Below are 60948 nucleotides of genomic sequence, written 5' to 3'. Positions count from 1 at the left end.
AACAATACTACTATTATTGGGCCTATTGATGCTTTTGAAGGGAGTCCTACAAGATTGCGAAGGTAGCTGGCTGCCCAAATTTTGTAAAAGTGTAAGAGTAGTACTAGTATTCTACAAGCTTAATTTCGAGGGCTATAAGGTGTTTAAAAAGGATATGGGCATATGGTCCTGATTGTATGCATGTTCAAACTGGTAATGTGTAAGTTGTATAATTGATGGAAGATCGAGACATCAACAGTAACTTTCTTCTTACTTATTAAAATAAGATTTCGGTCTAAAAATACGATGGATTCATCGCGAGGGTAATACAATAACTGATGGAATGAACGAATTGGCAGATTCGCAACACTTTCACATAAGAATTGCCGTGTTCATTCAAAACATGTTCAATACTTAATTGTCAGAGATACTTCTAAACATTCTTATTATAAAACCGATATTCATAAGTTGTATGGTGTAGGTTGTAGACACTAAATTTTTGTCCCTTATTATTATTATTATTATTATTATTATTATTATTATTATTATAGGCCCGAAAAATAATTACAACCGAAGCCCAACAATCAGGCCCAGTCCAGACACGACCCATATAACCCAGCAATACCTGACCCAAATTCAAACCCGGAGGCCTAGATCCGTGAGGCCCAACCCGATCCAGACCCGAATGCATCTAGGGTTTCTGTTGAAGCTTCCAGCTGCCTTTCTTCTCAGCCGTTGGATCTAGCCTTGATCCAACGATCCAGACGCATCCAAAGAAAACCCTAGGGTATCATAATCCTAGGGCTATGTCGGCCGCCGCTGCCACGTCCACACTCCAGCCACTACCGACGCTCCACTGCTATGCCACCGCCTCGCTGAAGACTCCAGAAGCACCATGCCGCCGTAGACGTCGCAGCCCTATTGTGAGTCACCACCGTAGCTTCGGTGACTCACCTACGCTTCTCCTCTTTACCCGATCCGAGGAGAACATCATCGAGGCCTATAAAGGCCATCGATCGAACATGGAAAGAGACACACACAGCAACAAAAAACAGACAACCATTTTCAGAAAAAAAAGACAACAATATTCGAACAACCAGCAACTAACCGGGAAACAAAAAGAATGAGAGAAGAATTTACCAGAGCTTAAACGTCGCCAGAAACTGTTGTTTAAATCGAGGTAAAACCTTCGGTTTTTACTTAGATCTACTGATTTTGAGGGGTTTTTAGGAGAAATAAAAGCCATATTCGGCTTTAGGACGTTTTGATCTACATTTTGGGGTGGGTTAGAAAATTTCGGTCACCGTGAGTGGTGGCTGTTGATGGTGATCGTCGCCGGAGCAAGGCGGCCGACCGATGATTGGTTTCCCTTCGACGAGGGAAACCTAGAGAGAATGAAGAGAAAATTTCATCTCTCTTTTTTTAGAGAGAGGGAAAATTGAAAATGAGGGTTGAAGCCCTTTTTGGGGGTCATATTTGGGTTTAAATATCCTCTCTCATACGTCGTCGTTTGGGGGAAGGATGATTGTGTAATTTCCCTCATGGGAAAATTATGTCCGAAGTTTTTCGGGATTTTGTAAACTTCCATTTTGGTCACTGAAATAAATTTTTGTACTTTTTAATTTGGTCTTTTAATTTAATTTAATTTATATTTATATTTTAGTCACTGCCTTATGTTTACATATTTAGGGTAAATATCAGAATTAGTCTTTTTATATTTTAATCACCTATTAATAATTAAGGATAAATTAAACTGTTAGTACCTAGATTTCATAATATTTCAAATTAAGGTCGTGAGTTTTGATATTTTATATTTTAATCCTATTATTTTAATTTTATTTATTTTAGTCACTATTTAATTGCAATTTAATTTAATTTTTATTATTATCCTTTTAATTTCAATATGTTTAAGTTAATACTTTAATTATTATTCTTTATTTTATTTTTATTTTAATTTTATTCATATGAATATATATATAAGGATAATATTTATTTTTTAATATTAAGAAAGGGATTGTCTTAAAGTAACGAGATGTCATTTTCTGATTGTCGTAACCGGTTTTCGTCCGGGCACGAATTTTTACTTGGCGGGAAAAGTGATGAGAATAAATGGTTTTTTAAAATGTTTTAGGGAGTCGCCATCGGCCTTTTGGATCAGGTAGGTCGAATACCTAAAAATTATCTTTTAAAAGAGTTTTTAAGAAAACATCAGTTAAAAGATAAACTGATATGCGTTTTAACCAAAAATTCGTTCTTTTTAATAATAAAAAGGGATTCGTGGTCATTTACGTTTGGGGAAGGATTAGCACCCCCACAACGCCCAAAATTGGTATTTATTAATTATAAATTGTCTCTATTATTAGAAATTTAAAAATTCCAAAATATATTTAATTTATAATCCTGTTGTTTCAAATTTATTACTATAATTTTAAGAAAATCTATTAATATATATATATATAAGATATTTATCTATTTAGAAATATCAGAAAATGGACATCTAGTTGCTTTAAGACTGCCCTTTTCTTAATATTGAAAAATAAAATTAATAAAATATTTATCTAGTAATTAAAAAATATATAATTTATAAAAATAAGATATTATATATTTAAAAATATCAGAAAATAGACATCTAGTTGCTTTAAGACTGCCATTTCTTAATATTAAAAAATAAATATTAAACATGATTAAAATAATTTAAAAGTAATTTATATAAAATTTAATTTATAAATAGGATTTTAAATAAAACATAATATATTTATATAATAAATAAATAATAATAGTAATAATAATCAATATATAAAACATAAAATTAAAACATATTTAAACAGTAACTAATTTAAAACTAAAAATACAAAGTAATAAAACTTGTAATTAAATAAAAGTATTAAATTTAATGATTGAATTATAACTTATTAAAATTAAATACTTAATTTATAAATAATTATTTAATATTTCAGTGACTAAACATGCAATTTTTCCTTTTTTTATTTAGGGACTAAAATAAAATTATAGAGAATTCTTACATCAAATTAAAAGAAATTAAAATATGTTATTCGAGGTTAAAATATTAATTATTAAAATTAGAGGACTAAATCTGATATTTTACCTTAAATATATAATTACTGTCAAGGACTAAAACATAAATTAAATGAAATTATAAGAACGAATTGGAATAATCAGAAATTGAATTTAATGACCAATTTGTAAAGTTGCAAACTTCAGGTATGGCAAAAAGGATTTACCCATAATAGAAATTACAAAAACACCCTCCCCAAAACGGCGTCGTTTGGAAGAGGGTATTTAACCCCAAATGACCGACCATATGGGTCATTTTCTTTCTTTTTCTCTATTTTGCTTCAGAGAGCTCTGGATATTAAGCCTTCAGAAGAAGGCCGACCACCGTTGACCGCTGCTTCCGGCGCCGATCGCCGCCGCCGGCCACCACCCATGGTGGCCGAAAAATTACAAATACACCCAAAATGAAGCCCTGATCCTCCCAAGGCCGAATCCGGTTTTAGTTTTTCCTAAAAAGCTCCATATCGGAGTAGATCTATAATAATACCTTCGGTATTTCGAAGGTTTTGGTGGCCTGTAGCGTCTCTGATCACCGCGTGATCTCCTCGGTAAGCTTCTTTCCTCTTTTATTTGCTGTTGTAGGTTGTTGTTGGTTGCTCTGGTTGCTATCTTTGGTCTCTGTTTCGCTCTCCGTCCTTCTCTTCTTTTTTTTTTTACAGGGAACAGTGGCTTTTATAGCCACCCCGGTGCTCCTCTTCAGACTGGTTAAAGAATGGAAGCCTCGGTGAATCACCAAAGCTAGGCTGGTGACTCACCGTAGGGATGGTCGTGGGCTGCCATCTGGTGTTCTGGAGTCTTCTGGCTAGTGTAGCGTGGCAATGGGCGTCGAAATGAGGTGGTGGCGGCAACAGCAGCCGCCGCGTGATCCCTAGGGTATCATAACCCTAGGGTTTCTTATTGGAGAGCTTTAGACCGTTGGATCTTGCCAGATCCAACGGTGGAGATCGTCTGCCGGCTGGGGATGAGATGGAAACCCTTGTTAGATTTAAGGTTTCTTGTTATTGGGCCTCCAGGATTTGTAATTGGGTTGGGTTGTTTTTTTATTATTTTTGGCCTGTAAATATAATAATATTAATAAATAATAATTATTATTATAATAATAATAAAAATAATAAAACGGGATAAAAATTCAATGTCTTCACTGATAATTTTAAATAAATAAATACCCTACTTATAAAAAAAATATTACTTTAGTTATATTTTTCCTTATAATTATCCGATTGAATCTGGAATAATAGGATCATAAATTAAATTTATATTTGAAATCTTAGAATTCCACTAATAGATATAATTTATAATCGACGAGTATCAATTTTGGGCGTTGTGAGGTGCTAATCCTTCCCCAAACGTAACCGACCAAGAATCCCTTTTTATTACTAAAAAGAATGAATTTTTGGTTAAACGCATACCGATTTATCTTTTAACTGATGTTTTCTTAAAAACTCTCTTAAAAGGTGATTTTGAGGTATTCGACCTACCTAACCCAAAAAGGTCGATAGTGACTCCCAAAATATTTCATGAAAAACCATTTATTTATTCACCTACTTTTCTTCAAAGAAAAATTCGTTCCCGGACGAAAATCAGCTACTACATAGGTCTTCTAACAATTTGAAAAATATCATTTATGAAAATAATTTTTTAACTGTTTTCCATTTGAGTTAACATTGAATTCGGTTGGCAATTCGAGATGAATACAAGATAGCATTTATTTAAAGATTCTCTATCAAATGATAATGAACGTTTATATTTTTATATATAGGGTACTCGAGCCCGAAATTTCAAAAGATAACAAAAATTTTTAACCACTAAGGTCGCTCGATTTTTTTCCATATTAAACTGATGTTTTGAACGTAACACCTCTATCTAATTTCTCTCAAATATGTTTAATCTTCAAATTTATGTGAATGCCAACCCTTAACCAAGACTAGTTTGAATACAATCTTTTAAAACTTTAAAGATCTATGGTTTGTCCAAGAGTAATTGGGCAGTGAAAGGGTAGCAATTCATTGCATCTTCAATGAAGCATTTGCTGGTGTTTTATTGGCTTACGATGTTAATAATCGGGCAAAAGTTCTTTCGGTTCCAATCTAAAAGCAAATATCTTAGTGTTTTATTTTACGATTTTTTTACTGCTTGACCTTAATATTTTGATTAATTAATAATTATAATTAACGATAACAAATTAATCTGAATACCTAACTGCAATAGCTGTCACTATTGTTTAAGAATCAACTCGTTGCCCTTTCTTAACGGTTTGACTTTTAAGATAGAAGTCGAATGATAGTCGGCGAATGAAGGAAAAAAGTTACTCCAAGATAGCTATAATTTCGTTAATTATTACATAAAACAGTTGAACTAAATGTGAAGATTTTATATAAAAAATAAGGGTAAAGTATATAATAGTCCCCATACTTTTAAATTTCTTACATTTTGGTCACCTAACTTTTAAAACTTACAATATAATCATTAAATTTTTAATTCATTTTCAATAAAAACCTTACTGTTACCTTCCATTATTTTTTTACTGGCATGACAGTTAACCCTCCCTCCGTTAATCTTTTTTTTTTTTCTGATGTGGCAGTTAACCATTCTTCTTTATTCTTCTCTTTTCTTCTTCACCTCCCGTTGACCCAATCTTCTTATTCTATCCTAATCCAACTCATTCTCTCTCTCTCTCTCTAGAACTTGGTACCATGGACTCCGTCAGACCAGATCTTTCGTCCTAAAAACTGTCTTCGGTCAGTCTATTGTAATTCATTTCTTCAGTTAGTAAAAAACTATTACTTCTCGTTTCTTGCTATCACCTATTGCCTTCTTCTTCTTTCACTGAATGAAATGAATTACAACAGATGCTAAGCACATTACAATGATTGGATATTTATAACTCATTATTAACAACCTAACAAATCTAACGAATTCTTAACTAATCGTCAACTAAAATCAAACTATTAATTGTCTAACAGTATCTATCATCCCTGTAACTTTTTACATTTTTATCCGGTTGTTTTATTCTTTTTTTTCCTTAATTTTCTATTGTATTTGTCCTCAATTTTAGCTTTCTGAAATTGGGTTTGTTCTTGATCTTGGATTCATTGTGCTGATAACATTTTTGTAGTGCAGATTATACCTATGGAACACTACATGTTGAAGTAAAATTGTGATATTTAAGTAGGGATTGTCAAGGCATTAAATCCATATGATGATTTCTTTCACTGCTTTTGTGTTAATTGAAATTTATTTTCACCTTTCTTGCTTTGAAGTTTTTGTGGTTGCAGTATGGTCTGATCTTGCCTTTAGCCTTTTGTACAATTGCCATGAAACAAACATATGTTGCAAGCTTGTCTTTTTTAATTCAATTTAACTTGATTGCCCAGCCCATTTATTTATGTTTTATGTAACGATGTTTAATATCAATATTGTCTATCCTTGGTTCATCGTTCGTACAATCTTAAGCTTTGAACTTGTTCTTGCTTCAGAGCTTTTTGTTACCAATATCTGGTCTAAGAAAGCTCACCTGAAAAGGAAAAGAAAAAAGAATACCTGCCTTCAATTATCACTTTTAAGTGTCTTTGGGACAGGATTTCAAGTTTGTCATTCTTTGGGAGGAGTATCCAGATCGCATGATGTTGACAGTTGTTGAACCATACAATGCTACCCTTTCTGTTCATCAGCTTGTTGAGAATGCTGATGAATGCATGGTGTTGGACAATGAAGCTCTCTATGACATCTGCTTCCACACCCTCAAGCTTGCCACGTCAACTTGATACGAGTACGACGGTCGAATGGGTAATGCTTAATTTGATTCTAGAGAGAGAAAGAATAAGTTGGATTAGGAGAGAAGAATAAAGAATAAGGGTTAAAAGTTACGTCATAAAAAAAGGTTAATTTAAGGTTAACTATCATGTCAACAAAAATTATCGGAAAACCCTTACTGAAAAAGAATTAAAAATTCGATGACCGCATTATAAATTTCAAAAATTACGTAACCAAAACCCTAAAAGTTGAGACTATTTATATACTTTACCTTAAAAAATAATCCATGATTCTTCTCAATGATAATCTTTGATTGCAGCACTTTATCCAGAAAAGGTACAGCCAAGCATGGGTAAGTGTGAATGGGCCAAATATCATGCACCCACAGATTTGTGTAAATCTTGATTGAGCAAAAAAGAAAGTGGAGGACGTATGTATGGTGGATTTCGAGATTTTTAGGGTTTGATCAGCAAAGTACGTACCCCTCTGTACGTACTTATCGGGTATGGGTTTCTATCACAAATTAATCAACATATTATATATTCATCTATACTATCAATATACATTTATTTTATTTTATTTGAGATTTATCGATGTCTTGTAGGTACATAAATTTTGATTATATTTTATATCGAGTTAGATTAGACTCTCGAACGAGATGTAAAAGTCTCCATGTATTGTTTTTTCATTATCAACATCAAAACTCGAAAAGTTATGTAAATCTCACATTATACATTTTAAATGAGTTTAATTAAATAAAAATTATTGAATTAAACATAATAGTTGATATTTTCTTTCATTATTATTGTTATTGTTATTATCGTAGGGAGAAGTTGCTTGAAAATAATAGATTTCAGCCGAGGGTCACATTCAACAAAATTTGGACGGCTTGGCGTTTATATAACATGTTTCTTTATCATATGATTTTGGATTTTGATTTGGTCTATGTTTTAATTTCCTAGTGTCTCTCAGCTTGGTTTTTTACATTCTTTTTGTTCACATTAGTTGCGGAACTTAGAAATTTTACCCAACATGGTTTACTTTGGTCTCGAAACTTGGCGATGTTTCTCCATTTGATCCATAAATTTGGTTATCATTAAGGACTAAAATGTGTGACGGAATCCAAGCGTATGGCCCAAGTCGGGAGAGGTTACCGAGTTTTGGAACTAATGTGGACCAAATTAGAAAATTTGTTATGTTTAGGGATCAAGTTGGGAGAGTCGTCGAATTTAGGGACTAAACGTTGCTTTATTCATAAAAATAACATATTAGATTCAAATTTTGTTAATACAAAAAGGCCAAGTTAATCCATATGTTATGAGTTAGTTATGGATTTAATCCATATACTCTAATGTAATTATTTTTAACTCCTATGTTTTTCAAATTTTATTTATAAATCAAATAGCAGTCGTTGAATTTGGTAAATCAAATTATGCTAGTATTTTCGATCTATTTTATATATAAAATGTCAGTAATCCCTATAAAATGTAGGTAAATCAAATTATGTTTTCCATATACTCTAATGTAATTATTTTTAACTCCTATGTAATTATTTTTAACTCCTATGTTTTTCAAATTATTTCGATCTATTTTCGATCTATTTTTAATTCGAGTTCAATGATTAAACTTACAAGCTATTAATAGTATAGGGATTACTGACAGAATCTGACCAATAATAGCTTTGGGGAGCTATTAATATTCGTGTAAAACTAACATACTTTTAATTTTATATATATTTAATTCATCATTATATATGTCGTACACTTTTGTCACGTACAAGAATACATATTAAATATAATACTTTTATTATCACAGATTCATATTATTAATATTTATACAAGATATTCTTATTATATTAATTGAGACTTATTATTTTTATATCTAAACATAATTAAAATACCTCATAAATTATTTAAATTAATTATACTCATATAATAATATTTCATTTAAAATGTCAACGTGAACAAAATTGAGGGCAGGGGGCAAAAAGATGTAAAAGAAAGACAAAAATAAATTAATGAAATGTTTGATAATAAAATAAAATTTGGGGTTATGGAGATCCAAAGCCAAGATAAGCCGTGGGCGTGGGGAGGTCTGGACCGTGTGGTCCGTGACACATTTCAGTACAACTAAGCAACTAAGAACCTAGACATCATCTTTATTTTTTTTCCCCTTACGTAATATATGGTTATATATTTCCTTACAATCTCATTGTAACAATGGAGGCTCCAATTTGACAATCACACTTAATAAATTTTAGTACACATTACATATTTAGTACTTAAACTATCAATTTTGATCTATCTTTGTACCAAAACTTTCAAATTATTTCAAAAGTATATATAACATTTAGTTTTTGTTTCATTTTAGTATCCAGTTAAATACTTAACATTAAGTTTTGAAAAAATTAGAAGTTTAGATACTAAAATAGACCAAAATTGATAGTTTAAGTACAAAACTAATATAGGGAAAAGAAAGAAAAATGAATGATTTTATTAATTGAGATCATAAATAACATGATACTTACGACTCCAGTTTAAGGTCTCGGTCTTCCATGTCATCACCGAAACAAATTTGTGTTGTATGATTTATAATGAGGATGTGTGTTTTTCTCTCCAAATAATTACAAAATCTATGTGAGGGATGAAACTGCAAAAAGGGTGAAGGAAATGAGATGATCCGGTAGCAAGTGGGGGTTGTTTCTTTACTTTTAACGTGCACATAGTTGTCGAGACCTTCTTTCGGGTGGGCTCAGAATTGGGCTACGACTTGAAATAATGGGTTAGAGTCGCCACCGACCACTTTAAAATGAATTTAGGTGGATCGGATACCATCTTACTTGATCCGCGTTTTACCAGAAATATATCGGGTTCGGGAGTCGGTTACAGTCAAGAAAGGATTAGTACCCTTGAACTGCCCTTTCGGTACCAATTAGTTTGTCGGTTGTCTTAATTGCAAAAATTAAAAATTAAGATTTAAATTTAAAAATTCAATCTGAAATAATTACCTTTGATTAATTGAAATTGCTACAAAAAAATATGTTAGATAAAATAAATAAAAAAATAAAATGAAAGGAAAAGAAATGTTAGTATAATAATAATAATAAAATTAAGGAAAATGGATAAATAAAGATAAATAAAATTGAATATAAAAAAACAAAATAAAATAAAAAAATCAAATGTAAAAGTTTATCACCAAATTCCATGGCCACCACTCAACTGTTAACTTTCTTTTGGCATGTGAAACTTAACGCAGCCTTTGGAAATTGATTTCCAGAAGGAAATTCCTCACTTTCAATGTATGCACCACTTTGTCTATTTGGTTAGATGAACGATGCATAAACTCCTCTGCCTTATTTTCCATCGGTTCCGGTTCAGGCACAAGCTTTGGCTTCCATAGCAGTTATCTCACCCCCTGTGAAATATAGCCTTTAATCATCGTATTCCAAGTAACACTGCTTCTCTCGGTCATTGCATCAAACACCTTTCGTGCTTCTTTAAGGGATTTGAACGATAGATTATTATCATCTTGTTCTTCCCATTTTTCCGAAAACCGAAAACACCCCCTTTCAATGCTCCTGCAGATGGATCGCCTTGAACCAGTGGAGCTCGAATCATCTGTTTCGATATTTCCAAATGAAGAACACGATGATGACGTGGCGTTTGAAGCCGATGCACGCGTCTGGGAAAGTGCCTTGGAGATTTCCATACCCGAAAGACAATTGCAACCACGATAGAGGATCATTCTCATCTATGTTCTCTAGCTTCATCGACGAGCTTCTTACACTGCATGAACTCATCGTCTTCTTTTTCAGTACTTAAGCTGAGACATGGATTCCAACAAACACAGTAGGAAGAAGACTCCCCCGATGGCTTGAGATCTACCGCTCCTCCCTCTTTTCACGGCGGTTGAGCTCTTAAGTTTTTCTCTTTTACTTCACTCAATAGCAGGAAAGGGCAGAGAGGGAGAGAGGGAGAGAAATTGGAATGAATCCCCTTTGACTTGGGAACAGAACAAGTGCGAAAGAATGCACGAGAATCGACCTGGGACCCCCTGTTTTTTCCTCTGCCCCCCCCCCGTGCTACCTGTAGCCCCCTTTGAATATTAAAAGCACAGATGTTTTCTAATCAAAGAGAAGAAGAGTTGATATCCCTGGCCCCCTCACTATAATGAATGATATGGTATTTATAGGTGGTCAGCCCAGGGGAATTTTTATAGGTGCAGGAGATTTAACGCAGACTGTAATCTTAACTGACCCTGTCGAGAATCGCAGAGAAAGAAGATAACAATTCAAACTGCCTTCTCTGTGCACAACGCTCAAATTTCATATAAGGTGGTTGGTAAATGGAGATATTGGGGTTGAACATGGGTTGTTGTTGAGATAATGGTGGGTTGAAAATGTGGCCTGATTTGTTAATTCACTGTTAAAGTGTGAATTGGGTCGGCACCAACATTGCTTCCATGGGAAAGCGAAAGGAAGCCCTTGGTAAAGGCACAGTGCTCGAAATTCCTTTTGGCAAATCAGTGTCTTCATAGGCCTTCTGTAACGCTGGTTGTTCGCTGGACAGCTTGGCATTTCAGGTTGAAGTGATGGCGCTGAGGAGATGTTAGAGAAGCTCACAAGCCTTGTCCAAGATGCTTCAGTTCTGATGTTCAGAATGCTCGAAACAAGCATTTCACGAGAAGAAGAAAAACAAGGCTTGATGTTTGCCATGTATGAACCAAGAGCTGCTGCCCTCTTCCTCCAGATAATTCTGGCTTGACACTGGGGGTCACAACATCGATGGTGGACTCCGGCTTGACACTACTTGTTGCAGCATCATTAACGGACCCTGAGTTCACGCTAGACGTTCCCTGATTTGTCTTGTATGGATTCCGGTTTCACACAAGCCTCTTTACGTGTCTTGAGACATGGAAGAGAACTATAAAGAATAAGACAAGAAGGGCACTTGTACTTGGACTGAGCTTGATTGAAAACCTCACACTGCCGTGAAGGACCCCCCAATTAATTTATCAATGAAGAATCCCCCCACGATTTACACACCCTCGGGACAATAATAAATATTTCCTGGAGCGAAAGATTCTTGAAAACCAGCCCTAACGCATATGGAATCAATTCGTCCAGCATCTGAAATCGCCACTCTCTTCAATCGAATCCATGCTTCCCTTCCAGCTAAAGTATAGCTAAACCTGAAACTGCAAGCACGTAAGATGAGTATGTTTGTTTTTGAGTTCCTGGAGAAGATGTATGGGTGCGCACGTTAGAGAGAGAGATGAATGAGTGCCCTCTTTTTTTCTGATGACCCCCTTAAAAAGGAAAAGAGAAAATAGGAATTTGTTTTTTAGTCAGTGGGGTAGTGGGTTGTTGGGTAGTGTTTGTGAGAAACGTGGAAATGTGGTAGTGGGTTTATTTGTTTTTTTACTTTAGCTTTAATGGGTGTTGGATGTTGGGCCCGGATAAAAATTGGGGTCTACAATAGTATAACGTTTGGGGGATGCACCCTGCCTTCTCATAACATGCACTTGGACCCATGTATCATCAAATGATTGGTTATTTTTATTTGAAGACCTTTTATGTTGATTGTCATAACTCATATTGAATTTCATTTTGATCAATGAAAGGTTATACCATTCGTGTTATCCACATAATATTTTGTAAAGAAATGAAAGAAAAGAAGCACATGGAGCTTACAATATGGTTTAGGAAACGAAAGCATCTTCCACCTCTACTTTTGCACGTGGTGGGTTTTATCGACTCTTCAATTTATTTCTCCACATATTACGTTCAAAAATAAAGGAAAACACAAACTAATTTACCCACTGTTTTCTGACAGCTTGAAGCATAATGAGAAAGCTATAACCAACTAATTGGATTTATCGTATGCTGAATGGGTTAGGTGAGACAGCTGTCTCTCCTTACAAAATTTTAAATTCTCAAATATTTTAATTTTTCTTTGTATCTTTATTGATAATCTATTTGTGTAACATCCTCAATACTGGGTTAGTGACCAAATTATAAATTTTAGAATTTGGTGATAAAAGTAGAATAGTTGAATAGTTCAATGATTTATTTGAAAATATTTCCTGAAAGTTATTAGTAATTATCAAATGAATTAAAGGGCAAAATGGTCATTTGACAAGAAAAAATATTTTTCTTTATTTGATAAATATGAATCACGTGGGGGTGGGGGAAGAGTTATCTGAAAACTCTCTTCTTATTCTTCTTCTTTCTTCTTATTTCTTCTTCTTCCTCTCCTCCCGTATCTCCAAGCTCAAAGGTGAGTTTTCTATTTAGTTAATTTATAGTTAAATTTAAGGTTGGGTTATGATCATTAGATGATAATTAAGCTTAAAGAAAGCTTAATTTGTTCTAAAACAACAAGAAGAAAGGTATAGAAGAGATTAAAGAAAATGAGTTTTTAGATGAATTTCTGGAAAAGAGTTAATAAGTGAATTTTGATAAGAAATTTGACTTATCATCACTAAGAATAAGAGATTTATGAAGTTAGAAAGGATTAATAACAAAGTTGAAAGTTTAGTAAGATTCTTAATTTTAAGAATCATGATGAGATATGGAAGATAAAGATGGTTTATATAGATATAAGTTGGTTTAAGTAATGGTAGTTGAGTTTAATGGCATGATAGGGGCTTAAAATAGAAGAATTGAGTGAAGAGTTGATGATTTTCAGACTTAAAAAGTGATTTTCTGGGCAAGGGGTATTGGTATCCATTCAATACGTACCGATACACTCTTAAACGAAATTTACAGATTTCAATAGGATTACCGATACCCTAGGGGGAGGTACCGATACCACCCTAAGAGAAAATGGAATTAAGCTTTTCGTTTAGTCCAATAAATGAAAGTAACACTTTCTTTAGTTCAAGAAAGGAAAGATTAGAGTATATCAATTGGAATATTGATATGGATATATGTATTGTAATGTAGATATAGAACGTAATCCCGTTCCGGAACAATCAAAGAATTAGGATCAAGTCAAAGCAAGCAAGGCTAAGGTGAGTGCAATTTAATTGTACTTATGTTATTGATCAAACATTGGCTTGCGATGAGCCAGTGACGGAGTTACTACGGTAAGAAGTGACTCCTAAAATGTTATATGATTGATGCGATTCTTATGTGTACATGAGTACATGAAAATAGGTATATGTTATTATATGTGACATGACCTATAAAATTATATGAAAATGCAATATGTGATATATGAACATAAGAGATTAAGTGAATGAATATAGATGACATATATATGATGATATAAGAGTAAGATATGAATTAAATGATATGAGTTATATGAGAAATATATGTGAAAAAGATATGATATATATATATGTTTATGTGATTACATGCAAAGTGATATGAACTATGTGCCATATGAATGTGGAATAAGCTATGTGATAAGGACATAGAGAATGAAATAAATATGTGGCAATGAGTTATGAGAATATACGAGAAAGTTTGTGATATAAGATCAATGATTACACGTACATGTGATACGTGACAGAAAAGAAGGGATATGTGTTTATAAGAGAAATGATGTGAATATGTGAATTGTTATAAATGATAATGTCCATGTTATGTGATATGAGAGCTAGTGGTATATTTGGCATGCCAATAGTCGAGGTATTACCTATGTCTTTTGGGACATATGAACAATATTACCTATGTCTTTTGGGACATATGGACAATTTACCTATGTCTTTCGGGACATATGGACAGTTTACCTATGTTCATCGGGACATATGGACAGATTATTATACGAGTTGTGCTGACAGCATAAGTGTGCACAACCTCTATGTACTCACATATCTTTAGTTCTCACCAGTGTATCATGGGCTAGTAAAGAAATAATAACAAATACAATATATGTGATGGATATGCTTTTATATGATATGTATTAATTGTTTATGCATGATATGAGTAGAGTAATATCATATGTTTTCATGCCTCACTAAGTCAACGACTTAGCGTGTGATCGTTTTACACGTAGGTTTTGAGAAGAGAAAGATTGATAAAAGTTATGCAAGACAGGTCAGTTTCTCCTTTCCACATATCAAATCAGAAAAGAATTGAATAGATTGTATATTGTAATATTGATTGAGGTTAGCATGTAAATAAAGATTTGAATCCGATATATATATATTTTAATCGGTTTTGTAAAATCATATGATTGAGTTTTGTAATGTTTTAAACGTACATATGTAAATGGTAAATGTATAGTGCTGAACGTTTTAAATTTTATGAGTTTTTAATAAGTGGACGAAATTGTTGTAGCAAGGGTATCAGTACACTGTAGCAGGGTATCGATACCCCTGCAACATTCTGGAAAATTTTTAGAATCGGTACTGTTCACGGTACAGTTCATTACTATTTACGGTACTGTTCATACAATATAATATTATTCATACCGTATAATACTATTAATTGAAAACGTATTTTTTTTCAAATTTGTTATAATGATATATAATTCAGCTATATATGATCATATTTTCTTAATATAAATCAAAACGTTTTGTTATTTTGTAAGGAAATTATTTTAAAGAGTCAATGTGACATCTCATACTCATTTCCGGGTCGGATACAAATTGGGGTGCTACAATTTGTCACCCCTAAAATTTTATAAATCTATCCATCGTTAAACTTTGTAAGTCTCCCAACATAAAATCGCACATCGTCTTTATTGATCTGCTAATTTTTTTGTTTAACATTGTTACATTAGGTCATCATTGTTACTCAATAAAAATTTCAAATATTTAAAATCTCGAAGTATTTATTTGTTTTCATCCAAGTTAAAAAAAATCATAACATAGGTATATATAACAATATTATACTAAAATTTCGGTTTAGTTAACGGTTAAAGAAAAAAATTCGGTTAATGGTTATAGTTAATTCGGTTCGGTCGGTGATCGAATTAACCGTTTGAACACCTATAGTTGTAAACTTAAAAGACAATTAGGTACCAAAATTATTTTGAAAATTATTAACCGAATCGAAAATTTTCTAATTTATATAACAATTGATTATTTTTAATTAAAAAAAAATACAATTAATTTAAATAATAATTAGTCGTGAATAATTTATTTAAACAAATAATTTATTTAATTTTTTATTCTTAACAAACCTTTTCAAAAATACAAATTGTTGAAACGTTAAAACATTAGAGACCTTGGTCCAATGGTTTGAACGCTTAGTTGCTCTATCCCCTCCCCCAAAGGCCTTGGTTCAATTCCTTGAGCACAAGATATCCATTTTTTTTCATTTCAATTGGGGTGACTCGTGTCACCACCTGATTAGATAAAAAATTATTTTAAATAATTTAAAATTCATAAATAAAACATTCCAATCATATATATATATATACACGTGTCACGTTCTAATTAGATAGTTAAATTTATTTAATTGAATTAAAATAGTGACTAAATTGATAGAATATGTAAATATTAAGGTCCAAATATATAATTATGCAAAATTTATTAACAAACACGTCACCACCTATATTAAAAATTAACGACAAGTGGTTTTATTGAATCAATTAAATTATTGAGTGGTCTGATTGATTCAATTTAAAGTTCAGTAGTCACATTGATTCAATTTAAAGTTCAATAGTCACATTGATTTTTTATCATAGTTTAGTTATCTTTCGTGTAGTTTACCCTAAAATAAAACCATATCCCGACCCGACCCGACTATGAAAGGAAAAGAAGCACAAAACAAATAGAAAAGCGCATCGACCATTCACACTTCAAGCGTCAGCTCTCTCGCGCAAATGGCAAGTCTGTTTTTCTAGCAACAATGGCTTGAATAAATATCTGGGAGAAACCAATTGTTTTGAAGCATCAACTCTTTTTATTCGTGGGAAGGCCTGAATTTATAACTCTGTAAAACAATAATAAAAGAAATTATACAAACAGACGTTAAAGGAAAGATTAATAAAAAAGAAAATTATTACCATATAGAATAAATTTAAAACTAAATAAAAGGGAAGGCTAAACCAGATAACAAGTTAAACAATAATAGTTTTTTCTAAGTCGAGCCAGCCAGACGTATGCACCTACCTGTTAATGACAGTATTCTGAAAAAATGAAAGAAAACAAAGTCAATCGAAGAACTGAAAAAAGACTGAATAATAATTAACCTTGGAAAATTAATGAGAAAAAAAAACAACAACAATTAAATTTTCAAATAAAGAATGGAATGAAGAAGTAGATTCTGCATCCTCCTACCGGTACCAAGTAAACCAAGAAGAGGAGGGAAGGAAACTGAAAAAGAAAAAAAACATCCCTAAAACCTAAATGTAATCTATATGGAGGGTATTTTAGTTTAATTAAATCAGGTCGGTATTTTTTTTTATCTTAAATTGTCCTGACTTCGACTCTCTCTATTATATAACCCACCTCGAATCTGAAATTAAATAAAAAAAAACATTCTTATAAAATTTGATCGAGTCGAAACCCGTCAATCTCGGCTTAGTTAACCATCCCCAAGTATTACCACCCTCTGTTCACCGCAAGAAATGGTAAATGACCCAAAAAGGCAACGATCTTGTAACTAGGCCCGAAACTTGCCTATGGGCTACTATGCTTCCTTCACGCGGTGGCCGGATTTTCCTAAATACCCCAAAATAACCTCCTAAACCCTATTAGGCCGAATCAGGCGTAGTTTCCCCTAAAAAACTCCCGATTGGGTAGATCTGAAGAAATACCTTCGGGTATTTCGAATAGTTTGGTCGGCCCGTAGCGTCTTCGATCACCGGTGGCTTCCTCGGTAAGCTTTCCTTTCTTCTTTCTTTTTTTTCCTGTTTTCTTCTTTTCTGTTTTTTGTCTCTCCGTGGCTGTCCGTTCTTTTTTGCAGGATCCGGTGGCTTTATAGCCACCACCGAGCCATGCTCGGACCGGTCTAGAGGGGGAATTTCGGTGAGTCACCGAGCTATGTGGTGACTCACCCCATAGCCGTGACATGTGGGGAGCAGCTGACCTTCTGGAGGCTTCTGGCGAGGGTGTCGTTGGTGGTGGCGACAGCGGCGCCGCGTGGTCCTAGGGTATCTAACCCTAGGGCGTCTTGTTGTAAAACTTTGGACCGTGGATCTTGCCAGATCCAACGGTGGAGATCGTCTGGCGGCTGGGGATGAGATGGAAAACCCTAGTTGGGTTTAGGGTTATTATTTGGGCTTTGTAAATGGGTTTGTAATAATTATTTTAATAATAATATACTAATAATAATATAATAATAATAATAATAATAAATTTAATAATATAATAAATTAAATGAAAAAAAAAAATGATGTCTACCCTATCTCTCCTTTTTTTTACAACGAGTAAGAGAGTTATAACGTACGTCGCAAATCTTAATACACTATTAAGACAACACATTTAAAACACTTCACTGGTTAAATTATTCTTATTAAGAAAATTATTAAAAGATAAATTATATGTTTTATATCTAAATTATATTTTGTTTAGTATCTAAAATATAATTTTTAAAAAAAAATTATTAACGACAATGCCTATGAGAAATGATGTGTTTTTTCTTATTTTTAATTACTATATCATCTTTTTCTTTATTCGTCAATAATTTTATTCAATAATTAGGTGGCTACATGTATCACCACCTACGAGCAAAAAGATAAAATCCATTTTTGCCTCTAGAATGAATTGAACTTGGGTCCCTTACACAAGCAACATTTAATGTAAGTGGGTAGGAGTGTTTATCAAGCGAGTCGATTGCGAGTTAGGTAGTGCTCGACTCGTGCTCGTTAAAAAAATTTGTTGCTCGACTCGACTTGTTGCTTATTAAACTCTTTAAAATTTTGCTCGGCTCATGCTCGTTAAAAAAATTTGTTGCTCGACTCATGCTCGTTAAGCTCGTTACTAAACTCGATGCTTATCTCATTGCTCGTTAAACTCTCCAAAATTTTTATCTTATTTTTTAACTATAGGTAAATCTACTAATACTATATAAAACTTAATATAAGCGTAAATTTATAAATTTAACAAAAAAATTATCAAAAGAGTGTATGAAACAAATTCAAATTCTAAACTCCAAAATAAAAATCCACAAATACATTAAAATAATAATTACAGTTTAATTTTTAGGTGTAGCAAAATAATAATTAATAATTTAGTATTTTTATTAGAAAATTAATAGATTAATCATTTATCATCTATTAGTAAATTAGTAAATTTTTAATGAAATATTTTTTTTAAGATAATGAGTAAAAAGTTATAAACAATTAACAAGTTGCTCGTTAATTATCGATTGAGTTGAACTTTGCTCAACTCAACTCGTTAAGATCTTGAGTTGAGCTTGAATTCAAATCGAGTAAACACAAATCAAACTTTATTAAATTTTGACTGAGTCAAGTTTGAAATACTCACTAGCTGCTTAACTTATTAAAATCCCTTATAAGTGTGGTCGAAGATCAGTAACATTAAATGATGAAAACAAAAGAGAGGGTGGACTGGTGATGCATGGCAACGTAACTAGAGAGGACGAATACAATATCGCAAGTTAGATAATAAGGTTTATATTTAATAATTTATATTCAAAACATAAATCATAAAATTTTAAAGGAATAAAATTAAATCATCAATAAAAAACAATTAAATTATGTGAAAAAATTAAAAAAATTTACTCGCCTATGATCAACCTCTGGTCCATTCCTAGCCCGAGCACGCAGCAGACAAGACTTGGAATAGGAAAAAACCCTAATTATTAGCTGTAATGAGTAAAGTCGTAACACTTACAAAACACCAATATCTCGTATTCCCCCAATGTCGCTCACCTGTTGCTTTACCACAAGACTCCATCATATTTACATTCCAAATATTTAACATAATTATTTATTTCTTATTTTCCCACAAACATAATTATCACAATGCAAGCTCCTAATAAAAGTATATACCAATAGAACCATTCACAACCATAATCAAAACAATATATAATCGGAACAAAACTCCCTCCGGGGGATAAATTAGAAATTAACAATTTTTGTTAACAATCTAACTGAGGAAAACGTCCAAGTGACTAAAATGTTATAAATCGAAAATACGTAACCGAAACCAATTTTTTTAGACGGGTGACCAAAACAAAACAGGTCAAAAATAAACGGGAACATCCATATAGTTTACCCTTTGTTTTTACTTGAGAAGGTGATAGAATCTAGCTTAAATGGAAAGAATTTACCTTTGCTGACCGTTTATTGATCTATATAACCAACAGTTGTCATACATATATATAGAAAAAAGTGATTGATGTGGGAACATTAGCATTCTTAGCCTACCCAACTCCACCACCACCGCCACTTTCGCCGCTCTCCTCCTCCGCCATCGCCACCACTTCTTTCACCTCTCAACTCAATATCAAGCAACCACACACACACAAAAGGATCTTAATCTTTATCTCAACGACCCTCTTTTCTGTTAGAAATAAAACACTCACACAAACAACTTTTATTTAAACTCAAACAAATATTACAAGAGCACTTTCACTCAAAAACAAGAACTACAACTCACTCTTATAAGACTTTGTTTTTTCACTCACTTAGAAGCTCTTAATTTTTCTTGATGCTTAAAACTAAAATGGGAAGGGGTATTTATACTACTCAAGAACAATCCTACACCACACAAATAAACTAATTTAAACCATTACAAAATCAACAAATATCTAACTCTCACCTAACTAAATTGATGTAAGCAATGACATCATTACTTAAATGATGTAAGCAATGACATCTTTAATTAAATGACGTAAGTAATGACATCAATTTAGTTTGGGTTTGGGTTTAGGCTCCTATAATGGATCAAGTTTATGATCCAACATTTTCTTCATACTAAACTCACTCTACAAGACTACATTTCTCAAAGGTAAGTCCAGTGTATCAAATAATGCCAATTCTAAAAAATATAATCATTTGCTTTATAAGTTGATGGATTGCTTTAGTTGTTGTTTAGCTATAAACGGATGGTACCGAGAGCACAGTTGCACTACAGTGAGTGAAAATGGAAACTTTTTTTTTCCATCTCTGCATTTAGTTTGGTTTCTTTTAATTGCAATAGAGGTGTTCAGTTTCACGAAGAGTCAAACGTTTCCTTTGAGATTTTTGTTATTTTTTTTTGTTGGTGAGGTTTCATGTGCTGGGATTCTTTTAGATCTATTAGATTTCAACTGAAGTCATTGATGAAACTTGGTTTGCTTGAGATTTCAATATCATCTGATTCAATTCCATGTATTTGTATTTCGTTTTCTAAATTGACGGTTTGTCTTTTTCCATCACGTTGTTTTTTTCAGTCCCAAATCTACCAAACTTCTGTTTGTTCTTCTTCATTCTGGTTGTACAATCTGCTTTGTAGATTTTCAATCTTGCAGTTTTTTTTTCTATACTGGTAGCTGAGAAAATGTGGGGTGAAAGAGAAGAAAACTGTGATTTTCTGACAGTTGTGTAATAGTTTGATTTGGTCAAAGTAAATTCTAGTAAAAAAAATTGAACTTTGTTTTAGAATTATTGGTGAGAGGTGAACTGAAAATAAAAATAGTTTGGTGAATTGGTGCCAGAAACATTATTCCATCATGCAATGTTAAACAATTAATGGTCTTCTTGACGTAGGCTATAAAGGGCTTTTCAAGCAATGGACCGTCGATGGCCATGGAAGAAAAAAATCATCCGATGAAGCTGCTGCTAAGGCCGCCGCTGAAGCAGATGTCGCCGCCGCTACTTTGGCTTCAGCTGCAGCTCAAACCGATCAGGTGAATTTTATACTTTACTAAATGTGCAGCAAGTATACTTGTTTAGGCCGTCTTTTTTCTTGAATTCTAATTCGTAGTATGTCAAGGAAAGGGTGGAGTTGGCAGATACGGGGAATGAGAATGTTACACAGAGGGAGTTGGCAACCAAGAAACGACCACCAAGGACAATTGAATATTGCGCAGAAGCTTGAGAGAAAAAAGGACGCCCCAAGCCTTAACGATTTTGTCCGGTTCTAAAGATTAAAATTTAAATAAGAGAATGTGAAACGTTAAAAGGATATATAATCCTGAATATTTTAAAACTTCTTAATCTACTGCCTATTCTCCTTTTCTATTTCTATATTTTCTTTTCTGGTTACTGGTACATGACATTTTGGTGCTTTCGTTGAGCTTGAACAATATGGCGAGTAACACGTACGCTATCAAAGCTTTGCAGGAAGCGAGTGCTCGTCACGACCAACTTTTGGTTTCTCTCCAATCTCAAACGGAGGATCAGAAGAAATGGAATGCGACCACACAACAAACCCTCTAGGATTTGGTTCGCCAGTTAACAGTGCTTTCTACACAATTGGGAGCTCCGGCAACCACTTCTTGCGATGATGAGGGTTCAAGAGAAATCATGGTTCCCAGAGGCAAGGCAAAAATGAAAGTGGAATCCGATGATGTATTTCTTTCTCACCCAAACCAGTTCAGGTGGAGTTACCTATATTCAATGGTAAGGACCCAGAGGAGTGTCTTGCATCGGCAAATGATTTCTTCGAGTTTTATGGCACTGAGGACCACCATCGCGTAACCATGGTATCTTTCAGAATGGAAGGCATAGCAAAAAATGGTTTCGTTGGATGCAAAGACAACGACAACTGGCAGGTTGGCAACATTTGGTTGGAGCGATTCGACGACGGTTCATGGTGATGGAAATCGAATCACCAGAAGGGTAACTTTCTAAGCTTTTCCAAACAACGACGGTGGATGAATATCAAACCCGATTTGAAGACATTGCCTTGCGTACAAATAACCTTTCTGATGAATTTCTGACACAATGTTTTGTGTCTGGGCTCCGTTCAGATATTAAGCATGAGGTTGGGTTATCGATCCACTTCTATGAGTGAAGTAATTGCACTGGCCCGATTTCATGAAGCCAAAATTCTTGAGACACGAAATCATTGGGTCGCGTACCTGGTCCAAAATTACCGCCCTTACTACCGACACCCACCTTATTTCCGTCTGGGTCTAAAGCACATCTTGGTCGATTACCTCAATCAGACAATCACACGACTCTCATAATCTTATGCAACCTCGCAGAATTTCGACGGCTAAAGCTCAAGCTCGACGAGAAAGGGTGTGTTATTATTGTGATGCTAAATTTGTTCCGGGTCACAAATGCAAGGATCCTCAGTTATTTTTGCTGGATGATGAACTTGAGGATGAACACCAAGAAACGGTAACAGGTACACGAGCGAATGAGGGCGATGAATTAGACGACTCCGACGATGTTGTACGTGAACAATCTTTGGTTTCCTTTAACGCTCTTGCAGGTTGTTTCACTCCTATACTATACGTGTGACGGGGAAGATTAGAGGTCGGTCGGTTCGGATTTTGATTGATGGTGGCAGTACACACAACTTTGTCCAGTCCCGTGTTGCAAAGCATTTGGGTTTGAAGGTGACAGCAACACCAAACTTCAGGGTCCTTGTGGAAAATGGTGAAAATGACAAAACGAAGGTTGTGTGCGCGATCTTAAATTGCGAGTTCAAGATACTGAATTGATTACTGATTTTATGTGTTACCGTTAGAAGGTACTGAAATGGTGTTAGGAGTTGCTTGGATGGCTACTCTCGGACCGATAACTATGGATTTTTCTACACTTCGGTTTCAATTCCACCAAGGGAACAAGGAACATTATTGGCAAGAGGAAACAGAGTTGGTTCCCCAACCTATCCAATTACAATCCTTACGTCGTTTGAAGGATACTAAAGGCGTGGTTGCCTATTATTGTTTGCAAATGGATATGAAAACTAACGATGGAAAGCAAAGTTGAACCAAAGGACATGACAAAACTATTGGCTGAATTTGATATGGTTTTTGTGGCTCCTCACGGTCTATCCCTATTCGAGAAAATGACCATGTTATACATTTCAACCTATGAGCAAACCAGTGAATGTGCGACCCTACTGGTATCCTATTTTGTAAAGATGAAGTCGAACGACAAGTCCGAGACATGCTTGAGCACCAGTTGATTCGAAAGAGCAATAGCCCATTTTCTTCTCCAGTGTTGTTGGTAAAGAAGAAAGATGGTACGTGGCGGTTCTGTGTTGACTACCGTGCTTTAAATGCAATCACCATTAAAGATAAATTTCCAATTCCCACTACCGATGAACTCTTTGATGAGTTGGGTGATTCACAATTCTTTTCAAAGCTGGATTTACTTGCCGGCTATCATCAAATTAGAGTTTAAGCAGAAGATGTTCCGAAAACAGCTTTTCGGACTCATGAAGGACATTATGAGTTTCTCGTCATGCCGTTTGGTTTAACCAACGCGCCATCCACTTTTCAGGCAACAATGACCGATCTCTTTCGACCATTTCTACGTAAATTTGTTTTAATTTTTTTGGATGACATTCTTGTGTACAGTCGAAATTGGCAGGAACACTTGGACCATGTTCGACAGGTGCTACAAAGGTTGCAAGAAAATGGTTTTGTCGCAAAGCGTAGTAAGTGTACATTCGGACAAACTACTGTTGAATATTTGGGGCATATAGTTTCAAGAAGGATTGGCAGTGGATCCCGCTAAGGTTGAGGCAATACGAGCTTGGCCGGTACCTACCACGGTCAAGGAAGTGCGGGCATTTCTCGGAATTGCATCTTACTATCGCAAATTTATTAAGGGATTTGCTACTATAGCAGCCCCCATCTCAGATTTGCTTCGTAAAGGCCAATCATTTGAATGGACTGAAGCGACTCAAAGCGCTATGGACCATTTAAAATCACGCCTTTGTTCTGCTCCAATACATGGGCTACCGGATTGACAAAGAATTCCAGGTCGAAACTGATGTTTCAGGGACAGGTATAGGAGCGATTATAATTCAGGAGGGTAAATCGTTAGCCTATTTTAGTCAAAAGCTTAGTCCACGGATGCAAAGTGCTTCTACTTACAATCGAGAAATGTTCGCCATTACTCAAGCAGTGGGAAGTGGCGTCAATATTTGGTGGGTCGTAAATTTATCATTATCACAGATCAGCGCTCACTGCGTGAATTAAATCAACAAACTATTCAAACCCCGGAACAACAACGATGGTTATCAAAATTGATTAGGTATGATTTCGAGATCCATTATCGATCTGGAAAACTCAACAATGTTGTTGATGCGCTATCCAGAGAATCGACAGTTACTCTCATGGCTTTTTCTCGACCATTGTTAGTATTTTTGATGATATTCGGGCAGCAAGTAGAACGGATGTTGAGATTCAACATATTCGCGCAAGTATTCAGCAGGGACAAACTAATTTTGATGGGTATGAAGAGCAAGATGGATTACTGTTAAGGCGAGGGAAAATTGTGGTACCTCAAGAAGCTGCACTAAAATCACTATTGTTATGAGAATTTCATAGCTCGTTGATGGGAGGACATGCTGGTATTACATGCACTTTTCAACGATTAGCTGCGAATTTTTATTGGAAAGGTATGCGAAAAGATGTTCGACAATTTGTCATTGAATGCGAGGTTTGCCAACGAATGAAAAGTGTTAGCTTGGCCCGGCAGGACTTCTTCAACCACTTCCGATTCCTGATAAGGTATTTGAAGACATATCGTTAGATTTTATTGGAGGCTTACCGAAATCTAATGGGAAAGAGATATTGGTTGTGGTCGATCGTCTCACAAAGTACGATCATTTTTTTTGCACTTCCGAAGCATTTTGACAGTAATATATAGCCAAGATTATGGTCCAAGGGATTTTAAAACTTCATGGGATACCAAGAACTATTGTCAGTGATAGAGATCAGATTTTTGTTAGTGAACTGTGGACTGAGATAGCCAACTACAAGGGACTGAATTAGTTTCAGTTCAGCCTACCATCCACAGACTGATGGGCAAACTGAAGCTTTGAATCGATGTCTCGAGATGTATCTTCGTTGTATGGCAGCAGATGATCCGAGCAAGTGGGAACAATACTTAGCATGGGCAGAATATTGGTATAATACATCATATCAGACATCAGCAGGAATGACTCCTTTCGAGCTTTGTATGGGCGTGATCCACCCACCATTGTCAACTACTTAGAGGGTAGTTCTTGCAATGCTCAAGTAGATCATGATTTGCAGGAACGTGACGCATTGTTGCGAGTATTAAAAGCAATTTAGTGCAAGCGCAGGTCCGTATGAAAAAACCAGGCCGACAAACATCGACGCGAAGTAGAACTCGAGGAGGGTAGTTGGGTTTTTGTGCTTTTACAACCTTACCGACAACTATCACTACGTCTAAGGAGACATCAAAAGCTTGGACCACGTTTCTTTGGCCCTTATCGCATTCTGCAACGTATAGGTCCAGTGGCTTATAAGCTAGAATTACCAGATTCCACACGAATCCATCCAGTTTTTCATGTGTCTCAACTCAAGCCATGCAAGGGTCATCCTCTTCAACAAATTACTCCTTTGCCGTTGATGATGGATGAGTTTCTCCCATCTACACCTGCTGCGAACCTTGAGGACAAGGTCCTTCTTTCAGGAGGGGGTAATGTCAAGGAAAGGGGGGAGTTAGCAATACGGGGAATGAGAATGTTACCACAGAGGGAGTTGGCAACGTCCAAGGGATTTTAAAACTTCATGGGATACCAAGAACTATGTCAGTGATAGAGATCAGATTTTTGTTAGTGAACTGTGGACTGAGATAGCCAAACTACAAGGGACTGAATTATGTTTCAGTTCAGCCTACCATCCACAGATGATGGGCAACTGAAGCTTTGAATCGATGTCTCGAGATGTATCTTCGTTGTATGGCAGCAGATGATCCGCAAGTGGGAACAATACTTAGCATGGCAGAATATTGGTATATACATCATATCAGACATCAGCAGGAATGACTCCTTTTCGAGCTTTGTAGGCGTGATCCACCACCATTGTCAACTACTTAGAGGTAGTTCTTGCAATGCTCAAGTAGATCATGATTTGCAGGAACGTGACGCATTGTTGCGAGTATTAAAAAGCAATTTAGTGCAGCGCAGGTCCGTATGAAAAACCAGGCCGAAAACATCGACGCGAAGTAGAACTCGAGGAGGGTAGTGGGTTTTTGTGCTTTACAACCTTACCGACAACTATCACTACGTCTAAGGAGACATCAAAAGCTTGAACCACTTTTCTTTGGCCCTTATCGCATTCTGCAACGTATAGGTCCAGTGGCTTATAAGCTAGAATTACCAGATTCCACACGAATCCATCTAGTTTTTCATGTGTCTCAACTCAAGCCATGCAAGGGTCATCCTCTTCAACAAATTACTCCTTTGCCGTTGATGGATGAGTTTCTCCCATCTACACCTGCTGCGAACCTTGAGGACAAGGTCCTTCTTTCAGGAGGGGGTAATGTCAAGGAAAGGGTGGAGTTAGCAGATACGGGGAATGAGAATTTACCACAGAGGGAGTTGGCAACCAAGAAACGACCACCAAGGACAACCGAATATTGCGCAGAAGCTTGAGAGAAAAAGGACGCCCCCAAGCCTTAACCGATTTTGTCCGGTTCTAAGGATTAAAATTATAAATAAGAGAACATGTGAAACGTTAAAAGGATATATAATCCTGAATATTTTAAAAACTTCTTAATCTACTGCCTATTCTCCTTTTCTATTTCTATATTTTCTTTTCTGGTTACTGGTACATGACATAGTACATTATATCCGCTTGAGCAGAGATTTCGATCTGCTTATCATCTAAATTGTTGAGCTGTTACTGATTTTGTTGTGAGTAGGATACCTACAAAAAGCCGAAGTATGTTCAAATTTCTGTGGAATCGTATTCACACCTCACTGATTTGGATAATCAAGTGAAAATATACGAGGAACAAGTTCAGACATTGGAGGATGAGATTAGGACTTGAACGAGAAGCTCTCTGCGGCGAATGCAGAGATTACTACCAAGGAAGACCTGGTGAAACAGCACACTAAAGTTGCAGAAGAAGCGGTCTCGGGTTAGTCTATGCTCAAATTTCAAAGCCTAATGTATTGTTTAACTTTGTCCGAATTTTTCTCAACCTGTGCTTTTGGTTTTGCTGTAGGTTGGGAAAAGGCTGAAGCAGAAGCCTTGGCATTGAAAAATCACCCTCGAATTTGTTACCCTTTGAAACTCACGCAGAAGATAGGGCTTCGCATTTGGATGGTGCTCTTAAGGAGTGCATGCGACAAATCCGAAATCTGAAGGAAGAAACACGAACAGAAGTTGCAAGATGTCATAAATAGCAAAAATAAGCAGTGTGAAAAGATAAGCTCGAGCTTGAAGCTAAGATAATTTAGAACAAGAGCCCTTAAGTCTGAAGCTGACCATGCGCAGTTTCTAGGTCTTTGCACGATCGTTCTAACATGCTGGTTAAGATTACCCGAAGAAAAATCACTAGCTGAGACCCAGAGTGAGCTTTTGAAGGGAAACATTGAATCGTGCGAAAGGGAAATAAGTTCACTGAAGTATGAGCTTCATGTAGCTTCCAATGAGCTAGAAATTCGTAACGAAGAAAGGAATATGAGCATGAGAACTGCAGAAGCAGCTAACAAGCAGCATATGGAGGGTGTAAAAAAGATAACAAAGCTAGAATCAGAGTGCCAAAAGATTGCGTGGTCTTGTGCGGAAAAGGTTGCCCGGCCCTGCTGCACTTGCCCAAATGAAGCTAGAGGTTGAGAGCTTAGGACGGGATTATGGAGGTACTCGAATAAAGAGGTCTTCCGCCAGGCCTTCTAGTCCACACGTGCCCGCTGTGACTGACTTCTCCTTGACAATGCCCAGAAATTCCAGAAAGAGAATGAGTTCCTCACGGAACGATTATTAGCAATGGAAGAAGAAACGAAGACGCTCAAAGAAGCTTTGTCAAAGCGTCATGGTGAACCTGGCTTCTAGGAATCTCTGTGCTCAGACATCTAGCAAGCTTCAAACTTTAGAAGCACAACTCACCATCAGCAACCAACAAAGCAGCCCCTCAAAAGCTATTCAGATTCCTGAAGTTTACTCGACTCGAAATGCTAGCAGTTCTCCAAGTGGGACTTCTGTATCTGAAGATGGATATGATGATAAAAAAAGTTGTTCCGACTCGTGGGCAACAGGTGCGATCTCTGAGCTCTCTCAATTAAGGAAGGGAACGAGCATTGAAAAGTCGAATAAAACTGAAAATGGAAAGCACCTGGATCTTATGGATGATTTTCTTGAGATGGAGAAGTTGGCGTGCTCTCCGAATGATTCTACTGCAAATGGTTCAATCAACATTTCAGGTTTGTACCGATGATAATCGGAAACTGTTAATGGTGATGCTTTGGGAGATTTCTTGTAAGGAAACTCCAGTCTGAAAAGCAGCTTGATCTATCACCATCAGCAAACGGGTATACGGACATGGATTTGTCAAAAGTAATCCTGAATCTAATGCAGACAAATTGCTTTTTATGAAGCTTCGATCGAAGCTCTCTATGGTTTGAATTAATGTCTAAGGATGCTGATGTGCAGAAATTCTTAGGGACATCAAACGAGCCGTCCAGGATGCACATGACACCCTGAGCCAGCACTCAGTCATTGCTGTTCTGAGGAAGTGGTGCATGAGTCTGGTGGCACATGCATTGGGCGGGGTCATCCGGAAAATGGTTTGCTTAACTGAAGAGAAGGAAATTGCTATGCCCCAGGTGATAAGGTGACTTTAGAAACTTTGCAAACCATAAATCGAGAACTAGATCAATATCTCAGATTCATGACTTTGTGATGTCCCTGGTTAAAGAAGCAAGGGCCTTCGTGACTATTCTGATGGAAACAGCTTAAGCCACAAAATCGATGAGTTGTCCATCACCTACAATAAGGTCTTATGCAGCAAATGAGTTTGGATGATTTCATTTTCAATCTTTCTACTGTTTTAGCCAAAGCCAGTGAACTAAGATTCAATGTGCTCGGCTACAGGAGTAGTGATGAGGAAATCAATAGTTCTTATTGCATTGATAAGGTTATTTTACCAGAGAATAAGGTAAATCAAAACAATTCATCCGAAGGAAGATATCAAATGGTTGTGTCACATTTCAAATCTGACTTCCAATCCTGATGTTCCTGGTGAAGGAAACATGGTCTCGGAATATGAATCAAAACGAACGTACAACATCTTTGGATCAGTTCAAGGAATGAAGTTGGAGAAAGAAAACATGGCAATGGATCTTTCTCGATGTACCGAAATCTAGAGATGACCAAGTCCCAATTACACGAAACAGAGCTTCTAGCAGAAGCAAAATCTCAACTGGCTTCTGCGAAAAATCTACAGCTTCGCCAAGACACAGCTCAGTGCATGGCGGATTCGTATAGGTCACTCGAAACGCACGCAGCAGAGTTAGAGACCAAGGTGAACCATCTCAGTGAAAAAATCGAAAATCTGGAAAACGAGCTTCAGAATGAAAAGAGAAGTCACCATGATGCTTTCGCCCGATGTAAGGAACTAGAAGAACAGTTGCAAAGGTAAGCATTGCACTCTTGTAAATTTAAAGTTAACTACCAAATCTTTGTTGTTTGATTCTGTATGCGGTGTATTTACGTACAACATTGTTCCCGTCACTTTCAGGAATGAGAAATGTTCTGTTTGTTCAGCAGCCGATAATGACTCAAGAACAAGCAGGTGAGACTATATTTCATCTTGTCATGTTTACAACTATGAAATCTAATATTAATGTTAACGAATTCCGACTAGTGCATTTTGGTGTCAGAAATGGTCATGATTGATCGTTTTTGTTGACGGCAGGAAAAGAATTAGCTGCTGCGGCCGAGAAGCTCGCGGAATGTCAGAAACCATATTCCTTGGCAAGCAATTGAAAGCTCCCCGCCCTCAGACCAATAAGATGGGATCACCCTACAATGAGAGGAGCCAGAAGGGTGAAGATGAACCCTCTACTAGAGGCTTGAGCTTGCAAGACTCGGACCAGGCGGAGATAGGACACTGCTGCATCAGCAATGGAATCCGAACTGGCGCGGAATCCCCCTTGGAGTCATTTAACACACCGTGCAGCCCTTCCGATACCGAAGCTAACCACCCTTCGAATCACCGTCGGTTCGAAACACAGGTTACATGTCAAGCACTTCATCTCCAACTTCTTCCACAACTACGCCGGAGAAACAGTCGAGAGGCTTTAGCAGATTCTTTTCCTCTAAAGGAAAGAATGGTGTTAAGCCAGCATTTCATGGACATAAAAATACCTACATATTGTTTTACCGGTTTTCTTCCACTCGTGTTGCACATGTACATATTGGTTTATTCCTTTATCTAATAAGATATTTGAGTAATTGAAATTATAATTTAATAAGGACATAAACTATAATTTAATATTTGTTATAGATATTTGAGTAACAGTAAGACAATACTTTTCAACAATGCTTCTTAGTTTAGGTATAATATAATATATTAGGCAACTTGAGGGACAGTGCTATGGCTGAATCTGAAATAAATTAATAAGAAATAACCCAGATTTTGTTGAAACCCTCAAACATGCAAGCCCTACATAACATCCCACCTCCCACATACGTGCTTTTCCTTGTCCTAATAATACCTAAATTAAATGTTTCTGACCTGAAATTTCAAATATTTTTAGAAAGACCCTTTTTCACCTCTCCTTAGATTTCTTTTTCTTAGTTTTTTTTTTTAATTTCTAAGGTTAAATTTGGTACCATTTATGCAATTGATTTTATTTAGTTATATATCTCTAATTTAGATTATCGAGTTAATTCTATCATATTTATAGATACTTACAATTATATAGATATGTTCGTACTTATATTGTAATAAAATCAATTATCAACGCGTTGTCATTGTTACGTTCTTTTTATGTTAGTATTAATTAAGTTTATCTTTATTGTCTACAGTAGTGTTTCTTTATATCTTGTATTATTCAAATTATTAAATGGTTTTTAACTCTCTGCGTGTTAGTCCTATTTCTATTATTAATAATTAATTTATGTTCTTTAATGGTTTGAAGTGAAACAACTTTTAATATGATTAGTTCATATTAATTTTTGCATATTCTTTTTTAAATTATAATTTTAATATATTTGCTTATTATTGAACAAAACACTTAATTATTAAGAAGAGATAAGTCTGGCTTAATTAAACACAATCGACTTGTTGATCAAGATTTACGAGTACTTCAATGCATGTAGTATATATTCAAAAACATATATATTGTGACATTGTAACTACTTGATTTGATATAAGAACATGGAGTTTTTATAATTACGATGTTTATATATACATTATTGTCTTGATTGATATCTATTAAGTAATATGAGTATTTTAATAGTCTAAGGATTATTACAAAATAGTATTTACTATTTATTTAAAAGAAAACCAATCATTGACAACATACACACACCGACATACACAAGTGTTTGAACTCAAAACTTTTAAGTAGAACAACATACTTGATAAATTCGGGATGAATACAAGGGGTAATATTTGTTCAAAAACTCTCAATCGATTGACCATAAACGCTCATACCTTTGTCGGTGAGAATAACAAATCCTTTAATCACTGAGGTCATTTGGTTTGTGCGAGTAATTCCAGTCTTAAATGCACTTTAACTTATTTAGTCCTACTTTTAATAAATTAAAGTGAATTTAATCCTCCAATCGAATGATGTCACTTGTACCACGTGTCACCATTTGGTTGGAGGATCAAGTTTATTTTAATTTAATATATTTTATTCTTATCTTAAATTCAAAATATTTTAACATAAAACATATTAAAAGTATGATTAAACTAAAATAAAGTTAGCCCTCTAATCGAATAGTGACACGTGACATCATTAGATTAGAGGATTAAATCTATTTTAATTTATTAAAAGTATGACTAAATTGAGAGAATATATAAATAACAATGACCGAATGTGTGATTATACCAAAATACCACGTCACCTAATCTGTTAACAGTTAACGATAGTTAATCCGTGATGATTGCATCTTAATTAAATAAAAAACGAAAGTGATCATATCTTAATTAAGCTTTTTGAAACCAGTGAGAAAAAATAAACAAAATACAAACATAAATAATCAATCATATAATTAACCCTTTATAATTTTATTAGGTCAAATAGTTAACACCCTAATTATGGCTATCTTTCTCCCCTCCCCCCTCCCAAAAAAAACCCTTGTAAAAATTTATGACATCAATAATAAGCGTGGACAAGTCAAAATTGTAACTAAAATATATCATAATATTTTATTTAATTAATTTTGTCTAATATAATATTAGATCTTTCAAATAATGTTATCTTCGAAATTTCATATTATAAATAAAATAAATTGAATCAAGAGAATTATCAGTTTGATGAAAGATTTAATTTAAATTAATTGATAAATAAAGTGAATATTAATGATTAAATACAAAAAATAAATCTCAATTTTGAATATATTACAGAGACTAAAACCAGAATTTGATATATCAACTCTCTCACAGAATACCTCAGCGAGGAAAAAAATTTCCAGTTCTTTTCTTCTTCTCAGATTTACAAATCTAAGAAACCCACAAAAAACCAAACAATCTGCATGGGTTTTTGGTGTGTCAGATTCAGTTTAAACAAGTCAATAAAAAGAGAAAATATAATGAGAGAAGCAGCTTCATCTGCATGAAACACCAGTATTTAAATCATCTGAGCATGGATGTCAGAGACCGGAAAACAGCTTCTTCACAAGGAATGATGAGGCCCATGTCGTGACCGAACCCGAACTCCTCCTCAGCTTGATGGAGCAAGCTCTGGAACTCGGGTCGGGTCAAGAAAGAGATGGGTACGATGTATCTGCTCCTGTTTTGGCCGACGTAGACGACGAAGTGACCTTTGGGGACGTCCAAAGGGAGTCCTTGTTGTTCATCGCCGTAGCCTTGCTTCTTTCCTAAGCTGGAACATCGTTTCAGGATTTGCTTTATCAAAGCTGTTTGTGTCAGTCTGTTGGATTTCCTGCTGATAGCCATTGTTGGACTTGGAGCTATGAACAAAACGTTGCAAAAGGAGAGGTGGTGGGTTTGAAAGAGGGTGAATGAGGGGTATATATGGTGAGAGAGGTAATTAAGGTAATTGTCCCCCCCCCCCCCCAAAGAGGAGAGAAAACAAAATCATGTGGGGGTATTTTTTATTTTTCTTAGGGGGTTTCTGAAAATGAGGTCACAAGACATCCCTCAAGGCAACCCCATTGGGGTACATCCCTCAAGGCAACCCCATTGGGGGTTTAAACCCCCAATGTTGCTCTCCGAGAGGGCATCATGGTCCCTCTCATTTTATTTCTCTCTTACCTTCTTCATCAACCTTTTCAAGCCTTCAACTAAGTTAACTTATTTTATCATTAAAAATAAAAATTAACATTAAAAAATAAGAATATATTTATTAAAAAATAATTTCTCTCAACCCAAACAATCATAAAAAGATGTAAAATTAAGAGAATTTTACACAATATTAGTGGATCCTAATCCATAATGGGTCTAGATCCAATTAAACTGTGTAAAACTCTTTTAGTTTTACAGCTTTTTTGGATAATTAGATGAGATAAATTAAAGACTAAGATTAACGGTAAAAATGATAATATATTCGTTGAAAAAAAACAATAAGTTAATCTCAACCTTTGATTTCTTTCAATTCAACAATCCTAAAAAATATAAAATTAAAAGAGTTTTACACAATATAAGTGAACGCTAAACCATATATAATTACACTATATCATTGTACCGATAATTATTCTATAAATTAAAAGTATTTTAAACATAACTATAAATATTAAGATTATAAATACCATACCAATGAAACATATCAGTTTTTTACGGTATTGACATGAATGAATAGTGGTGAGCGTTTTATTAATATCTTTAATTTTTTTTATATAATTTAATTTCTAGGTTTTATTAAAATATACTTCAATCATGTATGTAGATATATGTTTATATATAAATATAAAAAAATTAAATTTTAATTAAGCTGAAAAAACCTAATCCAATGATTCTATATAGAATTATAGAAATAAAAAAGTAACGAAAATACTAAATTTAATTTTTAAAATATAAAAATTTAATATCAACCATAATTTAAGTTAAATGTTATTTTTATCAACCATGTAACAAATATTAGCTTAGTTCAGTAGTTAAATGTTGTTTACTCCCAAGTCCTAGGTTTTATCCCTTTCAGTCCTATACAATTTCTTTAACTTTCGTCAATAAACGATGACACGTGTACCATCTTATTGAAAGATTAAATTTATTGAGTTATTTTTGAATTAGGATCAAATGGATAAAACATATTAGTTTTGAAGATTAAAACTATTTTTATACTAAGCTATGTCGTTATCTTCATTAATTTTTTTAACATTTGGTAATCGTTTTAGAATTAAAAACTAAAACACACCATTTGTTACTAATTTACCAAAAAAAAATCGACGATCAAAACAAAAAACTTGATAAGAATTAGGTGACCAAACATGTAATTTGCCCTATGATAAAATTTTAGATAAATTCAGTTATATAATCATTTTTTAAAATAATATTCGATAAATTCGAGATTAAAACATGTAAGTTACTAAAGGCGCACAGGACGTGCCAATGAGTCACCGCCACAATTGACAAAAGTCGATGTTAGGAGATAACAGCTTTTGGAGGATTTGCTAGATCAGTTCTTGTTATCGTTTATTCGGTTGTAACTTGAAATTATGCTTGCACGTAAACCTCAGTTCAGCATGCAGATCATGAACCTGTGGGAGCTTCTTATCATGGGCATACGTATATTGTTGATGGTGTTGTTGGCAAAAAATGGTGACTAAATTGATCATAAGCATCGTGATAAGTCTGATACGATCTTCAATATATCGTATCGCACGTGTTATGTTGTTGTTGGCTAGAAGAAATATGTATGTTTGATGGATTGTGAGATGAAGACAGTGGACTGGACTGGTTATTTTGGGATGACTCTCGGAGATTCGTTATTATTGGTTCTTTTAGTTTGAGACGTGATTCACGCTCACCGCACCAATTGTTGATGGGAACATGATAAATTTATTTATCGTAGACGGTTCAAGATTGACCATTAGTTGATCGAGTGTCGATCGAACAGGAAATAAACAAAGAAGAGAGTTGTTAAAGAGAGTATTTTGGGGAAGTCTATGGAAGTCGTCCTCTCCCTTGCCTAGTAGAAGGTTTGTATATTGACTGTATGTGTACGCTTGTGTTAGGTCTATGGTTATGATTGCTATTTTTATATTAACATGTTTGTGTTAGGCCTAAGGTCGTGATTGCTAATAATAGACCAACAAAGTGTCTAGGTGCAGTCGATATTAATTAGGTTTGAAATAGAGAAATCTATTAGGTTTATCACGGTTTTGTCAAAGGTTTTTGATCGAGATTTTTTTTTCCTGTGAGAGAATTCTTTCGAATATGACCCTAACTAGTGAGAGAATTTATACCTGATTTGTATCTCTGAATTCTCTCACTAGTTCGATCCAATAAATGGTATGCTTCGGTTGACGGTCCACTAGATCTGTGATTATTAAACATGTTTTGGTGGAGGCTATTTCAGGGTTCAATACTCCGAGTGGTCCTAGCCAGCTGGTTTGGGTCCTAACCACGAGCCTTCAAGTTTCGACGAAATTTTTTGTTAGCTCTTCATATACTTATTCGATGAAGAAATGAGAAGAACAAAACAGATAGATTAACACAGACAACTTATTGCGGAAGGAAACGGTAAACAATCTTTTGCTAAATGCAGTGCAAACTCAAGTCAAGATTATGGTGCTGGTTATTGGCATTTGTTATCGATGAAGATTGAAGTTTTTGGATATTATAAGATTAAATCAAGTCGAAGTCGAATTAATAGATTAAGATGAGTAAATTAATATATTACGGGGAGAGTTGAGACAAGACTATCTTGATGATGTTCGAATCCGAAAATGAATCAAGGATTGTAAGAAATTAACAGAGTGCAGTCAGTGCAGGCAACTAAACGAGTTCAGCCCTGTAAAATGAACTACCTAAATGCTAAAGTTTGGAGGAAAACCAAGGTATACCAATATAGTACACAAAACAAATATGTGATAACGATACATTCTCTGACTACTTCTCAAGTGAAGGACCTAACTGCAGAAGATGTGGTGACCAAACTCGAAAGGAGGCCGACAATGAGTGCACTGTTATACGTGGTTGGCTCGGCTTGCATCGAGTTGTTTCGGGAATCGATGAATGTTTCGTTTCGGAAAGGCCCTCCCACAAGAGCTCCAACAGCTACATTTGGATTGGGATTGGGTGAAGTTAGCCACTGGAAGCCATCGGAGCAACCAGTGGTCGCATCGACCGGAATCGAAGCTCCTCTATGATGCACATGCTGCGGGTATTTATCGCCGTACCCCACAAGGAAGCTCATCTTCAAGGGGTTACTGCCTAAGACATAATCAGCCTGGAACCAAAGATTGTTATTATTATACCAGTCATTAGTCATTACACTGGGGTAACACTTTCGACAAATATTGCTAATATTTGGTTGAGTCTTAACGTAAACAGTGCACCTGTGATTTGGCAAACTTTCTAAGATCCGATGGTTTGAATGAACGGTCACCACAAGTTAGCTTCGCCGTCTGTGAAGTAAGCATGTAATCGCTGTAAAGAGCAGCTAAAAATGCAGAAGCAACCGGATGCTGCAGAGAATTCCATTCACTGATCCATATAAGACCACCTGCATTGTAAAGACTCTACCAGTAAACAAAATATATCCAAAGAGTCCGAGCTAATTCAGTTTATCTGCGACTTAGGTGATCTGAGAGTACATGTAATTCCCGAAAAGAAAAGTGAAATATGGTAATAAAGGTCTGCCATTAACATTTACAATCTAAAGAAGTATAAAGAATACAGATTTTAGAGTAGAAGGGTATTACTATGTTGATTTATCAAGTCTAAAATCATTTGGTTCGTTAATAAACTTTCTTTGAGCCTTTTCGTTTTTGTCGGATTTGCGATCTACAAGCAAAAATATGAATCCAAGGGACTGAGCTTTAAAGAAGACATTACCGTCAGTTCTGCTGGATGTTGCAGAGTGAGACTTTGGTAGAAGACCACACATAACATCCTCGGCAGACTTCCTATAGTTTTCAAGGCCGGAATTCCCAGAGGCACCCTTGGCACCGAACAAGCTTAACCTGGAAAGCAAAACCTGCATACATGTAGCATAATCAGACACTATGTTCAAAGAAAAACAGAATAATACTACGTAAAATTTATGCTTCTGGTGATATCTATTCAGAGAATTAAAATGAGGGCCACCAACCAAGCACACCATGCTTGATCAGACGAACGAGGCTAGATATCCTACAATAGTTGCATTTAGCTTAGGCTGGTTAACATATAAGAATTACTTTCCTTCAAATAGTCCTTGAGCCAAATGCTTAGAGGTTAAAGAAATGCTGTAAACCTTCCAAAGAAGCTTCGTCTTTGGCAGCTTTACAAACGAGAAGCAATCGATGGAATTCAAACAAGCCGAAAACTCAAAGTTTTTCTTATATCATTGCAATGCTTGGGACGTGTGTATACATAGACGTAAACGGAAAACAAGAGGCTACGATCTTGCTTCAAATTCCTCTAAAAGAGAACCTTACCTGGGTTCCTGCAAGTTTATTATCCCAGCTAAACCAGGAAAGACTTTCCCATTGAGCAAACTGGTTCCCATTTTCACCGGTCACATATCTGAGATATGATTGATCACCTGTTGCATGATAGAGCCAGCTTGCTGCCCATAAGAGCTCATCTCCGTAACCTGTTGAATTGTAGTACGTAGCAACTTCCGGTATGTTCTTACTGTAAGAACCTCTATTTTTGTCTGCAAAACTAAAAAGTTGCTTTGCATGTCTAAGAAGTGTGCTTGAATATGTTGAGTCAGCTGCCTTAAACACCAGCGATGCTGAAGCCATAGCTGCAGCAGTTTCGGCTGCAACCTCAGTCCCAGGAACAGATTCATTCACCTGTGTGAGAGGCCTCTTCTCTTTCATGTTCTCAGGCCTTTCCCAACACTTATGGTCTGCTTCAGGGTCACCGACCTGCCATAGTTTCGGAAGCGAAAATGTAAGAGGTCAGAAATATTTCAGAGGCTTTTTTGTCATAGGATTGTTCAATCAGATTCCAGACAAATATGGTTCACAATACAAATGCAGAAGTGCCACAAGGTTTCTCATGATGACAACATAACTCATCTCAAGATTTCATGGCAACCCGTCACTACATCATCAGAAACATAAACCTAAAATCCAACATGTTCCTGATCTAAAGCCTGCATCGAAACCCTTAGCCACTCCGACAATTCAAAACATAAATTTAAAGAGGCATGATGAAGCTAACAAGGACAATTCAAATGCAATCGAGCAGACATTCATGTACTACATATAGCAACACCAATCCAAAAGAGTAGATGGCAAATAAAGACAATGGTAACCTGAATATAGAGCACATTCTCCGAAGGATGAGCATTGATAAGGAAATCGGTTATCCACTTGAGCGATTCTTGAGCCGGTTGCAGTTGATTCACCGCCTCCATCTGATCACCGTACTCGAGGATAGCCCACGATAGAACAGTAGCAGTGAATGCCATTGGGAATCCAAATTTCATGTGATCCCCGGCATCATACATCCCTTTTGACAGATCCAATTTCGCTTCACTTCCATCCGTTAACGCCGAATTTCCTCTCCATGATATCTTATTATCCTCTAATCTACCAGCTACAACAATAAACAAGCAATAATCCCACATCTAATATAAATTCTACCAACAAAAGAACCAAACATAAGCAGTCGCAGATCAGAAATAATTATCTTGACTAAACCACTTGTTTTAAGTAGTAAACATTGAATCTGAGTCCATAAGTTAAAGGGTGTCCTTAAAGGAAGCAAATTTGAATAAGAATGAAAGAGGTTAAAGAAAGGGTACATTTTTGAACGTCGAAGAATTGCATTGCGATTTTGAGAGCATCAGAATACTTCTTGTCGATAGAGCCGGGAGGACCCGGAACGGGAGATGGCTTACTATCCTTTTTGTCGTCCATTTTCTTCTTTATTGTATAAACAACAGCTCCCACAACCAGAGCCAATATTACTAACACCAGAAACCACCCCAGAAATCCCCTGGACTTTGATTTTTCCCCCATTCTTTTGTCACTTAAAAAAACACAGTCTTGAACTTGAGATCTAGATCAAAACATACGCATTGGACAACATATATGCCAAAGAGAAATGCAGGGGAAAAGAATCTGATGCAGAGCAGAAACGTCTGAAACTAGTGTGAGGGAATGTGGTTTAGAAACAGGGTTAATCAGTTAAAGAGGAAGTTAACGAAAAAGGGTAGCTGGATCTGGTGCTGTTTCAGCCATAGATTGGGGCATATACATTTGTTTAATTGGTGAGTTCTTGCCGCACAAGAACACCGACATTGGAGTTTAACTGCGAATATAATAATATAATTATTTGTAGAATTTATTTTTGAGTCCTTCTACTATACTAAAAATTCAATTTAGTTCTTTTCCTTTTTAAGAATTGAGGGTAGGAGTATGCTGTATGTCAGGATTTGATCTCAGAAGTAAGAATTAGATGTGAACTGAAGGGTTGATAACAAGACAAGTCCAGAGTTAACATAATTTAGTATTTTAGTTTTTCCTATTTAATAAAATAATTTGATCTAATAACAAATTTATATGCCAATTGAATGCTTAAAAATATTTTCAAATATAAATGAGATTATTAGATATAATAGTTAATATTTTGGACTAACTGATTACATTTGAATATAAAAGATCAAATTTCATCAGAAAAATAAATAAATAATCAAATTAGAAGGATTACGTATTAAATGTTTATTAAAATAAAAGGACGGAAATCACAATTTGACCTAAATTATATGTTATGCCTTTCTGTTTAGGTGCTGTATTCTTCAAGTTTCATTGACGGATATGCCCCGTGATTTTGGTCGAGCGAGATTCCCGCTAAAAACTCATTTTCGGTCGCCCAAAGTTGAATTAGGCTCGACACGTGGTGGATTAATTCTCAGCCGTCGATTTCTCCAGCACCAATTATCCCGTTCGATAAATTTTTTCATAACATGTCAAGTTAAATCTAAAATATTAGATATAGTACAGGGAGTAATAACAGAATTTAACCATAGTTAAACTTGTAAGAGCTAATGTTTCGTCATCTTCTGTGCCTAGAGGAAGGATCTATTAGGCCGGAGATCCTTCCGTCATATTGTCCTTGTCTTTGAATACCAATTCAGAATTTTAATCATTTATTCCTTTAGGTTAAAATTGAACTTTTTTTTTTAACCCAATCGAATGATTATATACCAAAGCCCACCTACTTCTAATAAAGCAGCAGCGTGGTACTAAAGCAGTAGCCGCACAATCGACAACAAGGACCCATGATATTAAGTTATTTGAACCGATAAAGCAACAATTCAACAGCTGAAATCAAAACTAAAGGACAACACATTTACATCAACGTTAATAACAAATTATTCAGTACCATTCTATGCCTACTAACCTGGAAGAACAAGAACTGATACCATTATTTTATTGTGCTGCAGATCGGGTCTTCCTTAGTCTACCGCGCTTGAGTCGAATGCTTTCTTCCATGAGAGTCTCTTTTGGGGGAGGCTTCGTGCCTTCATCCTCCGGAGAAGGTGGCAGTGATTCATCTCGCTTTGCTACTTTTTCAGTTTCCGCAGCAGGTTGGCTGGTTGATTCGGTTGCAGTATCTACTTTCTGGCTATTTAAGGATGCTGAACTTAAGGATGCTGAACGGGCAGGTGGTTTAGCCAACTGTAAAGGAACCTTAGAAGGTCCCACATCTTCAGTTACTTCCTTTTTGTGTTGACTTGAAGATGTGCTGGATGTCGGCGATGCCGGTTGTTTAGCCTCAGATTGTGCTTTACTAGATGCTTGACGTTCAGGCACACTAGAGGGTTCGCAAGCCTTAGGACCTTGTGCCTGAGAATTAAGAAGTCACGTAGAACAGAATATAAACTTCAAGACGATTGAATCAGTACAAAATGAATTTTGGCATAGATTAATTACTTTTCAAATACTATATACATTCAACTAATATACAACCATTACATCTGTATAGTCAGTTTAATGCGTGATAAACTGATAATGAGAGATTTAACCGAACTAAGTTTGTTGCTTGAAATGCAGCACCAAATACAATTGGTGTTAATTTGATAAATACCTGAGGATGTTGAGGTTTTGGGGTTGACTGTGAAACATATTGCAGAATCTCAAAAACTCTAATCTGGCCATAGCTTGCAGCCCTTTGCCAGTAAAGAACTGCCATATCTCCAGCTCTAGTTCTTAGTTCCAACAAGTTACGGTCAATTTCATTTTCGTGTTTAGCAACATATGGTCTAAAGAAAGAGTCATACACATAAGAAGTTCCCTAACATAAACGCAAACAGAGGGCCGGTTAAAAACAAGCATCAACATGTAGATGGCGGTGTAAGTATTATTAGAATTTCTTTAAAAGATAGTACACCTACCCTAGTTTTAGGGTACCACAGATATATATAGAATGCCAACTTAGCTTCACTGTACATTGGAACCCTTTGAAATGCAAAGCAGGAACACGGTGAGAAAACAAAAAACAGATAGTAACACGTCCTTCTAGTTTTATTATCCCTTACCATGAAATGAAAGTATCACCAATTCGCTCACAAACTGTTAAAACAGCCACTAATATCCTGAAACCAAGAAAACGATTGGGAAGACAGGACAAAAGAAATGTTACACCATAAATAACATTTGCACAATCTTCACAAACAACCGTAGCACTGTAAGACCTACCAGTACTGGCACCAAAACCGCAGCTGATCAATCTCAGGCTTATTCAATTCAACAGCTTTATAACATTCGTAAGCTGGATAAGCATAACCAAAAACCATCCTGTCGAAATATTTAAAAGCAAAAAAAAAAATGATCCAGTTCAAGTAAAAGAATAAATTAAAACTAAAATGAGAAAGAGAATCGGTTGTAAGATAAGACATACACAAGTCCTCTGGTAAGAAGGGATCCAATCATTTTGTTTACTTCCTGACAAAAGAAAACACTTCTTGAAGTTAAAGTCAGTAACAAAATCAGCATTATAAATCCCAGAAAACATGAACAGTCCATGGGATGTAGTCAATTAAGCAAGTACTGCACAAGTCTCTACCATAAACTTGTATAACACAAAACCAAAAAATGATAACTGATAATTGCTACCTAAGTTTATTCTCTTTCTCTTTAATTCTTTCCTTGATGAATTCCCAAATAGGACGAATCCTTCCAGTGCTCAAAACCAAAAGAAGCTATAAATCCCAGTCAAACAAGACATAATCAAAGTTAAAACTTGAAAACTTCTTGGCCCCCATAAACCGAAGGGGTAGATCCTTTTAATCTCTTGAGGAAATACTCTAAAAAACTTAGTTAAGCGAGAATTGTCAGGTACTAGAAAAGAAAACAACATAAAACCTGCTAGGAATGTCCATTACCCGCAGTTTTTTTAGCAACCGAACAGAGGCGTAAGACTAACGTAATGTTACAAACTTCAAAAACCACAACTAATAAACTCCAGTAAATCTAGGTACTTCATGGAACAATCAAGAGTTAAGAACTTATCCAACGTAGCGCACGGAGAAGCATTGCAAATGAAGAAATCATATGAGAAAAATGCAACATTATGGAGCTCAGTAAATAAATTAAACAACGAAAAAGGCGAAATTGATAAGCTGGAAACTTTAAAATGATAATAAAAAAGGGTTTTAAGAACCAAAAAGATCCCAATAAAATACTTATCAGCAATGCAATGCCAGATGAAATGTCGACCTCGGTGGTTACCGAATCAATCACCACATACAGAGGGCAAATGGCAGCGCGATTGGTACCTTTTAAAGAGATATTTGAACAGGAAACAGAGCTCTACTAAAATCTGGAAATGGGAGTTAATCTCAAGCACTGGAAGCAATAGTCGATAGAGTGAGGATTTCAAGTAAATCAGAAATGTGTTTCGGAGTAGACCTCCGGCGAACTGTAAAATCACTGCCGCAAGTATCCGACGACTAACCGTTAAGAAGTCGGCGGAAGCGGATAAAGAGAGAAAGACTTTTGAGTAGAAAATCAGAAAAAGAAAAAAAAAATAAAGAGAGCGTGATGCCTAATAGCACTTCTCAAATCTCATGACCGAATTATTTATGTAATTTTAAGCAATATAATGAAAATAATAAACCCAACATTTTGGCAATATTAAAAATGTAATAAACAACTATGATGACAATTAATAATGACCTACATTGTTCAAGTCGTTGCAACAGTCATATTGATAATGTTATTCTCACCCCACCTTTTCATTACAGTGCAAAAAGACCTATTTCAAATTTCTTATACTTCACCAACAAAATTTTACTTTATAATAATTAAAGGAATAGTCCATAAATCGAATTTAGAAATATAGTAAATTGAGCACGAACCAAATGATCTCGGTGGTAAAATAAATGTAATTATTCATTGAGGTCCTGAATTTGAGCATAAAAAATGTCAATGATTAAGGTCCACGTTCTTTATGAAATAAAATGAATTTCTTAACAATCACTGATTTTCGATCCATCAACTAATTAGTTCAAATCAAATACTGCAAAGATCAATTATTAAAACAATCCTCTTAACTTAGTTTGTTCTATTCATAATACTTGATTCAAACCATAAATTTTATTCAAAGAAACTAATGTCTAATCCAACTAGGAATACTAATCTTGTTTTAAGTAATAATAAAATGTCATAATTGTTCTAATAAACGAGATACTTATGATGTATACAGGCAATCTTTACTACTGAATCAAGTATGGGATTTAGAATATAATTATGAGATTAGGTTTTAAAAGATGAAAAATAATGATACTAGCTAATGCTTTGGACGTGTATCACGAAGAGGACAGGGGTACGTATGACCATTCCTCTTAAAGTCTGGCATGTTTTGAGTAAATTATAAGCAACCATAAACGGTGGGGCAAAGAGCAAAAATGTAATAACAGAAAAGAATAAGACCCCAAGGGTCGGACATTGGGCAAAAGATAAGAAAATATAGAAGGAAAAAAAGGGAAGGCATGTGAGGTAAGGATTTCCCCAAAGCCTTGGATTCCACTTTTCTCAACTGCTGCATTAACTTAATCAATGCATGTCCTGAACCTAAACCGAAACAAGCCCTACATCTTAAGAGTTGCTCATTCTTCCGTGCTGATGCTCAGGTAAAATCGTCGATATAAGCTTCACGAGTCAACATTGTTTTAGCATTGACTCGAGCACCAATAGGAGCACGCGAGTATTCACCGCGGTGGGCTGATGCCCTAAAAGAAGAGAATAACAGCAAGATCGTACTAACATCCAACCAATGCCAAAGCATGATTCCACTATTTGCAAAAATAAATGTACACATGCATGCCCGTGCGCATTGATAACTCCATAACTAAAACATCTCATCTATCGATATGCACTATGTAGCCAATGTATGAACAAACTAGCTACCTAAGAGTAAACAATTGCAGTAAAAATCTTTACACTTCCAAAATAGCCAAAAGATTCAGCCCATACCCTGGACGGATGTCGTTGGAGGTTTCTTGCACTTCCCTCTCAACCATGTTAGCCTTATCTTGCTGCTATTTAAAGAGATAAACGTTTCCCTTAAGTTGGGGTATTCAAAGTGGTCAAGAGCTGCAAAATAGAGCCACTCCTCAATGTCTTCTATTTCATCCAATGCTTTAATGCAATTAGTTATGCTAAATTTGTTTTCACTTCGTTTCGTGACAAATCTCCGTCTTGACTTCCAAGCAGCAACCATATCTAGCATGGCTCCTGCCATAGCCTCTGACATTTCTTCCCCCTTTATACTCTGATCCAAAGAAGGTTGTGCCTCGGATGATCTTTTTCTTTTTCTCTCTGCAATACTCTCAATCAACTTTACAGGCAACGAATTGTTTTGGGTTAATCTTGAGGTTGATGGATTATAAGAATGCGTGGATCCTCCATCTGGACATGAAGTTAAGCTACTGGTATCATTTCCAGCAACTTTGTCCAACCCCTCAAAGTGGCTTGATTGGGCATATTTCCCATCAGCAGACGAGTCGGTGAATATTGTGCAAAGTTGGTCATATACGGGACAGTCCTTGATTTTGACTGGCTCGGGTCTAGGCTGTGCCTGTAAGTGTAAAACTATCTGTCAGAAAAAAAACAGTCAAAGTATCAGAACACAGAAAATTGAAAGGAGACATACCCCGATTTCGTCCCACAGGTCAAACCCGATGCAACAGGAGTCCTCCATGGCAGCAAAGCCATTCTGATCATAAGCTGATTTGAGGTTATAGAATCGCGTCCGCAGAACATCCAGGTGCTTCCTCAACTGATTGTTATTGAAGTTGAGATCTGTTTGCTTGTTGAACTCATCACGTATGGTATTCCATGTTTTCTTGTCGAAAACATTGTTCGGTCTGTTTCCTAATTGAATTTGCTTCACTACCAAGTCCGCAAATATCTTATCAAGGGATGCTGTCCACCTCGTTCTAGATCGCACCTGCTTTGGCTGACCGACTTCAGGTTCCATTTAGGCATCTATAACTAAAACGTACACACATTCAGATCGAACAGTACTTCACTCAGCACTACAGGAAAAATCACAAACTACCTTACTGATGAAACCATAAAACTACAATAAATTGCCAGTACTTTCCAGAAACAGTATCAAAACTTACTGATTCACATTGATAAACAAAATAATGGTTGAGCAAAGGATTAATCATATGTCAACGTTTGACCAACAAACAATATACTTTATCGTATATGTATAAACACTTGTACGATTTACTATTTCACTACATCGAGTTAATCTGTGATTTTCAGCTAATATCACCCCTACAAAATGGGAATTTCAATACAAAATGGTAAGCGTATAAATCTTCAGCTAATGCCACCATTCCTCTACAGCTTACAATCAGCATTATAACGTTTTAAGAACTCTGAGTAAAGTTTCTAATGTTAAAATTATGAAGAATAACAAATGGAGATTAACTTGAATTAGAATTACCATTTGTAAAATTAAATTAAATTAAATATCGCGCACTTTCGCCGTTTGGGGTTTGAGAATGAAGCGACTGGTTCGTACACAAACCCTAAATTTGATTTTTGTCAGGATATGTACTGATAGGAATAAATGCCCAAATGAAAACTATGGTATCTTACCTGACACGATAATCTTCACCGAATCAAGAGAAAGAATTAAATTTGGTAAAAAAAATGTGAATGAAAGGGATTGTTAGCACTTGTTCACAAACCCTACAACAAAGGAAAAGAAGAAGATTGAAAGATAGACGATTCAACATTGTTTCTGTTCTCTTATTGCTCTCTTCCAAACGCTTTATGAATCTTTTATCGGGCCCGTATGCCCATTTTCGCTTTTCTTTTTCACTAGGCCTTCTGAAATTTATCCTTCCGCTTGATTAAACTCTTAAGCTGTTATTGCTTTTAAATATGAAATTAAATCTTTATTTATTATTATTTTTAAGGGTAAAGTACATAAATGAGATCTTACTATAAGATACTACTTTATTAATTCTTCTACTATTAAAAGTTACAAAGTAATCGTCTGTGTATAGAGTTTTGATTTGTTGAGTCTCTCGACTATTAAAAGTTATCAAATTGTCACCCAACTATTCATTATATTCTAAACTCGTCCTTTTCCATTAAAAAATTTGTGAAATTCCGAGTTAACGTTAATATGTTAACTGTGATTTGATAAAATCTTAGAATCTCAAACGACTAGGATCGGAGCTATTAAGGAGGTGGGATGGGCCATTGCCCCTCCCAAATTTTTTGGTGTAATAGCGTTTTAGTTCATTTTTAGTTTAAATATTAGTTACCTTTGTCCCTCCCAATTTTTATATTTAAATACTTTATTGAACCTTGTTCTTTCAATATAAAGAAAATTAACCCCTCTTAATGTCTGATCCTAGTTCTATCCCTGCAAACGATTATCATATCTCAATCGTCATGGTAACGTTCAACTTAGACAACTGTCAAATTTTTAATAAAAAAAAGAGTTTAGAACATAATGAATAGTTGGATGACCAATTTATAACTTTTAATAATCGAGATACTTAATAAAATAACACTCTATAATTAAATGATCATTTTGTAACGTTTGCAATATGATCATTTTAACTCGTAAATGATCATTTCGAGTTACTCGTGAGCTTTCTATTATTAAGACGAAAATGTAAAGAAAAATATATTTGTATATAAAATGTCGTAAAATGCACAATTATCTTTAATTTTATTATTCACACATCTTTTCTTTTTAGTATTTTGAAGAAATTAACGTCGTTAAAGCTTAAAGGCAATATGTCATTTCCATGCTCTCATCTCGCGTCTAATCCGATACTTTTCTTCAATTTTTTCCCTTTTGCCGGAAAATTTAAATATTCAATTCAAAAATATATAGATTTATTACATATATATTTAATATAAAATGTTGAAATTTCGAGTATAAATTTAAAATTGACACATCTATATGACCATATTTTTCAACTATATATCTTTATTATTTATCTATAATGTATAGATTAAGACTGTAAATGAGACGAGTTAGATCGCGAGCTATTCGAGATCGATTCAGTCAAAGCTCGATAAATGCTCAGATCGAATAGATTATATTTGAGCTCGGCTCGAGTTCTTAACGAACCGAAACGAGCTACTTGATACGCTCGTGAGTAACTCGAAAATATGATATATTAAGTTTTTTTTTAAAATAAATTATTAATAATATTAACATTTATGCGTTGATTTTTTAAAAAAAAAATACAGTAAAATTTTTATGTATTAAGGTTTAGGTTCATGTTTGAGGCTTCAATCGAGTTAAGTTTAAGATTTTTTTTTTCATTTAGAGTCTTTTCGAGCTACTCACGAGCTTCAATTCAAGCTTTCGAGTTCGAGCCAAGCTTGAAAATTTTAAGTTCGTGAGTTTTCGAGTCAAGTTGAGCTTAGCCCTAGTATACACCCCTAGTATAGATTTCATTTTTTTTATCATTTATATTGTATATGAGATTCAATTTAAATCCTGAAATTAAATTTTCAAACGAAATATAAAGGTACCCATGTATTTTTTTGCGAGAGAGAAGAATGAAATTGTTTTTTTTTCCTTCAGTTTGTGAGGTTTTTCACCGATTAATTTGGATCAATCCGGATCGAACATTTGACTTTGATGGGTGAATCTTTTAGTAGAGATTTTCTGTATACACAATGATTCAAACATGAGACATTGGTTAAGAGATATTAAGCTACTTATTACTTGAACTAATTCTCGTGGGTGAGAATAATGAAATTGTTAAATCTCTTGATCAAAATTTTATTTTAATATAAAATATTTATAATTTTAATACAAATATTCATAATTAAAAAAAAAAACAGCATCATTTATGATATTACATTTACAGTGTGGTCTAGTAGATAGTTAAGTTATCGGGCCTGAAAACCCAAAATGCCAACGGGCTTTGTATTGTATTTAATGCAATTTTTTAGGCGTAACTACTTTGCCTTCTAAAGCTATCACATCTTTCTTTCTTTTTTTTAGTAAATATTTGTTGAGTTAATCGATTGACGGAATCGGCCAAGAGGGGGTGAATTAGCAATTAAAATTTTGGTGGAAGTTTTTATAGAAAATTGAAAATAATTGCACAACGATTTAGAGTGGTTCGACTTTCTTAACCAAAGTCTACGTCAATTACCTTAGCTATCCACACTAAGGATGTTCCAACAAATTCACTAATTTGTTGTTTCTTTTTAGGACAAAGAGTAACTTTACAACTTCCTCAAGAATTATACCCCAATACTTGAGCACACTCTTTTTCAAAGAGAAATACACAAATTTGCAAACTTACAAGGAAAACCTCACAAGGCAATGCACAATTCTAGAACAAGATAAGAACACTCAAAGATAATTACAATTGAGCACAAATTGTGTTCTTGAAAGCAAAATGAATATTGAAAGGAAATTTGGCTTGAATTGCACAAACTTGATGTTTGATGCTTTCTCTCTTGTTTCTCAATGATTTCTTCTTTCTTGTTGTTGATCAATGGCTTCAGAACTTGTTTAAATACACCTTCAAATGATTCTAAACGTTTGGGATGATTAGTGGAGTCAATAGAGCCGTTTAAGTGTGAAAACAATTAATGAAAGTGGATGGGAGCGTATGTGCATCGATGAATGCCCTAGGCGCATCAGTGTAAAATTCAAATATTTTGACCGTTGGACTCTCAGTGCATCGGTGCACTAAGAGTGCATCGATGCATCAAGTGCATTCGATGTTTCAAAATAGCCAGAGTGCATCGATGCATTAAATGCATTCGATGTTTTCATAAAATTCTCAGTACATCGGTGCATGGTATGTGCATCGATGCATGAATTGCATTCGATGTTCAATTTAATTCATGGTGCATCGATGCATGAATTGGTGCATCGGTGCATAACTATGAAAAATTTTATTTTAGGTTTGATTTTGGTTCAAAATACTTTGTGAAAATTGTTTTAAAAATATATTAAGTATAAAACATAATTTTACACATTTAGTAAGGTTTGAATTTGAACTTGAAAGACTTGGAGTACTAATTTCATATTCAATTAATTAAATCAAATATACTTAGAAAATCATTTGTAAAATCTTAAAATTCATTTAAACTTAATTTGTTATATCGAAACATCAAAATGTATTTAACAATCTCCCCCTTTTTTATATAACAAAACACTTTAGTAATTTTAAGATTTTCTTTGAAAAAACTATTTTGAAATCAATTTTGAAATTACTCCCCCTTACTATAACACTTAAAACTTCTCCCCCTTTAACACTTTTACACTTCTCCCCCTTTTTGTTAAATCAAAAAGATTTTAAAACGTTTTTAAACAAGGTTTTGAAAAGCATAGCCAATTGATTATAAGTAAATATAGCTTAAGCTGCTAAGATCACAATCAAAAGAGAGATTAGCCATTAGTTCCATAATCAATATTCATAATCAAATGTGAAATGACATAATTGGTCATATATGTCTAATGATGCAAAAATAATAAAATTCAACCAAACCAAATATATATATATAATATTCAAAATCCAATTATCCAAACCAAAACAAACAATCTAGAAACATTAAAACAATCCAGAAACATCAAAACAATCCAAGATTGAAATACTAAGAAAGCATGGAGAAAATGTCTAATCCATCGGAGGATCGGGGAGGAGGAGGATAATGAGCTCGAACTTCAAGAGTGAGCGCGTCCATACGTTCATGCATCTCCCGCTGAAACTCGGTAATATGAGACTCCATGGAGGCAAACCTCAGATCAAACGACTCCAAGAAGGATCAAAAATATGGTGGCATTTGATCTTCTTGTCGTGTCGGTTCCGGTGTAGGCTCATCATCTGGAACGTGATCGTCGATATCTTGCATAAGTTGATGAAACTCAGGATCATCGTCAGCAGCCGGTGCCGTAGGAGGAGGAGGAGCACGAGAAGAGCTAGGAGCAGCTCGTGAAGAGCTAGCTCCCGGGGTTTGCTTACCGGGTCGAAATACCCAAAGAACGGTTTCTTCGTCTTTCTTCCAATCCGCTTTCTTCAAAGAAGTAAGATTGATTTGATTTTGGAGTGGGATAAGATTGTCGAGAGAGACGTCTAGACCAATTTTGATAAAGAGGTTACTAAGAAGACATCCATAAATCAATGTTTCAACATGTTTTGAATGAACAATGTTTATGATGTCCACTAGTTGACTGAATATAATGTGGGGCAGATTTATTTTGATTTTATTTTTAATACAATACATCCACCATAAATCCCTAGCACGAAGTGTGGAGTACCTACCTCCGGATGGTCTAAACCACAAAGAGATCATCAAATAGAGAAAACGATCGTGATGAGATCGTAGAGTACTAACACTGGAGTTTGGAACATATGGATTTTCCACATTTTCACTCTCATTATATATACCACTATCATCTAACCCAAATCGGAAAGCTATAGTCTCGGGGTCAATATTAATATATTGGCCTAAAAGATAAGATCTAATAACTATAGTTCCACATTGAGTTTCATTTTGAATACACACTGCATTGGAATAGAAAATGCGAACCAATTGTTGATAGACGATAGGTTTAAGCTAAAACAATGTATCAAACTTCCAAGCTTTAAGAATCGGAAGGTATTCAAAGTCAATATCAACCATGGCTTGAAGCGAAGGAATACACTCTTCACGGATTCTATAAGATTGAAAAGAATTTCTGTACCTAGAGTACAATTCGTCTCTACGACGCTCAGGCATGTTAAAGCAAGATCCTAATAGGCTATTAGGAGGTTGAAGAACGGGATTAGGAGGTTGATTTGAACGAGAACGACTCGACGAAGTTCTCTGGCGTTTGGGATTAGACATGGTTTAGGAATCGAAATAAGAAATATGACCTGCAAATTGAAACACATGTATGCAATTTAATCAATCCCAAAACTTAATTGAGTCCGCAATAATTCAAGGTTCTCTAAACCAAATTCTAATGGGCATAGTTTTTGAAAAACTATTTAGAAAACAACGTTTGAAAATTATAATATGTATAGTTTTTCATGAAGACAACATAATTAAATCAAAAACATCAAATTTAAAAACTAAATTCAGATTTTCGATTTTTTTTAATTTCAAAAATTCAAAAATTCATTGAAAATTTGTGAGTTTTTGATGAAATTGGTTGTAAAATATAGTTTATAATCATCAAACAATCAATGCCCAATATAGTTTTCATCCTAGAACTAATTAAAACTAGTCTTAAGATCAAAAATCAATAAAATAGGGTTTTTGAAATATTACCTTGAAAATTTTGGATTTGAGAGGAATGTGATGTTGTTTTGCACGATTTGATGATAAATTCAGGATTATGAGTTGGAAAACTCGAAGATTCCAACAATATTTCGTTGATTTTAAGCAAAAGGATATTTTTGAGTGAAAGAGGGACGAACGACGGGGTATTTTGAGGTTTAGACATTTGAAAGAATGAGAAAATAGGGTTTTAATACGTAAAACCCGACGGATGCATCGATGCATGACCCTGTGCATCGATGCACATTCAAGGCGTACATCGGTGCATCAACATGATGAATCGATGCACATTCAAAGGGATGCATCGATACACTGTTAAGTGTATCGATACATGAAGCACAAAAATATCAAAAATCCATTTTAAATACTTAAAATGCTAAATTAATTAGCTCTAGTGGTATTGGCAACTCATATATTGAAAATTAATCATGTTCAATCAATCAAATTACTCTTTAAACAACATTTGAACATAAAATTAATTTTCACCAAATAACATAAACTTCCCCTAACTAATAGCAATGAATGCAACTATTATAAGAATTTTTCATTTATTCTTAAAAGTGCTAAAATTGTTTTAAACACTAATTGAAGATAGGTCAGTTAAACCTAATTCTCTCCTAAGTGTCCAAAATCTTTCTTTGTCTAAAGGTTTTGTAAAGATATCTGCTAATTGGTGCAAAGTATCAACAAATTCTAGAACTACATTTTCCTTAGTGACATGGTCTCTAATGAAGTGATGTATTTTTTCAATGTGCTTAGTTCTAGAGTGTTGGATGGAATTTTTAGTGAGACAAATAGCACTAGTATTGTCAAACTTGATAGGAATAGTACCTACTTCAATTCCATAATAAAAAAGTTGTTGTTTCATCCATAAAACTTGTGCACAACAACTACCGGTTGAAATGTATTCCGCTTCAGTGGCAGATAATGCAACACAATTTTGTTTCTTTGAAAACCAAGAAATCAACATATTTCCAAGGAATTGGCAAGTACCGGAGGTGCTTTTCCTATATAATTTGAATCCTCCATAATCCACATCAGAAAAGGCATGCAAGCTAAAGCTAGAGTCTCTAGGATACCAAAGTCCTAAACTAGGAGTATCCTTAAGGTATCTAAAGATTCTCTTAACAGCTAGTAAATGTGATTCCTTAGGGCATGATTGAAATCTAGCACATAAACAAACACTAAACTTAATGTCCGGTCTACTTGTAGTTAGATAAAGTAAAGATCCAATCATTGACCTATATAATTTAACATCTACACATTTACCTCTTTCATCTAAGTCAAGCTTTGTTGAAGAGCTCATTGGAGTGTCATGAGGTTTGCCATTTTCCAGTTCAAACTTCTTGATCATATCTTTGACGTACTTAGCTTGATTAATGAAGATGCAATCTTTTCTTTGCTTGATTTGGAGTCCCAAGAAAAATGAGAGCTCCCCCATCATGCTCATTTTGAATTCACTTTGCATTAGCTTAGAAAATTCTTGGCAAAGAACATCATTAGTAGAACCAAATATTATATCATCAACATAAATTTGAACTACTAATAAATCTTTACCTTTATGCTTTAAAAAAACATTGTAGTGTCAACCTTCCCTTTTGAAAAACCTTTTTCAATTAAAAAGTTTGACAATCTTTCATACCAAGGTCTTGGAGCTTGTTTTAAACCATAAAGTGCTTTTGTCAATTTAAGAACATGATTTGGAAATTTTGATTCTTCAAAACATGGAGGTTGTTCCACATACACTTCTTTTTTTTATAAAACCATTTAAAAATGCACTTTAAACATCCATTTGATATAATTTAAATTCATGAAAACATGCAAATTCTAATAACATTCTAATTGCTTCCATCCTAGCTACGGGAGCGTATGTTTCAACATAGTATATACCTTCTTCTTGAGTATAGCCTTGAGCAACCAATCTAGCATGTTTCTCATTATATTACCACTCTCATCAAGCTTATTCCTAAATACCCATCTAGTACCTACAGTAGATTTATTACTAGGCCTTTCAACTAATGTCCAAACTTTACTTCTCTCAAATTGATTTAACTCTTCTTGCATAACCATAATCCAATGTTAATCATTTAATGTTTCTTTAATATTCTTAGGCTCTATGTATGAGATAAATGCAACATAATTACAAATATTTCTAAGAGAAGATCGAGTTGTTACCCCTTTGAATGGATCACCTATTATTTCACCATCCTTGACATAGTTGTACTCTCTTGGATAAAATACTTCCCTTTCTTCAATGGTTGGATTCTCGAGAGGAACATAAGTTACCTCATCTTTTGTTTCTTCCTTTGATGATGGTTCTCCAACGTCATGTCTAACGTTATTTATAATGCCTACATCATCATTTACACAAGAATCCTTCCTCAGAAGGGGATTATCATCGAAAACAACATGTATAGACTCTTCTACAACAAAATTTCTTTTATTAAATACTCGATAAGCTTTAGAATTTAAGGAATAAACCAGAAAAATTCCTTCATCAATTTTAGCATCAAATTTGCCAAGGTTTTCTTTACTGTTGTTCAAAACAAAACATTTACATCCAAAAGGATGAAAATAGCTAATGTTAAGCTTTTTATTTTTGAAAATTTCATATGGAGTTTTCTTTAAAATTGGCCTAATCATTACTCTATTTACAACATAACAAGCGGTATTTGTGGCTTCCGCCCAAAAATATTTTGGCAAATTATTTTCACAAAGCATGGTTCTAGCATTTCTTCTAAAGTTCGATTTTTCCTCTCAACAACTCCATTTTGTTAAGGGGTTCTAGGTGCTGAAAAATTATGGCTAATACCATTAGAATTACAAAATTGAGTAAATCCCAGATTTTCAAATTCAATGCCATGATCACTCCTAACACTAGTTATAGAGTAAAGTAACATTTTTCGTTTTGGATTATTTTTGAAAACGTGATGAATTTTTCTAATGCTTCATCTTTAGTACTTAAGAATAGAACTCAAGTATATCTAGAATAGTCATCTACCAAGGAAAATGCATATTGTTTTCCACTCAAGCTAGTAGTTCTAGATGGCCCAAAAAGATCTATATGGATCAATTGTAATACTCTACTAGTTGATACGTCATTAATGGATTTAAAAGAAACTCGCTTTTGTTTTCCTTTAGCACAAGCATCACATATTTTATCATTATCAAATTTCAGTTTAGGCAGCCCTCTTACTAAGTCTCCTTGAATTAACCGTTGCAAAACACTCATGCTAGCATGTCCTAGTCTCCTATGCCATAACCAACTATCATGCTCATCCTTAGCAACTACGTATAAATTAGTCATATTAATGGAATCTAAATGCACCATATAAATGTTTCATATTCTATGACCAACAAGCATAATCAAAGTAGATGCAATGTCAATCAATTTTGCAAACACTTAATTCAAAAATAAGACATTGTATCTTTTGTCAAATTCACCTATTCAGATTATGCTTTAATCCATTCACATACAAAACATTATGCAATGTTGATTATTGAGATTAAGAGCACATGCATAAAGTTTTTGAAAATGTTATGCATTAAAACTTTATAATATTTAAACAAAAATCTATGTATAAACATTAAGAAAAATTTAAGGTCAAAATTTTGCAAAACCAAAGTTCTTGAAAAATCGATATCAATTATATTTTTTAAAAAAATTTTGACCAAAAATTAATATGATGAATTAGAGATTATAAAACATTGCCAAAAATTACTATGTTCATCATACAATATTTTTCAACATACATGAGATAAAACATAATTATTCAACATTTAAAACCTCATGCATGCATAAACTAAATGAGCAACCAAATAGAATAATTACATTAAGTTTAGAGGTTACCAATTTCTTTTTCATGTGTGGCAAGGGCATCTTGAATATCATCATCTTCATCACCATTGCTCCCACACACCTATAAGAGACATTTAAGTAGATTTTGGTATCCAAATTGCTTTGGATCAGTGAATGTTAGTTTCAATGCCCCTTGTTCCTTTTGGAACCCATACTCGTCTAATTTTAAACCTTTTCCTTTCTTTAAAGGACAAGTATGTTCCTTATGATCATGATAATGACAATGTGAACATATTGTCATTATTGAACTAGATGAATTATTTAAAATGGTCTCTTTTCCTTTTGTTAAGCATTTAAGCTTAACTTTCAAATTAAAATTTTCTTTTTCAGTATTTTCAAATTTCATTTTTGAAAGTTCTAAATCCTTCTTTAAGAGTTCATTTTGATTTTCAAAATCCATTTTCGTTTCTAGAAGAAGTTTGTTTAATTTGAAATTTTCTTTTTCAAAGTTTTCAGATTTTAGTTTTGAAAGCTCTAACTCCTTTTTCAACATTTCATTTTATTTTTCCAAATATGTTTTAGCTTTCAAAAGAAGATCATTTTTAGCTATAAGTTTAGAAATCAAATTCCTATATTTGGAGTTCATGGTCTCAAACTCTGAAAATAATTCATCATAAGCATCTTGTAACTCATTAAAAGATTTTGAATTTAATTTATTTGAGTTAGAAGATACATTTGGCTCTGTGAGAGATAATAGAGACATCACCTTTATTGGTTCTTCTTCTTCATTGTCTCCATATATCTCTTCAAGCTTATCCCACATTTCCTTGGCACTTGAACAAGAAGAAACTCCTTCATATACATTAGGATCAATTGCACAACATAACATGTGCATAGCCTTTGTGTTTTGTTGAGCTTTCTTCCGTTCTTGATCACTCCACTTCTTTGCCTTCTTCGTAGGAGATGAATATCCTTTCTCGATTATCATCCAAGCTTCTATATCAAATGATTGGATAAATATCATCATAAACCTCTTCCAACGACGATAATTTGCCCTGTTGAAGTGTGGAGACACGTCAATTGGTCTGGACTCTTCCATGGAGAATAAACCGGAAGTGGACGCCATCTTTATCGATTTAACTCTTCCCGAATCAACTCAAGAGGTGGTTAAACTTCAAATGAGTGAGGCCAAGAGGGGGTGAATTGGCAATTAAAATTTTGGTGGAAGCTTTTGCAGAAAATTGAAAATAATTGCACAGCGATTTAGAGTGGTTCGACTTTCTTAACCAAAGTATACGTCCACTACCTTAGCTATCCACACTAAGGATTTTCTAACAAATTCACTAATTTGTTCTTTCTTTTGAGGACAAAGAGTAACCTTACAACTTCCTCAAGAATTATACCCCAATTCTTGAGCACACTCTTTTTCAAAGAGAAATACACAAATTTACAAACTTACAAGGAAAACCTCACAATGCAATATGTTTGCACAATTCTAGAACAAGATAAGAACACTCAAAGATAATTACAATTGAGCACAAATTGTGTTCTTGAAAACAAAATGAATATTGAAAGGAAATTTGGCTTGAATTGCACAAACTTGATGTTTGATGCTTTCTCTCTTGTTTCTCAATGATTTCTTATTTCTTGTTGTTGATCAATGGCTTCAGAACTTGTTTAAATACACCTTCAAATGATTCTAAACGTTGGGGATGATTAGTGGAGTCAATAGAGCCGTTTAAGTGTGAAAACAATTAATGAAAATGGATGGGAGCGTCTGTGCATCGATGCATGCCCTAGGTGCATCTGTGTAAAATTCAAATATTTTGACCGTTGGACTCTCAAAGTGCATTCAATGTTTCAAAATAGCCAAAGTGCATCGATGCGTGGATGGTGCATCGATGCATCAAATGCATTCAATGTTTTCATAAAATCCTCAGTGCATCGGTGCATGGTATGTGCATCGATGCATGAAATGCATTCGATGTTCAATTTAATTCATGGTGCATCGATGCATGAATTGGTGCATCGGTGCATAACTATGAAAAATTGATTTTAGGCTTGATTTTGGTTCAAAATACTTTGTGAAAATTGTTTTAAAAATATATTAAGTATAAAACATAATTTTACACATTTAGTAAGGTTTGAATTTGAACTTGAAACACTTGGAGTAATAATTTGATATTTGATTAATTAAATAGAATATACTTAGAAAATCATTTGTAAAATCTTAAAATTCATTTAAACTTAATTTGTTATATCGAAACATCAAAATGTATTTAACAATATTAATTTTTGATATTTATATATAATATGATACTCAAATACTTTTAAAAAAAACACCCGAGGTCCCTGAACTTTCTAGAAAAAAACCAATATGACCCTCATCTTATTTGTTGGATTAATGTGGCCCTCCTGTAACACCTACTTAAGGCTTTACTATCCTATCACTGAAATAAGGGTCTTACGCTTCCCTTAATCATCTACTAAGGACCTCGCCACGAGTACGCCACTAAAGGATCTCTAACCCTAATGAATGTAACTGATATATATTATCTAAATTCAAAACTGACACTCTTGTGCATTATCTGAATGCAATCTGACCATACTGTGCATTATCTGAATATAACCTGACCATAATGTGCATTATCTGAATGCACCCTGGCTAGTGTCTAGTCTCACATAGACATCAGACACTAGTTAATGAGGGAACCCAATGTCAAATAGCATCGGTGTAATTCCACTAACACACGAAATAATCTCCTGGTTCTCACATAGCCATAAGGTAGATCATGGAGAGGGAACCCGGTGTCATATAACATCGATACAATTCCCGCCTATCTGAAACTTTAGCTCGACCTCACATAGCCTTCAAGCCAAGCTTTAACGTATATGATGTATTGAACTGATACAACTATACAAACATGTCTAAGGTCACACAATACTGACATCGCTAACCCACTGCTTGCGAGTGTTCGGGCCTCGGACCCTAGTTAGCTCCTGAAGTGCCTCGTGCACTGACAATATTCCACTAGGCAACTAAGGTAACTTGGCTATACCTTAGCATAGTTGGACTCACTAAAGTGATGGTATCTTTTAACTAGCTGCTATCTCGTTTGTTACTTAAGGATGTTTTAGTCAATTTAATTTAAGAAAAGTATTTTAATGATGTTTGTTATTAAGCTGATTTATTATGGTCGTACGTTACTTAAGGACGCTTTAGTCAATTTAATTTAAGAAAAGTCTCTACGCGATTCGACGATGATTATTGAGTTTGCTGATCACTAGCTATACTATTCGTTAGCCCAATACCTGACTCAGATTCAACTCTGAGTAATGACAATCTGGTCACTCTTATCGTACTTCCCTTCAATACCCCTTGAAATGAAAGGGACAACTTACCCCTTCATTGTACTGCTTGTCGGTACATCCTCTACAACTATCCTCGTCCTCACAATTCGTATACGTCATCGACTGAAAGGATTTCAACGTATTACACTTAGTATGGTTACATCTATTGGAACCCACTCCTACGAGTGTTTCTAGGTATGTTTGGTCATTTATGTCCCTCATGGACGAAGTCTTACTATTACATATCATCCTTAGCTCTTATGGCCCTTAAACGGGTCAAATCTAACTATCCCAAGTGAGTAATCTCGATACTCTACTTGCAGTAGCGGTACCCTAAGGTCAAGTAGCGATACCCCTATGAGTATCGATACCAAAAATGCATTATTTTGTTAAAAGTGGGCCTTAGTATCAACCTGGCAGTATTGATACTCCCAGCCTAAAACCCTAATTTCCCCAATTAAACCAATATCGATATTATTCATCCTAATATTGATACTCAAACCCTGAAATAGTTTATTATGCTCGAAAACACCCAAAATTCTTTCTAAATGACTTAGTTTACTTTCTAATCTTGTATTGAAGCTTTAGAGAGTTAATTAGGGCTTAAGGTGTCATAAAAACACTTCTTTGACACTTAAAACATAATTTTTTCATGAATTCAAAACTATATCCTAAAATACTTAAATATTCAAATCATTGCAAAAACTTCAAATTTATGAAAGCTTAATACTCCAAAGGATTATAAATACACTACCTTGATGTTTAAATCCCGAATTTGAGCTCCTTGCATAGCCACACTCTTTTCCTTGGTGATTTGGATGAAACCCTCCACTTTTCTTTAGCTAGGAATAACCCAAGACTTTGTTTCATTAAACTAAAGTTGGTGGATGAATTTAGGAGAAAATGGAGTTAAAAGAAGTATGAAATGACTCAAAATACTCACCTTAGCTTTTACCTTTGAAGATGAAGAAGAAGAAGTAAGAATGAAGAAATGGGGAAGAGAATAAGATGGATGAAATAAAAGGCTCATCTTTGCAAAAATGAGAAATTACACAATTGTTCCTTCCTTATTTTTCTATAATTTAAAATCCTTTTTTATGGCTAATTAGGTTCAAAT

General features: G+C 34.7%; 3 protein-coding genes and 1 pseudogene across 4 annotated transcripts; 1 reads left to right on the top strand and 3 right to left on the bottom strand.

Annotated features, from left to right (window-relative positions):
* The first annotated feature begins 21444 nt into the window (after positions 1 to 21444).
* On the top strand, positions 21445 to 31058 carry LOC120126461 (annotated as a pseudogene).
* A 2349-nt stretch (positions 31059 to 33407) lies between these two features.
* LOC120126534 (auxin-responsive protein SAUR50-like) lies at positions 33408 to 33731 on the bottom strand. The gene has a single exon (XM_039144688.1). It carries the CDS (start codon positions 33729 to 33731, stop codon positions 33408 to 33410), a length of 324 nt encoding a protein of 107 aa, XP_039000619.1.
* A 3091-nt stretch (positions 33732 to 36822) lies between these two features.
* On the bottom strand, positions 36823 to 40199 carry LOC120126532 (endoglucanase 10-like). The gene is made up of 6 exons (XM_039144685.1): positions 39700 to 40199; positions 39208 to 39491; positions 38378 to 38815; positions 37794 to 37935; positions 37295 to 37461; positions 36823 to 37185 (listed from the first exon to the last, which is right to left on the bottom strand). Exons 1-6 carry the CDS (start codon positions 39914 to 39916, stop codon positions 36853 to 36855), a joined length of 1581 nt encoding a protein of 526 aa, XP_039000616.1. The 5' UTR covers positions 39917 to 40199; the 3' UTR covers positions 36823 to 36852.
* A 985-nt stretch (positions 40200 to 41184) lies between these two features.
* LOC120126533 (putative HVA22-like protein g) lies at positions 41185 to 60285 on the bottom strand. Of its 2 annotated transcripts, XM_039144687.1 has the most exons (8): positions 60275 to 60285; positions 43679 to 43894; positions 42801 to 42846; positions 42599 to 42697; positions 42439 to 42495; positions 42295 to 42358; positions 41988 to 42194; positions 41185 to 41746 (listed from the first exon to the last, which is right to left on the bottom strand). In XM_039144687.1, exons 3-8 carry the CDS (start codon positions 42830 to 42832, stop codon positions 41330 to 41332), a joined length of 876 nt encoding a protein of 291 aa, XP_039000618.1. In that variant the 5' UTR covers positions 42833 to 42846; positions 43679 to 43894; positions 60275 to 60285; the 3' UTR covers positions 41185 to 41329. The 2 variants fall into 2 exon arrangements, with proteins under 2 accessions (XP_039000618.1, XP_039000617.1); XM_039144686.1 differs by lacking the exons at positions 41185 to 41746; positions 41988 to 42194; positions 42295 to 42358; ... (3 more) ...; positions 43679 to 43894; positions 60275 to 60285 and adding exons at positions 45047 to 45132; positions 45377 to 45980; positions 46056 to 46396; positions 47018 to 47139.
* Between the last annotated feature and the right edge of the window lie 663 nt (positions 60286 to 60948).

Source organism: Hibiscus syriacus, unplaced genomic scaffold (genome assembly GCF_006381635.1).
Source record: "Hibiscus syriacus cultivar Baekdansim isolate YM2019G1 unplaced genomic scaffold, ASM638163v2 tig00110458_pilon, whole genome shotgun sequence".
Classification (NCBI taxonomy): Eukaryota; Viridiplantae; Streptophyta; class Magnoliopsida; order Malvales; family Malvaceae; genus Hibiscus; species Hibiscus syriacus.
The sequence above is the reverse complement of the archived record's forward strand: the minus strand, read 5'-3'. Positions and strand labels throughout refer to the sequence as shown.

Bases quoted from the DNA above. Each gene is read 5' to 3' on its own strand.
- LOC120126534 (XM_039144688.1), bottom strand. From the start codon at position 33,731: ATGGCTATCAGCAGGAAATCCAACAGACTGACACAAACAGCTTTGATA.
- LOC120126532 (XM_039144685.1), bottom strand. From the start codon at position 39,916: ATGGGGGAAAAATCAAAGTCCAGGGGATTTCTGGGGTGGTTTCTGGTG. The intron at 39,492-39,699 runs GTACCCTTTCTT...TTATTGTTGTAG, and splicing joins ATTCTTCGACGTTCAAAAAT to CTGGTAGATTAGAGGATAAT. The intron at 37,186-37,294 runs GTGCACTGTTTA...CTTTGGTTCCAG, and splicing joins GAAAGTTTGCCAAATCACAG to GCTGATTATGTCTTAGGCAG.
- LOC120126533 (XM_039144686.1), bottom strand. From the start codon at position 46,382: ATGGAACCTGAAGTCGGTCAGCCAAAGCAGGTGCGATCTAGAACGAGG. The intron at 45,981-46,055 runs GTATGTCTCCTT...TTACACTTACAG, and splicing joins ACCTGTGGGACGAAATCGGG to GCACAGCCTAGACCCGAGCC. The intron at 45,133-45,376 runs GTATGGGCTGAA...CTCTTCTTTTAG, and splicing joins TCCAACGACATCCGTCCAGG to GGCATCAGCCCACCGCGGTG.